This window comes from Phaethon aethereus (genome assembly GCF_964289735.1).
Source record: "Phaethon aethereus genome assembly, contig: HAP1_SCAFFOLD_394, whole genome shotgun sequence".
Classification (NCBI taxonomy): domain Eukaryota; kingdom Metazoa; phylum Chordata; class Aves; order Phaethontiformes; family Phaethontidae; genus Phaethon; species Phaethon aethereus.
Window position 1 is genome coordinate 16,540 of NW_028114206.1, and position 63,461 is coordinate 80,000.

The 63,461-nt window shown below is 49.2% G+C and overlaps 2 protein-coding genes and 1 pseudogene across 3 annotated transcripts; 2 read left to right on the plus strand and 1 right to left on the minus strand.

Moving 5' to 3' along the window:
• Positions 1–13,573: 13,573 nt before the first annotated feature.
• Positions 13,574–28,183, plus strand: LOC309416178 (serine/threonine-protein kinase PAK 3-like; the record flags this gene model as incomplete). Its single annotated transcript, XM_082015753.1, has 9 exons — positions 13,574–13,682; positions 15,489–15,552; positions 18,002–18,050; positions 19,634–19,746; positions 20,506–20,623; positions 21,503–21,602; positions 22,043–22,239; positions 26,151–26,288; positions 27,450–28,183. The coding sequence occupies 9 exons, from the start codon at positions 13,574–13,576 to the stop codon at positions 27,540–27,542; spliced, it is 981 nt and encodes a 326-aa protein (XP_081871879.1). The 3' UTR covers positions 27,543–28,183.
• Positions 28,184–29,925: 1,742 nt separating this feature from the next.
• On the plus strand, positions 29,926–46,483 carry LOC309416179 (E3 ubiquitin-protein ligase RBBP6-like; the record flags this gene model as incomplete). Its single annotated transcript, XM_082015754.1, is given in 18 exon segments — positions 29,926–30,436; positions 32,418–32,517; positions 33,286–33,324; positions 33,681–33,717; positions 35,010–35,054; positions 36,298–36,386; positions 36,512–36,608; positions 37,443–37,582; positions 38,500–38,672; positions 39,421–39,524; positions 39,972–40,315; positions 41,428–41,524; positions 41,605–41,683; positions 41,777–41,834; positions 43,020–43,379; positions 43,746–43,844; positions 45,148–46,294; positions 46,298–46,483. Coding segments are annotated over 18 exon segments (3,360 nt in total). The 5' UTR covers positions 29,926–30,270.
• A 9,630-nt stretch (positions 46,484–56,113) lies between these two features.
• LOC309416180 (olfactory receptor 14C36-like) lies at positions 56,114–57,158 on the minus strand (annotated as a pseudogene). The gene has a single exon. The product of its transcript is annotated as an olfactory receptor 14C36-like (transcript).
• Positions 57,159–63,461: the final 6,303 nt, after the last annotated feature.

Sequence of the window (63,461 nt, forward strand, 5' to 3'; positions counted from 1 at the left end):
ATGCCTGGGGCGGTGGGCACCTCCGGTGTTTTGGAGCTTCACTCCCGAACAGAATCCTGATAAACTAGCAGAATATTTGGAAGAAGTATGCTGTCAGCCTGGCAGCTCCAAGGAGACACAAATCGTTGCCATGTGCTGGGGCCTGGCCCATGCTTACAGAACCCTATTTAACACTATGCAAAGGGGAGAGAGGCTCTCTGGGTCTGATGGCAATGTGGCAGGCACTGTGACTACTCCAACCCCTGTGGCAGGCACTGTCACTACTCCAACTCCCACAGCGGGCACTGCCACTACTCCAACCCCCACGGCGGGCACTGTAGCTACTCAGACTGTTGCAGCTGAACCAGAGAACCAGCCCATCCCGGTATCAGTTGCCCCTGTACAAAAGAAGAAATCTTGGAAGCAGAAGTCAGCTCGTTTAGTAAGGGAGGAGGAAGATTCTGCTAAGAAGGAGCCAGAGGAAGAGAGTGAGGAGGCAGAGTGCTCTGAAGCAGGGCCATCACAAGCACGGAAGAGGGAAGAGAGCGAGTCATCACTTGAAGAGGAGGAAGAGGAAGAACTTATAAAAGAGACGGTAACTACCCGATCTCTATCCCTGAGTGAATTGCGAGATATGCGAAAGGATTTCAGCCGTCGTCCAGGTGAGCACATTGTCACCTGGCTGCTCCGATGCTGGGATAATGGGGCCAGTAGCCTGGAATTAGAGGGTAGGGAAGCCAAGCAGCTGGGATCCCTTTCTAGGGAAGGGGGCATTGACAAAGCAATTGCAAAAGGTGCACGAGTCCTCAGCCTCTGGAGACGACTCCTGTCGGGTGTGAAGGAAAGGTATCCCTTCAAGGAAGATGTTCTATGTCACCCAGGCAAGTGGACCACCATGGAGAAAGCTATCCAGTACCTGAGGAAGCTAGCGGTGCTGGAAGTGATTTATGGTGACTTGGACAATGGACAATCATCCAAAGATCCAGATGAAGTCAATTGCACGCAACCTATGTGGCGGAAGTTTGTACGGAGTGCACCATCATCATATGCCAACTCATTAGCAGTAATGGCCTGGAAGGACGGAGAGAGACCAACGGTGGATGAATTGGCTGGCCAACTCCGGCAATACGAAGAAAGTCTCTCTTCGTCCCTACGGGCCTGCGTCTCTGCTATAGAGAAACTGTCCCGGGAGTTCCAGCAATTCAAAGAGGATATGCCCTACCCTCCACCCATACGGACCAGTGTCTCAGCCATTAGGAGTAAGCGCTCTTCTGTTCAAGAGAGAAGATACAGAGGATACACACCACGAGCCACCCTGTGGTTTCAATTGCGTGACTACGGAGAGGACATGAGGAGGTGGGATGGAAAACCTACCTCGACCCTAGAGGCACGAGTACGCGAGCTGCAAGGAAAAACAATTACAAAAGGGGGTTCAGGTTCCTCGAGGAAAATCGTCGCTCCACTTTCCAGTGGGCAGCTTCCCAGAAAGAATAGAAGAGCTGATCTCACCTCTGATCCTCTTTAAGGGACTTCTGATTCCGATTTACAAGAAGTGGGTAACGAGTACTATGAGCAGGATTAGAGGGGCCCTGCCTCCAGCCAGGCGGAGGAGAGGGACAACCGAGTTTATTGGACTGTGTGGATTAGATGGCCTGGCACATCAGACCCACAGGAATATAAGGCTTTAGTGGACACCGGTGCACAATGTACCCTGATGCCATCAAGCCATATAGGGGCAGAACCCATCTGTATTTCCGGAGTGACAGGGGGATCCCAACAGCTGACTGTGCTGGAGGCCGAAGTGAGCCTAACTGGGAATGAGTGGCAGAAGCACCCCATTGTGACTGGCCCGGAGGCTCCATGCATCCTGGGCATAGACTACCTCAGCAGAGGGTATTTCAAGGACCCAAAAGGGTACCGGTGGGCTTTTGGTATAGCTGCCTTGGAGACGGAAGAAATTAAACAGCTGTCCACCTTGCCTGGTCTCTCAGAGGACCCTTCTGTGGTGGGGTTTCTCAGGGTCAAAGAACAACAGGTGCTGATCGTTACCACAACAGTGCACCGGTGGCAATATCGCACCAACAGAGACTCCCTGATCCCCATCCATGAGCTGATTCGTCGGCTGGAGAGCCAAGGAGTGATCAGCAAGACTCACTCACCCTTTAACAGCCCCATATGGCCAGTGCGAAAGTCTAATGGAGAGTGGAGACTGACAGTAGACTATCGTGGCCTGAATGAAGTCACGCCGCCATTGAGCGCTGCCGTGCCGGACATGCTAGAACTTCAATATGAACTGCAGTCAAAGGCAGCCAAGTGGTACGCCACCATTGATATTGCTAACGCATTTTTCTCGATCCCTTTGGCGGCAGAGTGCAGGCCACAGTTTGCTTTCACTTGGAGGGGTGTCCAATACACCTGGAATCGACTTCCCCAGGGGTGGAAACACAGCCCTACCATTTGCCATGGGCTGATACAAACTGCACTGGAACAGGGTGAAGCTCCAGAGCATCTGCAATACATTGATGACACCATCGTATGGGGCAACACAGCAGAAGAAGTTTTCGAGAAAGGGAAGAAAATAATTCAAGTCCTTCTGAAAGCTGGTTTTGCTATAAAGCAAAGTAAAGTCAAGGGACCTGCACAAGAGATCCAGTTTTTAGGAATAAAATGGCAAGATGGACGTCGACAGATCCCAACGGATGTGATCAACAAAATAACAGCTATGTCTCCACCAACTAGCAAAAAAGAAACACAAGCATTTCTGGGTGTTGTGGGTTTCTGGAGAATGCATATTCCAAATTACAGTCTGATTGTAAGCCCTCTTTATCAAGTGACCCGGAAGAAGAACGATTTTAAATGGGGCCCTGAGCAACGACAAGCCTTCGAACAAATCAAACAGGAGATAGTTCATGCCGTAGCCCTCGGGCCAGTCCGGGCAGGACAAGATGTTAAAAATGTGCTCTACATGGCAGCCGGGGAGAATGGCCCTACCTGGAGTCTCTGGCAGAAGGCACCAGGAGAGACTCGAGGTCGACCTCTAGGGTTTTGGAGTCGAGGATATAGGGGATCTGAGTTCCGCTATACTCCAACTGAAAAGGAGATATTGGCGGCATATGAAGGAGTTCGAGCTGCCTCAGAAGTGGTTGGTACTGAAGCACAGCTCCTCCTGGCACCCCGACTGCCGGTGCTGGGCTGGATGTTCAAAGGGAGGGTCCCCTCTACGCATCATGCGACTGATGCTACGTGGAGTAAGTGGGTCGCGCTTATTACACAGCGGGCTCGAATAGGAAATCTTAATCGCCCGGGAATCTTGGAAGTGATCATGGACTGGCCAGAAGGCAAAGATTTTGGAATATCACCGGAAGAGGAGGTGGCGCGTGCTGAAGAGGCTCCACCATATAATGAACTGCCAGAGAACGAAAGGCAATATGCCCTGTTTACTGATGGGTCCTGTCGTATTGTAGGCAAACATCGAAGGTGGAAAGCTGCTGTATGGAGCCCTATACGACGAGTTGCAGAAGTGGCTGAAGGACAAGGTGAATCAAGTCAGTTTGCGGAGGTGAAAGCCATCCAGCTGGCTTTAGATATTGCTGAACGAGAAAAATGGCCAGTACTCTATCTTTATACTGACTCATGGATGGTAGCAAATGCTCTATGGGGGTGGCTGCAGCAATGGAAGCAGAGCAACTGGCAACGCAGAGGCAAGCCCATCTGGGCTGCTGAATTGTGGCAAGATATTGCTGCCCGACTAGAGAATCTCGTCATAAAAGTACGTCACGTAGATGCTCACGTACCCAAGAGTCGGGCCACCGAAGAACATCAAAACAACCATCAGGTGGATCAGGCTGCTAAGATTGAAGTGGCTCAGGTAGATCTGGACTGGCAACATACGGGTGAATTATTTATAGCTCGGTGGGCCCATGACACCTCAGGCCATCAGGGAAGAGATGCAACATATAGATGGGCTCGGGATCGAGGGGTAGACCTGACCATGGATGCTGTTGCACAGGTTATCCATGAATGTGAAACGTGTGCTGCGATCAAACAAGCCAAGCGGTTAAAGCCCCTCTGGTATGAAGGACGATGGTTGAAATATAAATATGGGGAGGCCTGGCAGATTGACTATATCACACTTCCACAAACTCGCCAAGGCAAGCGCTATGTGCTTACCATGGTGGAAGCAACCACCGGATGGCTGGAAACATACCCTGTGCCCCATGCCACCGCCCGGAACACTATCCTGGGCCTTGAAAAGCAAGTCTTATGGCGACATGGCACCCCCGAAAGAATTGAGTCAGACAATGGGACTCATTTCCGAAACAACCTCATAGACGCCTGGGCCAAAGAGCACGGCATTGAGTGGGTGTATCATATCCCCTATCATGCACCAGCTTCCGGAAAAATTGAACGATACAACGGACTGTTAAAGACTACACTGAGAGCAATGGGTGACGGGACATTCAAACATTGGGATAAACATTTAGCCAAAGCCACCTGGTTAGTCAACACTAGGGGATCTACTAATAGAGCCGGCCCTGCCCAATCAAAACTTCTACGTACTGTAGAAGGGGATAAAGTCCCTGTGGTGCATGTGAGAAACATGCTGGGGAAGAGAGTCTGGGTTACTCCTGCATTAGGAAAAGGCAAACCCGTTCGTGGGATTGCCTTTGCCCAGGGACCTGGGTGCACTTGGTGGGTAATGCGGAAGGATGGGGAAGTCCGATGTGTACCTCAAGGAGACTTGATTTTGGGTGAAAACAGTCAATGATTTGAATTGTATTATGTTAATTGTTCAGAATGACATTACTACTATGGCTGCTATCTACCATATCAATGGTATTATAGTAAGAATCACCCAGACTGATGAAGAATGAGCTTCACTGAAACCAAGCAACGTGCAGCAGTGATGAAACCAGAACTGGCTTCAGCAGCTTGCGCCCAACAAATCCCTCGAGATCGACATCTTCGACCTGCAGATCATGGACATGGACCGTGCCAGATGACAATCCAACACCACATACCATCTCCCCTGCCCTGAGAGACTGCTATGATGGATGAAGCCCAGAGTCATGGACTGACTGAACTCCATAGACATTTTAAGTGATGGCCCATGGACTAAGAAAGTGATACCTGTGTGTATATATTAAAAGACAGGAAGAGTAATAATGAATAATTGGAATGTATTGAAAAGTATAGGACCTGGGCATGACGTAAATGGTATGGAATAAGGGGTGGATACTGTCCTGGTTTCAGCCAGGATAGAGCTGGTTTTCTTCACAGAAGCTAGTGTGAGACTGTGTTTTGGATTTGGGATGAGGAACTGTTGATAATGTGCTGATGTTTTGGGTTGTTGCTGAGCCGTCAAGGACAGTCCAGCTTCTTGTGCTGGCCGGCCAGCAAGCAGGCTGGGGGTGCACGGGGAGCTGGGAGGGGACACAGCTGGGACAGCTGACCCAGGCTGGCCAAAGAGATATTCCCTACCATCCGACGTCATGCCCAGTACATAAACTGGAGTTGGCCGGGGGGCGGAAATCGCTGCTCGGGGACGGGCTGTCGATCACGGGGTGGTGAGCAATTTCTGTATTGGGCCTCACTTGTTCTTGTACATTCCTTTGTTGGTATTATCATTGTTGTTCCCTTCTTTCTTTCTGTCCTATTAAACCGTGTTTATCTCAACCCACGAGGTTTTTCCTAATTCTCTCCCCCGTCCCGCTGTGGGAGAGAGAGTGAGCGAGCGGCTGCGTGGTGCTTAGTTGCCGGCTGGGGCTAAACCACAACAACATTGAAAAGGTCCCCTCTCAGTCTTCTCTTCTCCCAGGTCTCTCAGCCTTTCCTCATACAAGAGATGTTCCAGTCCCTTAATCATCCTCGTAGCCCTCCGTTGGACTCGCTCCAGGAGTTCCCTGTCTCTCTTGAACTGGGGAGCCCACAACCGGACGCAATAGTCCAGATGAGGCCTCACCAGCGCAGAGTAGACGGGGAGGATAACCTCTCTCGACCTGCTGGCCACACTCTTCTTAATGCACCCCAGGATACCATTGGCCCTCTTGGCCACCAGGGCACAGTGCTGTCCCATGGATAACTTACTGTCTGCCAATATTATGCTTATTCACAAATAAGCACAGCCGTGGTGGACAGCACGAACAGCATTATTCCTCAGGCTGCCGCGTTACACAGGCAGCTGCACAAACGAGATGCTGATCATTCCAGCAGTAAGGCTCAGAAGCCAGGCCAGATGGGGTGCTGCCGCCTCCCGGCAGCTCTGCGCTGCAGCAGCGGGAAGGCAGGGCCGGCACATCTGGCACAGGGCATGGGACAGAAAGGAATACCGAATACGTACTCAGTTTCTCTAGGATGTCCTCATCTGTCAGCCCAGATTTTGTCTCCTGCCCGTCTGTGTTTCTGGACAAAGCGTTTGATTGTCCACATTGCAGAGTGGTGGCCACTTTAGCTGGTGCCAGCGCAGCGGCAGGTTCAGTTACAGAGCATGAGTAGATCTGTCACAAGAAAAGGCGTTGTATCAGAAAGCTGGCTTGCAGAGATGCCCCTAAGATCATATTGCAAATGCAAATGCTTACGAAGATGCCTCTTCTCTGCTACTAAGATAAATTCACGGACCCTATCAGAATCACAGGAAACTCATAACTAAATGGGAAAGTTCAAACCCGATTGTCGGGGTGTCAGTGGCCTGGGTGAAGCACTGTCATGGTAGGACTGCGGCCCGCAGAGTCTTCACCCGCAAGTGCTGTCTGACCAGAAACATGCAGCTCTGAATCACCCCAAATACAGTGCTATCCAACGCTGGGACTTACTGGTTTTGTATGTTCAGGCCAGGGTGCGGGAACAGGGGGAGGTTCAATGCCTTCTTCCTCCTCCTCATGACCGTCATCCGCTTCTTCAGAAACAGGCAGAGCTGGTGGGGGTTCACATGCTGGTTTTGTGCCCTGTGGACAGACGGGAGCATGAGCGACAGTCACCACTTTGGCACTTGGGAGCTTTGACAATTACACACCACTTGGGTCTGCTCAGACAGCTTCAGGAACCAATCTGGACATGCCTGTAGTCCTACAGGCCCCGGTGCTAAGTTACACGTGGCACAGCACAATTTAAAGGTTACAAATGACCCTGCTGTTTTGTTAAGTTGTCTTGGCGTTTTTCATTCTTGCTGAAAACAACTTATCCATGCCTGTGCTTAGTCAAAAAATGCCATGCCTGGATATATCGCTAGAGGTCACATCCAGTTGCTGGTTCATTGCTTTGGCATTGTATCTACAGACATGGTAACAGTTAATTAAGCTAACAGGTATCTACTTATTCGAACGTGGTTAAATACAAGGGTTTAAGAACCCTCCTATTTAACCCCAACCTTTGCTGCTGCTGCAAAGACGCTACGGTTGACTTTCCTTCAGCCTGCAAGGCTGGCACTCTGTCACAAAAGGCAAATCTCACAGCTTGCTCCACCATTCTTAAATGCTAGGAAAGCTAAAGGTTACTTTCACACTCACCGAAGGATGGACTTCTACGTATCCACGGGCGATTTTACCTGCAATGCGCAAAGGAAAATTAACCAGACGCTGTTATAAAAATGCCTTTTGTGGGGAAACCCACAGAACAAGGAAATCCAAAGAGACGACATGTTTCTTTCACAACATCCCTCCAGGAGCAACAGCTATTTTACACAGAGAGGAGGGTAACAGGACAATAGAAAATTCTACACTTTCTTGTGTCTATTTTTTGCCCTGTTTTGCCAGTAACTAAAAGAATTGGAAACTTATTCAAGAAAATGCAGATTGGTCTTTAACTGTCAATGCTTCTGTTCCCCCATTAAAGCGTGCCAAAATTCCACCTTAGCTGTGCCACTTCTATTCTGACAAACCACAGTCACAGCTCCTGAGTTCAGGAGCGTACACAAAGTGTTTTGAATTTTGCATTTCACCACAAAACTAATTGCTTTTTTAGCAAACATTAAGTGTCAACTTAGACAGTCAAACCTCTTCATTATGCAAGTTAAAAAAAAAAAGATGCTTTCCCTCAAAAGAAGAGAAACAGTAATAAATTCTGGAGATTAACCTCACAGTTTCTCTCTCACAGAAGCTCTCCCAGTCCGCATTTTAGCAGTTGCACTGGTTGAACCAGCAAACTGAGGAAATTGCAGACCCCACTGCCACACACTACCAGGCATGGGGAACTGAACCACTGCAGGTAAATCTCTCCAAAAGCTATCCACACCCGGTGGGATAGAGACACCCCCTTATTAGCTGAAGCTGTTGACAGAAGCTTTACCAAAGTCATGGTATCTTACTGGCATTTTTGTTCAAAAATCAACTCCGTTATTAAGGAATAGCCAAAGAACACATCGATACAGAAGCCAACTAGTAGTAAAAACCTCCACTTACTTGCTACATGTGTGGCCAGCCAGGGTCTGTCTGGCAAATACAATACAGAAAAAGCCAAAGAAAAGAAAACGCGAACTGCAGCACAAACTTGCTCTCCCATTTTTGCAACGATTCGTCACAATTTTGCAGACTCTAGGCATCCAGGAGGATAAAGGACTTCCCCATCACATCTGCAGGCTCTTGGACGGGAATGCCCACACCACGAGGGTCTTCCTGGAGTGAGCCTGCTATGGAGATTGCTCGGGACACTTATGCCTGCCTTCTCGCCCTCTGTGACACCGTTCCTGTTACATCACAATGGCAGCCGTTCTGGGTTGGTTTGCGAGTTTATGCACAGCAACCTCGTCCTCTGCATGGGGTTTGCGTGGCAAGGTTGTGGCAGCAGGGCTGCAGGGGTGGCTTCTGTGAGAAGCTGCTAGAAGCTTCCCATGTGTCCCATAGAGCCCGTGCCCGCTGGCTCCAAGACGGACCCACCACTGGCCAAGGCCAAGCCAGGCAGCGACGGGGGCAGCACCTCTGGGATAACATATTTCAGAAGGGGACAAAACCGGCACGTGGCATTTGCAGCCGGAGAGAGGAGAATATGTGAAAAGAGCTCTGCAGACACCAAGGTCAGTGCGGAAGGAGGGGCAGGAGGTGCTCCAGGCGCCGCAGCAGAGGTTCCCCTGCAGCCCCTGGTGAAGACCATGGTGAGGCAGGCTGTGCCCCTGCAGCCATGCAGCTCCACGCTGGAGCAGATGTCCACCTGCAGCCTGGGGAGGACCCCACGCCGGGGCAGGGGGATGCCCGAAGGAGGCCGTGACCCCGTGGCAGGCCCGTGCTGGAGCAGCCTGTTTCTGGAGGGTGGCACCCCGTGGCTGGGGCCCAGGCTGGAGCCTGCCTGAGGATGCCGACACAGTCTCACGTAGCCTGACGTGATCCTGCCCTGCTGTGCCAGCCTGCAAGAGTTAGGGGAACTGGATTGTCCGGACTCCAAGCCAAGGGCCGTATGCTTTCAGGACCTGGTTAACGTTTTGTAGTTTCATCTCACTCAAACCTATAGCGTAAGAGGAAGCTTTCCTTCTGTTTCTCTATGGTGGGTCTCCACTACAAAAGAACCCTTCAGTCCAGAAGAATATGCCCAGAGGACTCTGGGACTCCCTCGTAACTGACTGGAAGAAGGGACGTGAGATGAGAAAGCGTACCCTCCTGCTCACACTGCTGAGCTTAACCAGCCCCCAGACAGGGATCCCCATGGGACCCTGCAGTACTAAACCAACCACTGCCGTAATCCTGGGCTGGGCTGGGCAGCAGGAAAAACACCGTGTTGTCGGTGTCTGGCAGGTGCTATTTTCAGCTTGTTAGTGGAACTGTGTACCTATCCAAACAGGTATCACAAGTTCATGGAAGCTCTTGTTAGAAAAGAATAAAGAAAAAGACTGCAGAACAAATATTTTGAAAAAGAATTCTCGTAGTAAGTTTCAGTGGATTATGCTGCTAAGTTTTATATGATTTGATACTGTGACTTATCTCGGCATTGTTAGTGAATGTGATTGCTGCTATTTTGTATTGGATAAATTGCCATCTTTAAGTGACAGGAAGCACAAAATCATGGACTATATCACTACACCAGAATCCCTGATACTCTATCCCTTTAGTCATGTAAACTGTTGACCAAGTCTGGGACTAGGAGTGGATTCAGTCGCACCTAGACTCCCCTCTGAAAAGGACTTTAGAAAGCATGGGGGTCCACCCTGAACCTCGTGACTCAACGGGAGGGCATTCCTTTACTTTCCTTACCTAACCTTAGTCATAAACCGTTGACCAAGTCCAGGACTAGGGGTGGATTTCGGTCCACTCTGAGCCTCGTGTCTCAAGAGGAGGGTCTCCCCTAGTTTCTCTCCTCAAGATACACATTAACTCGATCCGATAGACACGTAAATCATTCCAGTTTAATTGTAATCTGGCTTCTCTCTGCATAGCTTTTCCACGTTGAATATGGAATAGAGTGGACCTTGCCAGCAACTTCTGTTAATTTGCGCTTTTTACAAATCTAGATTAAAATCATTCGCTTTCTGGTATCTTCGGCAGTGATTCTTTAAGCAGCCTAAATTATCCATCCGTGACAGCCCAGGACGAAGGGAGGGGTGCCAGGAAGGTGTTTTAAGATTTCATCATATTTCCCATTATCCTACTCTGATTTTGATTGGCAAGAACTTAAACAAATTTCCCCAAGTTGAGTCTGTTTTGCCCGTGATGGTAATTGCTGAATGATCTCTCCCTGTCCTTATCTCGAGCCACAGGCTTGTCCTTATATTTTCTCTCCCCTGTCCAGCTGAGGAGGGGGAGTGACAGAGCAGCTTTGGTGGGCACCTGGCGTCTAGCCAAGGTCAGCCCACCACATCTTCTCTACAGCTAATGCAAGAAATCCTTGAAAATTCCCCTCTATCACAAAACACCACAAAAAAATCCTCAGGGTCCATAACCTGTTGCTCAAAGGATCCAAGAATAACTCATAAAACGCACAAAACAAGTATACCCTGTACCCCAATCTGAACAGCGTGAAGGAGCAAGGATGCAAAGAAACAAAAGTAAACATGACCTTTGGCCACTAATGCTTCTCCGGAAAAATGGTCATGATTGCTCCATCTACTGTCTGCTTTAGTTGTAAAAACAAGCAAGAGAAGAAAAGTCACAGTTTCAATGCCATTTAGGGGACAAAAGCAGAAAGAGAATTCATTTCAGGAGTATTCCACAAGGTGGAAGTTTTTAAGGCTGCTGCTTGACCACCTGATTTTTGAACGTGGGTCTGACTCATTTTGGGGCCTGACACTGCCTCTTTCGCAGTGAGATGTCAACTTACCTCCCGACAGGGAGGCGATTCGACACAGTCAGCACGGCTTCACCTAGGACAAGTCCTGCCTGACCAACCTACTGGCCTTCTGTGATGCAGCGACCACATTAGTGGGCAAGGGAAGAGCAACCGACGTCGTCTATCCAGAGTTCTGTAAGGCCTTTGAGACAGTCCCCCACAACAGCCTTCTCTCTAAGTTGGAGAGAGAGAGATTTGATGGACTGTGGACTGTGCTGAGTGGTGCGGTTGACACGCCTGAGCGAAGGGATGCCGTCCAGAGGGACCTGGATAAGCTCAAGGAATGGGCTCGTGTGAACCTCTAAGGTTCAGCATGGCCAAGTGCAGGGTCCTGACACAGTACTCCAGCTGGGGTCTTGCCACAGCGGAGTGGAGGGGCAGAGTTCATGTACTTCACGGCATCCTTCGAATTTATGAAGGACTATCAACAGAGATGGGGTTGTCCATGAGCATGAGAACCACATGAAGTCTAAAAGTCAGCAAAAGCACCTGCTCCAAAGCGTGGCAGCCTCCTGTCACACCGGAGGCAGCTCTACCTTCCACTGTCTCCAGATGTCAGGGCTCCGGTGGGTCACTCTTGGGGTAGCAGCAGGAACACTTTGGCACAGGTAAAAAAGGTTCCCAGAGCTTCCTGCAAGCATTTGCACAGCTCACAGCCCAGGACAGCCGTGCCTGTGACGGCCACACCGTTTTTACCCTGCCTCCCCAGAACAAGGACAACATTCTGGACATCTCACTCCTGGGCAGAAAGCCCAGAGACTTCCTTTAATGACAGAAATCCAAAGAGCTACAATAAGCTTTTTAAATCAAGTACAGCCAATAAAAAGCAGACAAACCCACCAAAAATGATGGGTAATCCTCTGAGGCACTACTGAGGAAGAAAAGCTCTCCCGTTAAGTCCACTGCCCCTCACAAAACAGACAAGTGGCTTAAAGAGATGCCTTCAAAGAAACTGCAGATGGAAGAGAACCCTGGTAACTCTAGTACAAGAAACTGCCCAACCTGCTGCAGACATATTAGACCAGAAAAGTGGCTTACAAGACACAAAACACAGTACAATCCACCAGAGCAGCAAAAAAGTCAACCAGAAGAAACATCGTACACAAACCAAAGGTGCCTGTCCAACCACTAAAAAGACAAGCTGAAAAAGGACTCTCCACAAAAAAAGGCTACACAGAACACAACGCAAGGCAGAAATAACCTAACCCCAGGAACCCAGGGCAACAAACCCAGATTCTGTCCATAGCAAGAACACGCTTTAATCCTACCTCGCTGAAACTCTGGCATGCCATAACCCTGCCACCCCATCAACCTAGCAAACTGTAGCCCTAGCTTCCCATAACCCTCGCCCATTGTAGCTCTAGGATGTCAACAAAATGAACACAAACTCTCTGGAAATCTCTGCCGGGACCTTCAGGTGGCCCCGGATTTCAGACATCACAACTTGGAAGTGGGAGCAGGACTAGAGCCACAGGGATGTCACCAGCATCCATCTTTACATCATCCGTCACACTCCGATAACGGGCCCAGGTTAAACACTCCCAGGGAGAAAGGCTGAGGCACTCAGAGACATTGAACCAGACAGCCACAGCCACGGGGCTTCAGCTCATCTTTGCTGTGTGAGAGCCACCAGGCAGATGACCCCATCCTCCTGGAGACACTCCTCAGGGCAGACGTACCCAGTGCCAGGTGGCTGGATATGGCCTTTGCTCTATGGGGAGGCGCCTTCTGGGAGCAGGATCCCTCACAGGGGCACTGGGAAGCCCTCCTGGATCCCAGAGAAACATCTCTGTGCTGCTCCGTATCTCACCAAAACCAGGGGTGGAGGAAGGCTGCTTTCATAGCCTCCAAGGCAACCAGCTCACCTGGGCCGCTCTGTGGCCACCTTTGCTGTCAGGCAGGTCTCAGCACTGCTCTGCAAGCAGCTGTCTCCTCCCTGCAGGGCACTCTCCAGCACAGGGTACATCTCCACTTGCTCAGTCTGTGGGCAAAGATCGAAAGGGAGGGATGGGTTTGCTTTGCCCTCATTCCCAGGGTGCCACAAGAGAGACCTGCCACCCCCAAATCAGCCGTGTGACGTGGACACCACATACGAGCTGCAGACGTGGGTCAGGACGGCTGTGGGGAGCGGGCAAGCCAATCTGCGGTGCCCTCGGTGCTGGCTGAAAGCAGAGCTGGAGGCAACGCGGCGAAGCCCAGGGCAGCCGGCAGCAGGGCCCGGCAGGGTGCAGTGCCCGCAGAAATGCCCGGCTCCTGGAGCCTTAGCCCTGGGGCTGCAGCACGGGGACGGCACCAGCTGGGGCTTCGCCGGGAAAAACCAGGCAGGGGTGACCCTGACATCCCACATATGCACCTGGCCTTGGGACTTGACAACCTGGCCCTCTGCCCATCGCCACCAGGGGATCCAGAAAGCAGCGCCACTGGCCATGAAGTGGTCCTGAGACATCGCTCCATGGGTGAGTCTTTAACCAGCGGGCCTAAAATGAGGACAAAGCCTGGAGGCCATCGCTGTTCTGTCCTTCTCCATCCCCCTGTCCTCATCTACATCCCTCTGTCACCCCTCTCTGCCCCTCTGTGCCCCTCTCCTCCTCTTCCCTGCTCCGCCTGGGCCTGGGCCTGCGCCTGGGCCTGGGCCTGGGCCTGGGCAACCCCAGGCAGATGTCCATGAGGCTGTGGGCGGGCGGGGCCTGGCTGGGGGGCGGGATGCAGGCTCAGGCAGCAGGAGGGCGTGCCCCAGGGCATGCCGGGAGCTGTAGTCCTGGGCTCGGGGCTGCCAGGCGGCCATCTTGGTCTTGGAGGCCCAGTCTCCCTGCTCCAGCTGCAGCGAGGCTGCCCTGAGGGCCGGGGCCTCTCAGCCTGCATCTGGCTCGGGTTTGCGTGGGCTGTCTCTGGCCTTGCTCTCCTGGTGACGTGGATGCAGAGGGGCAGATGGACACTTAGTGCCTCTGGAGAGGAGCTGCCGTGGCTGAAGCTGAAGCTGAAGAGCTCAGCAGAAGGTGAAGCAGCTGGAGAATGAGATGAAGAGGATCCCAGCAGCTGCTGCCTCCAGCTGCAGACAAGAGACAGCCGGCCTCTCCAGGTGAGGAAGGGTCCCTCTCAGTAGTTCTCAGCAGACCAGATCTCCAATGTGCACCGCGGGGTCTGTATAAATAAGGAGAAGTGCAGTACGGCCACGTAGTGTGTGTTGGCGGGGGGGGGGGGTGGGGGGGGTTGGTGTGGGTGCGTGCGTGCGTGCGGGTGCGTGGCTGTGCATCTAGGCAGCCTCATGTTGTCGGAGCTGTAAGGCACGAATGTGTTCTCTTAGGTGGACAGTCAAGTGAGTGGAGCTACAGCAGAGGAAGGGAGGAAAGGGCAGACAGAGACAGAAGTGCCTGAATTCTCTAACTGGCCTGGCAGTGCAGAGGGCAGGAACTCCGGTGAGTGCTGGGTCCATGGGGTCATGTCACCCCTCTTCTGTGTCCCAGTCCCTCCCTGCCCGCTCCCCTTTCCCTCTGTGTAACTTTTTTTTTTTTTGGTTCTGTTTCCCTCCTCTATTACCGTGCTCTGCTCCCTACCTCCCCTTTCTCTTTTCTCCAAGTCTTTCTCTTTCTCTCTCATCTCCCTCTCCCTTTACTTTCCCTCTTGCCCCTCTTTCCTGTTCCCTGTGCTTCTTTTTTTCTGTCTCTCTCTGTCTGCAGGCCAGTGCACGTTTTTCCTTCTCCATCTCTTTGAATCATAGACTAGTTTGGGTTGGAAGGGATCTTTAAAGGTTGTCCAGTCCAACCCCCCTGAAAGGTTGAGAAGATCCCCTCCTGGAAACACTCTGCAGTATTTTTCCTGTTCTGAAAATGGCACCTGTTCATCAAAATTGATTCCAGAACCCAAGGTGCATGTAATCTTTGGTAGTATTAAACCTTCTGTTGAATCACACAGAGTATTTATTCCTAAGGAAATAAAGGCTCTGTTGTTCCAGCGCTCGCTAGTGTTTCTCGACAACAAACACTTGCATTGGTGCTTGTTCTTTTCTGATACCTGTCTGCTGTGAATGTTTCTCCATGCTCTTAGTTTGCTGTCAAGGTAACTCTCCAAAGGACTGTAGAAAATCCGTCTTTGTGGAGGCTGTCTGTGCTGTGGAGCTGCCTGTATGACGAAGTTGTTGTTGTTGTTGTTGCCCAAGTGGCTACAAATGACTCACAAGCCCAGACAGTGGAGCTGCATTTCTGACCTGCTGGAAGTTGGTATCTCCAGTTTGCAGTGAGCATCTTTAATTTTGTTTCTTTCAGGGAGCGTTGTGAGCATGGGAGATCCTAAGAAGAAATATACTGAATTGGAGCAAATTGGCCAAGGGTAAGTCTGACCACAGTTACTGACACGAAAAATGGGCCAGGTATTTTGCTGGTGTAATATCAAGAGTGAAGTCAGGCAAGCTCCAGACATGTTCAGACAACCCTGGATTTAGATTCTCCTGTCTCTCAGTACCGATCAAATTTATAAGCGCGGTCGGAAGGCACGGCCAAAGACAACCTGGTGGAGCCAATGTCTTGTCTGCAGCAAGGAGCAGGACCGGGAAGGTCTACTGTCCCTCAAGTGTGTGGCCCCTATTTGCTTATGTTCTTAGGGGGAGAAGGGGGAATAGTTTTTTGTATGTCGCAAAATAATCTGGCCACGCTAAAGAATGGCGAAAAAACTTTGTTGCCTAAAAGAGCAATTTAGCACCTGCTAGTTGTGAGATAGATACCAGTTCTCAATACCATTTCTTTCGAATATTTTGCTCTAAAAAGATATTCAGTGATCTGGGTTATAACCACATAGTTTAGCAACAGAACGCAGAGATTAAATAATAAGCTCTCTTTTCTAGCAGAGGCAGAAAAGAACAAAAATTCAGTAATAAACAGAGAGTTAAAGCACAAAGTACTTGATGAGAACATGCATCATCTGCCTGATGGCAGACCACTTGTGGACCCTGCAGGTTTTAGGAGTTTACAGAAAAAAAACCATCAGGCTATTTCCCTTTGAAGCCCAACCATGCTTACTGTAACTAGGATTGATTTGAAATGGTTCCGATGTGAGGAGGCAAGAAGAAATGGCATCAAAACTAGGTACCTGACTTGCGTTTTAAATACAGACAGACTCCCTGCTCGGTCAAAGTTTCCGTGGCTGTGTCGTAGTTCCGGGAGGGCCAGCGCCATTGTGTAGCACCAGGATCACGCTGCTGTCAGTGTCTGACAGAAGCTGTTCACTGACATCGGGAGATGTTTTCCTGCCTGTTAAGGCAGGTGACCTTAGTGTTTGTAAAGAAACCGTGACTGCTTGTGAGGTTTGGAGTCAGGGTAGCACGTTGCTGGCCTAGAACTGATAGATGCTGCAGAAAGCCAGACGCACTCATGCTCTTTCTCTGGCAGGCTTTATCGTAGACACTTCTTGTTTGGTGGGGCACTTGTGGGAAGGTGTTTCTGCTCCATTCGTTGTATAAAAACCCTTTCTGGGATTGCCGCATGCGTTGTACCCGAAGGTTTGGTTCTCATTGTCATTTGTAAAATGTCAGTGGACACTTAGAGCTGTGCCAGGCTCTCAAAAGATATGTGTCGACTGAAGAAGTGAGAGCCAGAAGAAACATGCGTGTGACGCACGTGTGACCGTGACAGTATGACCATCGCCCTCACCGTCTTTTGTTTTGCCCATCCTAGGAGTGAGCTTGTACAAAGGTGCCTCAGCAGCTGGTGGGAAGAGAAGTGGCTAATATCTGGCCTGAAAGGGTCTCTGAACTGATTTCCTCCAGCTTTTAGTGCAGCTTGAAGATGGCACGCCCTTCTTACAGAGCAGTGAGCGTGCTGCCGTCACCAGCTCGTGACTGTCATGCTGCAGGTCAATTTGTAGTGATGGGGAAAAATCCTCCAGAAAAAAATCGTCCCTGGTGCCTGTTGGATAGCAGTGCTTCAGACATATTTCAGCCTGCAGGTACACAAACAAGCCAGGGGATCAGGTGAAAAGGAGCAAACTGATTTTGGCATTGTCAGTCAGTGGGACACTTGCCGGATGGGTGTTCCCACTTCTCAGAATTCCCTCGCTGGCTCTCCCTTGCCTCACTGCCCATGCAGACGTCAGCTTTGACATGATGGCAGTGTAAACCTGTGCTTAGCTCAGAAGGAACACTAATGGGGTTTACAAGCCTGCAGTTACTTTAAACCCAAAGGGGTTTCCTCTGACCGTGGCCTTTCAGGCCCTTTACATCATTACAGGGGAAGAACCTCTTTTAACAAGAGGCAGATGGCAAACAAAACGCCACACTGCCTCGTCCGCAGATGAGAGCACCATTTCTTTCTGGTGGCTCTACAACACAACCCGTGTCTGCCACAGGAGGAAAATACAGATACCATGAAGAGTCCTTCACGTGTCCGGTGCACCTAACAGAAGCAGCTGCTGACGGCTCTTGACACCTAAAGAAGCTGTCTAAGGATCCCCTGTTTGGAGCACAACATGCCTTAACCTGCTCTAGCTGTGACCTTGTAGGATGGCTGGAGAATAGTTTCCTTGCTTTGCTATGCTGGAGAAAGCTGTGTCTGGATCCTTTCCTCATGTTGGACATCCCTTGTTCTTCACGTTGGGCATAAGTTTTCTCTTGGATACCCTGCATGGCAGAGGGCTGGTGGGCTGCTGCGCTGTGCGCTGCTGCCTGAAGGAGTGGGTGAACAAAGGTGTTTTTTAAACCCTATAGGCAGCAGCGATCTCCTGTCTGGGCTTGCTTTCACTCCTAGGGACTAAAGTGCTCCTTTCTTTGCTGCTGTTTTGCTTCTAGGGCGTCAGGAACTGTTTACATGGCGATGGACATCACCACAGGACAAGAGGTAAGTGTCTACAGTCCCAGCCGATTTTGCAGGTCTTTAGTGCTCTCCCCTCTGGTGCGAAGGGTGGATGGGGCTTTTGGGTGGCCAGTAGATCTTTACTGCCAAGGTGGTTCCTCTGAAGCACAGGCTAGTGTCAGCTGGCAAAATGCATCATCTGCTGTCTTCAGCCTTCAGAAATCCCAGCAAGCTTTTGGGACTGATAAAAACAGTATCATTTTTATTGCCAGCGTCAATGTGTTGGTTTAGAAATCATTCTCTTGTCTGTCAGTGTAGAAGAAGTATATCAAGAGCAAAGATCTCTCCCAAACCAAACAGTCGTGTTTAAGTCTGGTGTCAGTGACAGCCCATTACAGCCCGTGAAGTGCTCGCAGGGAAGTGGGGGCCAGGAGGGTGAGAAACGAATCTTGAAGGAAAGCGGCGTTAGCTTTGACAGCCCCTGTAGTGACCAGTTTAAAGTGGCCTCTTCACATTCCTTTCCTTTTCCAAGGCAAGCGGTCTTGAATCTATACAAACCCTGCCTGAAAATGTGGCTAGAAACCCAGGAATGGGAGCGGAGGGGTGGTCTCTTTCATGCCATGTTGAGAGCAGGACTAGATAGAGGCGCTTTATAACTGCTCTTAGGTAGAGGTCTAGCCCTGCTTAGGACCCGGGGTGTATCCATCAAATGACATAGAATGGATTATTTTTTTGAAACCCTCAAAGTAATTGCCAATCTGAACTGTGTTAAGGAATGTGTATTTCGAGTTGCAAAATCAAGATTCAAGAAGCTAGGAAGTGCCAGGTGTAGATAGCTAGGGTCTGGCGGCCGGAAGATATCACGCTGTACGGAAAGTTAGGGCCCCTCTCCTGAAAGCCAATAGCGTTTAATTTATGATGCAAGCAGACGGAAGTGAGGTTATAAACCTAAGCTATATAACGCCGTGTCACACACTAATAAACGCCATTTGCCGTCTACCACATTGGTGTCAGCGAGCTGATGGCCCGAGCGGCCTGGGGTTGGTCACCGTGCCGTTCCTGAACCAGGTCGCCACGAAGGCAACAGCCAGGACTGTATTTTTTGTGTGTGTAACCTTAATGATTATTTTAGTATGGCTTTTGAAATGTAATGTACGTCTGTGTTTTCTCTCTGTTATGCCGTCAAGTCAAGAGTAACAGCAGTTGCTGAAATAATGATGACAAATCGTACAATTACTAAAGCATTACCAGCAGTTTTTGTGTATCTTGGCAGTAACAAAATCACTTCCTGCTTGCAAACTGTGCATCAACAATAATAGTGGTGGTAAACTAAGACCATCTGAGAAGAATGTCGGTCCAGAGAGTGTTGTTAGAGATGCGTGCTTGATAGTTTAAAGAGCATTTGTACAGATTTCACAAGACAAAATGTATATGGCCGTGTGTCCTGTAACTAGCACCCAGGCTAGCAGAGAAATTGGGTGTTGTAATATAAGTTACTGAGCTCTTTGGTCTGATACCAAGACAGTTTGGCACAGCTCTGCTATGTCATTCCAAAAACACGCGCTCCATGTTCATTGGGACCTTGTGCAACAGGCTACTCAAGTTAATGGCTTTCCCTGTCGTTTTAGGTGGCCATAAAGCAAATTAATCTCCAACAACAGCCCAAAAAGGAGCTAATAGTTAACGAAATCCTCATCATGAGAGAAAACAAGAGCTCCAATATTGTGAACTATTTAGACAGGTGAGTAGTTCTGGTATGATCACGTGAATGTTCATTTACATGCTGCAAGCCAAACCTTTTTAAAAACCCCTTTGGTCACTGGCAGAAAATTGACCTCTATTGTTTATCTACTCATAGCCAATGTATGGGAGGAGACTGCATTTTGTCTGCATTAATCTTTTCTGGCATATATTGCTTAAGACTGTTTTCAAGGACCTGGCACAGCCATCTCAGCCTACCTCCATGTTGTTTTGTTGTTGGCTTGATTGGTTTCGTGGTTGTTTAAGTTGATCATCTTTTCTGTGTCTTATCATAAGTGCTGGTAAATCCTCCTCGAAATTACTTCCTTTGGGCTGTTCCTGCTCTTTTCCATTGCTGTGGATATCAGGAAGGTGAAGTTCTTGTTTGCAGAAACACGTAATTTGCCACTTTTTAAATTGTTTCTCCTGTTCCTGGATGTATTTTCTGGTAGGTTTTCCAAACTGTTGACCAATTCCTGTCCTCACTGGTACACATCCTCCTGGTCCAAGATTTATCTTTGCCATTACTGAACTTCAATTTTTCACTTGCTTGCCAACTCGGACGTCTAATTGTTCACTTATGGGCCTTCCTCATTTAGACCGCACAGGTTCTAAGTCCTGTATAGCCTAGAGGGAATGTCTATTCATGTTGTCCTGTCCTCATGTAAGAATGACTTGGAAACAAAATCAGCTGTAGCCTTTTTCCTGAGGTAATTTAGCCGTGCACGCTCATCTCAGTGCCATTGTTTTCATCTTTCAGCTACCTCGTCGGTGACACACTGTGGGTGGTTATGGAATACCTAGCTGGAGGCTCTTTAAATGATGTTCTTGAGGAGACATGTATGGATGAAGGACAGATAGCAGCTGTCTGTAGGGAGGTAAGGGATCCCGCCTGTGCTTCCCATTACTGGGACAGGATGGTACTTCTAAGCAGGTGGTAAGAAGATGAGAGGTTTCATGTTCAGAGTTTTGTTTCTGTGTTGCTTTTATGATACGGAGAAGAAAGAGCATCTTAAGTGAACTGCCTGCCAGTATCGCTGCACTTATTACACTCTGTTGTTTTACTCATAGAATTTTATTGTACTATTTCTTTTTTTGTTGTTTTTAGTTTTACTCTTCTCAACTTTGCCTCTCTAAACCTTTGCCTGGAGCATGCCTGTACTGCATTCCTTTCGTGTACAAGCAAATATGCTGGTGGCAGAATTTTAAAATACCAGCAAAGAAAAAGAGGGGCTCCTTCATCCCAGTCCTTGGCTTAAAAGAATAGCACTCCACCCAAAACGGTGGTTGCTCCTGAAAAATGCCTAACACGCTATTTCCAGATCTGCCGTCAAGCCTAACAATAAAATCTTTCTCATGCGACCTCCGACTCAAAAGTGATCCATCTTATACCGAAGGAAGGGACTTTTTGGTTTTTGGCAAACCATAGTTTGTCACTGGGTGGAGATAGCACATTCCCTGTGTGCTATCTCCACCCAGGAGCAGTGGGTCATTCCCACTGGCCATAGCAGCAGTCATTCCGTGTGTGCTTTCAGGGGACAGTCTGTGCCAAGAATTGACATTTCTGTTTCAAAAGCTACTACGCCTTCGTTTAGGAAGTTATTACTCTGTGTTGAAGCAGCAAGCTCTTCCTCTTGAGAGCACAATACTCTGCCATTACTCTCAATTCAACTAGAAATTAAATCCTTTAGAGCCATTTCTTTTCTTGTGTGATCACTAAGTAAGTTTTACCCTCATGTTTCTTTTTGATCTATGAGTGCCTACAAGCTCTGGATTGCCTTCATTCCAACCAAGTGATCCACAGAGACATCAAAAGCGACAATATCCTCCTCGGAATGGATGGATCTGTCAAACTGAGTAGGTATCCTTGGTCAGGTGCAGCATTCCCAGGATGTGGTGTGGGGCTGCTTTTGACTGACTGCCTGTTACCCAAAAGCGATGCCTGTTGTAGTGCACTGGCAGACCACTGCTGCGAGCTAAGAGCACAGTGCCAACGTCCAGAGAGGTACAGAAAGGAAAAAGGTGTAAAGAGTGGTTTCGGTTTGTGTAGGTCCCTTCCAGAAGGGATAGTAATAAAGAATAATCTAAAGCTTCAAGTGAATAAAAGCCACTGCATGAAACTTGAGGGGTTTTTAAGTGGCCACTTCAGTATTTCCTTGGCTCGAGCACTGAGTAAACAGAGCATGGCCGCTTTACCAGATAGATTCAACAACGCCTTCTGAGGCATCTGGAAGGGATTTCTTTTGCTTGGTTTCATAAATCAAGCTGCCTTTAACAGTACTTGTTTTTCTCCTCAGCTGATTTTGGCTTGTGTGCTCAGATCACCCCTGAGCAGAGTCAACGGAGCACGATGGTCGGGTCTCCTTACTGGATGGCACCAGAAGTGGTGTCGGGAAACACATACGGGCCCAAAGTGGACATCTGGTCGCTTGGGATCACGGCAATTGAAATGGCGCAAGGAGAACCTCCTTACGTTAATGCTCATCCTCTCAGGGTAAGGTGCGAATAAAACCAGAGACCACCGTCTTTCTAACCTGCCCCATGTTTTGTCTCCCATGAGACAAAATCCCAGTTACACCAGCTTGAACTAGTTCCACCAAGGGCTGCTTCTAAATATGTCGCTGGAGCCTATCGGCATATATTGTAGCTGTCGTTATGTCAATAGGGGGACCTTAAAAGAGAAGTGACATGTAGACTGTTCAGAAATGTGTCATTTTTGCCCTCAACCACGCTTGAGATTTCTCATGTGCTTTTGGAACTCTCTTTGAGCTGTATCTCTGAATGACAAGAATTTTTCAGCAGCAAGATCCTCCAGTTGGGGAATTTTTATGAAAAATATTTCAACTGTACGTGCAGGAGAAGTCTTTCCAAACTCAGATCAGTGCCGATTGCTCACCTGCGCCTTTCAGGAAGTGTTACTGGTTCTAGTAATGCCATAATCACTTCTTAGCAAATGCTTTTCTACAAGTATGTTTTAGCACAGGTACTTGTAGTACACTAGTGTATTTTGATGTTTTGAAGTTTCCAGTTTTGTCCTAATTCCTTAAAATGAAATGACCAGTTCTTATACCAAAGGAACGTGTCATAGTGGAGGAATGTCTGCCAAGATAACACCTCATGACTGAGAGCTGAAACAGAGCTCAATGCTGCACAGTTAATTCCTGACAGGATGCAGGAATTCCGGAGGAAATTAAGTTTGCTCTATGCGTATACATACGCAATTCTTATTAAGGCTAGAATTAAAATAGAGCCTGACCTTTAGCTTTTCTCATAGCAGTAAGGCTGTGCTCTCTCTGGTCTGTGGCACCCCGACTGCGTACTGCAGACTGAAAGAAGAAACAAGAGAATGGTCAGGAAATACCCCCGGCCAAGCAAAGAGAGGAGCCCATACTCCACCTGCTTCCCTGGGAGACCCTTGCAAAAAATGCATTTGCATAAGGCAGCAAAAACCCGTGAAGAGCATTAGCGTGACTGGTCGGGATGCTGAAGGTTCCCTGCCTCCTTAACCTCAAATGCTGATTAGGGCTCCTCGAGAAGCCTCAGGTCAACTGTTTGTTAGAAAGATCACTGGATTTCTTCTCTCTGACCAAACTCAGCTCTTCCTGCCCTCACCCAGATTCTTTGAGATGCTCTTTTTCTCCATATATGCCTCATCTCCTGCTGGAGATACGATCAGCTTGGACACTTAGAGCTTCAAGGCATCTTCAGGTGTCTTAGTAAAACTGTGGTAGATGAAAATCAGGCACCTGAAGTTGCTTCCATCTGCATTGGCTTCCTGGGCTCTTTTTCAGCGGTTGTTGCCCCTGAGCTAGGAACAGTGAACAGCCTGTGATGGACTGCCTGAAGTTCCCCAGTTATCAGCTAGTTTTATTAAGGTCAATCAACCCCGACAGGATTGATTTGTTTTTTATGAAGGATTGTTTTAATAATGGAAGGCACACAGGAGCTTCCGTTACTTAAACACCTAAATAAATTGTAAGGGCATGAAAGGCTCATTAGTCCTAGAGTTAGCAGCAGTCTTCATGTAGATGCAGTGTTGTTTTCCACGTGTAGAGCAGGCGCATCCCATGCTGCTCACATTCTTTCCAGCTGATGCAGAACTCACAGGAGTGAACAATTTTCGAGCCATGTGTGTCTTGGATGTGTCTGTGATGGTATTTGTTTCCTCTCACTGTGATTTTCTTCCATCCGGCGCATGCCGAGGGCCTGGGGGACAAACACTGGTGTGATAAAAACCCTTTGAAATTCAGGTTGGACCTCCTCCTGATTTCAATTAAAAAAAAAAACAAACAGAAAACCACGGAAACAAAACAAAGCCTTAAGCATTTCTTTTTCATTTCTTAACCACAGCGCATCAATTTGTCTCAAAACTGTAGCATTTTTTTCAAATGCTGCACATCTTCTACAGTTTCAGGCTTCTTAATCATCTGTATGTTGTTCTGTCACGTATCTGGGTGGCCTGGATACCTTTAGGATCTTGCTTTCACAGACTGCAGCTGTAATGGTCTGCTGAAGCCTTTCTTGTTTCTTGGCATGTGAAACAAATTAATGAGCTTATTGCCCCTTTGCAGCTACTGCGAACGCTCCTTCCCTTTGTACCGTACTTGCTTTTCTTTGCCAGCTGCATATCATAGGAGACCAAAAGATATGTGATAAGAAGGTACTTCAGCTTCCCGTAGACCTTTCCCTGTTCTGGTGGAAATACTGAAAAGGGGACGTACCGAGCTGAAGATGACTCTTCTTTGGGATTCATGTTCTGAGAAGAAACAAGTAACTAAAAGAGCTCCATTTGTCCTGGCACTCCTGTTTCACACTCAGGTGAATGTGGCTGCAGTAAAATCCCCAAAGCTGCCATTGGTGCTGTAGTCCTTTCCCGCAGGAGAAGTATCATCCCTCGGGTAGCGCAATTGAAGCGTAGTGAGGACAGGCACTCCAGCTCACCACTGTGTCCGGTGGCTGAGGTCAGCTGCAGATGGACAGGAGCAGACTGATGTTGTGACATTTATGTTGTGGGAAAAGGAAAGAAGCTTCCTTTTATTGTTTTTACTCTAGGATCGTTTCTTTGCCTTTTTAGGCTTGGAAATTGTCCTCTGTATTTAAGAGGACAATAGCAAAGTCAATGTGGTCCCGGTCTAGTTAAGTGCCAGTAGAACAGAGCTGTTGTAATGGCAGACGTTTTAATGGAAGACCCCATGGCCTATTTCTATCATTATTGCTGTGTAGTTTAGACGTATTCTGGAAGTTTATGTCTGAATAGTTCAAAAGGTTTGTCTTCCGTTTCTACATAACATCTTGCAAAAGCGCAATGAACTCATCTCGCTGGCTTCTCAGCATGTTAGACCTTGGTTACAAGCGAACCACACTGGATACTGCTCACCCTGTGTTTTGCAAAATGACGTTGTACTCCCTTGGCCTGAGGAATATCAGGAAGACTTGCTCAGCTGCATGAACTCCGTCAGCTACTTGACAGTGAACATCCTTGGCTTTGCTTAGGAAACTTGAGCTTAGCTTTGGCTGGATGCTGTTGAAGAGGAGAAAGGCTGGAATTTTCAAGTGTTTGGCTAGGCTTGTGTGCACAGAATGACTGTGCATTCAGATGAGCAGCTGGACATTTATGCACAACATGGAGGGGAATCCACAGAGGACTCAACCCTTAACACAGGTGAATACTCCCAATTCTGAGGTAGCGGAGTGTTCCCATAGCGATGGAATTACTCGTTTTTCTGATAGCAAGCATTAAACGTTTTCTTCTTAACACATAAGTGACGCTGATCTGGAATTTGGAGACTGCTGAAAGACGTTGTTGCAGCTTGGCTCCCATCTGCCCAAAGATGCATTTTCTTCATAAGATATTTATGCATGCAACTTATGTGCCTGTGTTGAAAAAAAGGTTCCCAATGTTTCTGTTTCTTTATCCAAGGACTAAGCTGATGGATTTCCTTTTTTCCCATCTGGTTACCATTTTTATCAAGAGCAGAGCAAAAAACTTGGCTACCTTTGCTTTATGGAAGCTGTACTTTAGGGAACAGTGAGCCCCGCCGAGATGCATTTTCAGTAGTAATCCTCAGAAATAATAGCGTTAGGCCAAATTCACTCTTTAAAAGAGCCTGTAAACTGTCACTGTCACAAGCCTGTCACTAGTTGGAGAAGCAAAATGTGCTTTTGCTGATGTAGTTCATACTAACCAGGTCAGTCCGTGAAATCAGCTGTCAAGGCAAGATCATTTTGATATTGGAAGAGCTGTGGCTGCCTCAAGGTTTTTTATGTAGCTATAGAAAAATCCTGTCTGACCCCCTGCCAGGGAAGAAACTGCCACTGGAGACTGAACCTTAAAAAATGGGGTCTATCTGGGCAGTTATGGATATGAAGGAAACAGGTGGAGTCTCATGTTCCCTTTTTCTCTAGGCGCTGCATCTGATCGCTACGAACGGGACACCAGAGCTGCAGAACCCTGAGCGATTGTCCGCGGTGTTTCGCGACTTTCTGAGCTGCTGCCTGGAGGTGGATGTGGACAGGCGAGGGTCTGCCAAGGAACTTCTGCAGGTAAAAGGGGACACGGCTGCAAGCGGAACAGCTGTTCTATGTAATGGTTTTCTCACCAGCTAAACTCAAAGGCATGAGACGGAACCCCCTCATATTAGTCTCCAGTCTTGGTGCTTTTCAAAAGGAAAAGAAGTGGAATCATAGAACAGTTTGGGTTGGAAGGGATCTTTAAAGGTCCTCTAGTCCAACCCCCGTACAGTGATCAGGGACATCTTCGACTAGAGCAGGTTGCTCAGAGCCCCGTCCAACCTGGCCTGGAATGTTCCCAGGGATGGGGCATCTACCACCTCTCCGGGCAACCTGTGCCAGTGTTTAACCACCTCATTGCAAAAAAATTCTTCCTTAGATCCAGCCTGAATCTACCCTCTTGTCGTTTAAAACCATGACCCCTTGTCCTGTTGCAAGAGACCCTGCTAAAAAACCTGTCCCCATCTTTCTTTAGAAGCCCCCTTTAAGTACTGGAAGGCTGCAAAAAGGTCTCTCCGGAGCCTCCTCTTCTCCAGGCTGAACAACCCCAACTCTCTCAGCCTGTCCTCATAGGAGAGGTGTTCTGTCCCTCTGATCATTTTTGCGGCCCTGTGTTGAATTTTGGTAGTATATTCAGCTCTACATAGTGGCAAATGGGATGGTAGCCACTGCTCTCGCTGCAAGCCAGAGCTGAGTCCGTCAGCGCTCTGTCACTGGTGTCCCTGCTCTTGTCTTGGTGCTGAAAACCTGTACCTCCGTGGCCTTCAGAAGAACACATGGGCCTAAATACTCCTGGCATAAACATTTCCTAGAGGTATTGGAGTTCCCTAAGGAACGGCTTATGCCTCTGCTCTTTTCTGACAACTCAGATAGCCCATGTCTTTAGAAAACAGGAACCTAAGTAAGTAACTTGCGTTTCCTGAAAGGAACAAGGCCCTGGGAGAGCAAACAGCATTCCCAGAGTGCTGGCAGGGCAGAAATGCCAGCACGCTGAAGACAACTTGATAAAGGGATTAATGGGATTTTAGACCCTGTTTGCCTGTGATAGCAAGGTACTGGACATGAAGACGCAGGTGCAGATGGTCCCCTCAGTCCTGTTTCAGCGTATTCCCCATAACCAGAGAAATGCTGCTTGAGGCTGTGAGTACCTGAGTTTGGAAAGTAATGGTTCATTTCTTTTTTTCCTTTGCACAGCATCCATTCCTAAAATTAGCCAAGCCTCTCTCCAGCCTGACGCCGCTGATCACGGAAGCAAAGGAAGCGAATAAGAACGGCAGCAGCCACTAGTGCTTCAAGCCGGCTTTCTCCCATGCCAGCTCAGAGCAGGACTGAGAATAAAACTCTATAGAACCTCAACGCTTGTGCTGTGGGACAGGTGGATGGATAAAGAAGCCAATGGTCACAGTCATGGTGGTAGGAGGGAGAACAACCCAGCCCCTCAAGGAGTAAAATATGACCGTTTCTCTTCTTCCTGCCTTCTGGCTCCTGAATTTATTTTGAAGATGAAACAGGGCTTAAGACAGAGAGGTAACGACCACAAATGCTTGCCTGCCTCAGCCATTTCCAAGGGAAAGCAAATTCAGTTGGAAGGTCCCCTTCCTTCTCACCCTGTGAATAAGCTGTACACTCACTTTGAAATTGTGACAGTCAAAACAGCAAGTGAAGCAACAGCCACCCAGTGTTAAAAAAAAAAAAAAAAAAAGGAAAAAACCCCCCTGTAAAACAGCTTAGCGCTGTAGTCTTCATGTTTAGGCCTGGTCCTGCAAAGGGCTAAGTAGCCTTTAAGGTATGAACCACCGTCCTGTTTTGGCAGTAGGAAGGCAGGATGCTTGGGTTATTCTTGGGTTAGGCCATTGGCTTGTTTGGCTTCTTGTTTAGTTCCAGTCTTTGTGTTGCCACTGTCATTCATACCTCAACTGACCTACTGTTGCTCGCTCTGTCCGTCCCAGTGTCCTCGGCTGAGGCAATGGACGGATGCAATGCTGATGGACGGCAGCAGTGAGCACAGCTGTGGGAGGTGCGCCCAGGGAGAGGAAATCTTCCACGTAGTGACCGAGCTGCGGGAGGAGGTGACTAGGTTGAGGCTATCAGGGAGAGCGAGCAAGCGAGAGACTCTTGGAACTGCACCCTGCCTTCCCTGGGACAGGCCCACCAGGCAGACGGGACGCATCATATGGGGGATTCCCTATCCTCTGCCCAGCTGGCTGAACACAGTGACTCCAGTATGCCCTCCGGAAGTCCAAAGGGGCAGTTCTGCTGTGGTTTCTAACACATCAATAACCCTTGCGTCTTTGCTGTCACACAGCTCTCCATGCTCCCTACCTCCACTGAGCTGGCAGACTGCAGCACCTCGCTAGCACCATCCCTCAAACATCGGCGTGCCGCCCCCAGGCTCATCTCTAGCGAGCCGGGTTTTATCCCCTTCCCCCTTCGAATCTAGTTTAAGGCTCTTTCATGGAGCCCTGCTAAGTCCTGTGCAAAGACCCTTTTCCCCCTTTGAGACACGTGTACCCCACCTGTCACCAGCAGGCCTGGTGTCGTGTGGACCAGCTCATGATCAAAAACCTCCCAATTCTGCCGGTGTCACCGGGCTCAAGCTGCTGGCTCTTCCTGTTCCTTCCGTCAGCATTCCTGCAACTGGAAGAACCGAGGAGAACCTACTTGTGCTCCTGATCCCTTAGCCAGTCGTGCCAAGGCCCCGAAGTCTCTCTTGATTGCCCTTGGACTTCTTACTGCAACTTTGTCACTACCTACATGAAAAATCAATAATGGAGAATAATCTGAGGCCGTACCAGGGTAGGAAGCTTATTCTTCACAGCTTTAACTGGGGCCCCAGGGAGGCAGCAGACTTCCCTAAGAAGTGGGTCCGGTCTGCAGATGGGCCTTCTGTGCCCTTCAGAAGGGAGTCTCCTCTGACAATGACCTGTCGTCTTCTTTTTGTGGAAGCGGTACCAGTACAAGCAGATGGGTTTATGGCAATAGCCATCAATGGCCATTGGCTCTTTGACCAAACTTCCCGTAAATGCAAGAAGAGACACTCGGACACCCTGAGATGTCCCCTCCCTTCGCTGAGCCTGGGCACGGGCAGCCAAGTGCCGCACAGCAAAGCCCACTGCATCTTCCCCAGGCTGTCTTGTCCTGGCCGGCTGCTGCCAGGAGGGGACAGCGGGTGGTGACAGCCTGGGGGTGACAGGAGGGACAGCAGACGGTCACAGGCCTTCGGGGTGACAGGAGGGTCACCACAGGCCTGGGGTGTGACAGGACACTGGGCAGTGACTGCCCAGGGGGGTGGCAGGAGGGACACCACAGGCCTGGGGTGTGACAGGACACCAGGCAGTGGCAGGCCCAGGGGGGTGACAGGAGGGACAGCACAGGCCTGGGGTGTGACAGGACACCAGGCAGTGGCAGGCCCAGGGGGGTGTCAGGAGGGACACCACAGGCCTGGGGTGTGACAGGACACCAGGCAGTGACTGGCCAGGGGGGTGACAGGAGGGACAGCACAGGCCTGGGGTGTGACATGACACCAGGCAGTGGCAGGCCCAGGGGGGTGACAGGAGGGACACCACAGGCCTGGGGTGTGACAGGACACCAGGCAGTGGCAGGCCCAGGGGGGTGACAGGAGGGACAGCACAGGCCTGGGGTGTGACAGGACACCAGGCAGTGGCAGGCCCAGGGGGGTGACAGGAGGGACACCACAGGCCAGGTGAGGCGCGGGGGGGTGCAGTGTTCCGTTGGGCACGCGCAGTGATGCGATCAGGGCAGCCCCTGCGGCTGGCGTCCGTTAAACCGCCAACGGAACGCTGAGGCAGAGGTGCCCGAGTGCCCACAGCGAGTGGTTGGGCCTGGGAGCGCTGCGTGAGAGAGGGAGCAGAGGCCGAGCCGGGGCCGCGGGGGCCTCTCCCCGTCATCCGCCCGCCCGCCCGTCGCTGAGGGCCGCAGGCCGGACTTGTTGCGGGGGTGAGCTCAGCCCCCTCGGTCCGCTGTAGTAGACGCCGTTGTGGAGCAGGCCCCGACCATGTCGTGCGTCCACTACAAGTTCTCCTCCAAGCTGAGCTATGACACAGTCACCTTCACCGGCCTCCACATCTCCCTGTGCGACCTCAAGCGCCAGATCATGGGCCGGGAGAAGCTGAAGGCGGCCACCTGTGACCTGCAGATCACCAACGCCCAGACCAAAGAAGGTGCGTGGGGGCGGCGGGCGTGGGGGCTCGGGGACTGCCCGGCTGGCAGTGTCACAGACCACCCTGTGATGGCCATGGCCTGTGGGAGCCACGCTCTGCTCTTTGTGGCTCGTCCCCACGTAGCCTGAGTCAGCCTGAGGCCCATCTTGCCGGCCTGCGGGGGGACTGGGAGGGCAAGCGGCGCGGGGGCTTACACGGGGTGGGAAGCGATAATGTGATTCGGCCACGCTCGGTAGCTGTGGCTTGTGTTGGGGGCCTCAGGGCTGTTCTTTTGTAGTTGCTGTTCTGACAACTACCTTCAGATCTGTGCTTTGGGCGCGGAGCAGGCATAGAAGAATGTGTGGTTGATGTGTGATGTACAGGGCTTAGAAATTTTTGCTTTCCTGGAATTCTGCTAGGTAAAATGATAAGGAAATATGGGAGGATATCTTATATTAATAACCTCTCCAGATGTCTTGGAAATCAGGTGGAGAAAGCTGAAAGGGTTGGGAAGGAACAGGTGGCTACTTTGAAGAAATAAATTGTCTTTGGTGACTTCGTTTTCTGATCACCTTGCTTTACTCCACTGCACTGGAAAACTGGCTTGGTGGCTGTTGCAGCAGCTGCTCGCTAGCAACACTTTGGATCAAGAGTGTAGCTGTGAGTTACCATCTGTGCAGACCCTCTAATGGCCCCTCTGCCATGGATGTTCTCCGTATCTAAATGACACCTTGGAATTTCTTGTTAATATCGCTTCTTTTCTACACCAAAGACATTGTCGTTCAGGTGCTATCGAGCATCATTTCACCATATGTCTCTAAGCATTTTTTTTCCCTGGTACTACGTGTGAACCATATCAGGGCACTACTGAAGTTTTCCGGCAGAACATTTATGGTGACTATACGTAAGAAACGTTCTTAGAGAAGTCATAAATTCTTTTAAACCTAAAAAGTGGTGCTTGATTCTCAGAGATGATAATGGTTTCGTGGTACTTAGTATGATATTTCAGTTTGGTAAGCTGCTGTCTTGACAGATTTGAATGTGATTACAGGCCTTGGGGTGTGACTTTTCAGAAATAGAAAGATTTGTTGCCAAGTCTCTGCTCGAGGATGTTGCTGCCCAGGAGGAAAAGGTTCCTGCTGGGAGATGCCAGTTTTGTCCGAGAGCTGCTAGACTAAGCTGGCATCTGTTAAATTCAAATCAAGCAAACAAAAATTTCCAGGCACTTCAGGAATAGTGCTCCAGCTTTAATCCTTTCCTATTAAAAGAAGAAAAAGAAAGTTAACTTTTTAGTCTGCGTTGTTTGACTTCACCTTTATTAAGGTGCCATCAACCAAAATGAATTCAATTAATCGAGGCAAAGGAAATAGAAATGTATTAAAGCCACTGGTACCACATCCCTTAAGTCTTAAGTCTGCAGTCTTAAGCTGCAAGCCATAGACAGAGGTGGCAGGCTGTCTTCTTTGTTCTGTCGGCCTTGAGCACCAGCAGCGTGGCCGAATCGCTTTTAGTGAACAGCTATGAAAGCAACGGCGCAGAGATTTCATGCTTTAGCTAAGGGCCTGTTTTGTTGCAGGGCAAGCTTGTCTTGACTTCAGATCTGCTTTACACAGGTGAGACTTGGCTGTGCTTTGTTTTTCTCCAAGGATCCCTTGGTTTTGTAGCCTAACAGAAGCAAAAGCCACTTAAGCTAGATCAGGACAGAACCTCATGTGCTAGCAGACTCTCGTTTAGTGACCTTTGGGAGCATTTTGCTGTTGGCATTCACGCTCTCTCAAAAAAAAATGGAAAAGATTGTGCTGCTTGCGTTTGGTTCTCAAACCTGAAGATTTCTTGGAATGTACTGCTAGTGTGCTGAGACGATAAAAATGCACCGTTACATCTGAAATCTGGCTTTTCTATCTGCAAAGGGCTTCCCTCTCTGCCGCGCTGTGTAATTACATATTCATATACATTCTTATGAATTGACTAATGTTTTTTTCTGCATTTATGTTGTTTTCAGAATACACAGAGGCTAATGCCCTGATTCCTAAGAACTCATCAGTAATTGTGAGAAGAATCCCTGTCGGAGGAGTTAAAGCTACCAGCAAAACATACGTTCTGTAGGTATCCATAAAGCACTGTGTTCTGTGTTAGTGGTTTGGGTGTGTTACCTTTTCTAATTGATGTTCATTTCCAGAGGCACTCAGATTGTATCTTTCTGGTTAAAGCTGCTGTTAGTTTTTGTTGTAATGGGGTAGATTTTATTGTTCCTGTCCCAAAGTAAACTTATGCTTTTCGGCCTGCTGGGACATGGGGTTCAAACTCCAACAACGGTAACTGTTAAGAATGATTCTATTTGGTTTGATCTTGGGGTTGTTTTTTCTGAGCGCCAAGTTTTCGATGCTGTTTCCTCTACGTGGAGAGATTCCTTGTTACACGTGTTTGCTTGTCTTGCTTTTAGAGTGAAGACAGGTACGCACTGGAGTGTAAACTTAGAATTTGTTCCCATCTCAGAAGAGTCTGACTCTCAGTGTTTCTGCGAATCCGTCTATTCTTTGCATTTGGGGCAGGGGGGGTGGCATATGGCAGGTATCCTTATGCCCCAAATCTGGTGTTTTTGCATACTAGCTAGAAGGGAAAGACCAAGGGTTGCCAGCTCTGCTGATGGGACACTTGGGATGATGCAGGAATAATTTGTTAACTACATCGATGGCTGCATGTCTCATTCATGATGATCTACATGCAGATACAGATCAATGAGTATGTGGAATCTCAGCGAGTTCCCAGATGTAATAAATATTTCCCCAAATACTGTAGCATTTTCAAGGTTATCTTAAAGCAAATTCTGGCAATTAAGTCCCTTTTTTTTTTTTTTTATTTCCCTACAGGACTCCTAAATCGCAGAAAATCCTAGGCACTGCCTTCAGGTGACATTTCTACTACTATTTTTAGTCACCATGTTTAAGACACAAAACTGTAGTACAGACTTCATATTTTTGATACTTTCGTAGCAGAGACAAAATATCTGAGGCACTTTGGTGTTCTATTTCTGTAAGTCTTAGAGTAATTTTCTGACAAAGTAGAAATGGGCTTCTGGGGGTTTTTTTAGTTGCACTGAAGGTACCAAGAGAGAACCGTTTATGTATATGAATACGTTTCCACATGCACTAGACTATCAGCACATCACGTTTTGATGTTCAAGTTCTGTAATCTGTCGTCACTGCTGTATGTTGGGCACAAGGGCTTTCTTTTAAGTTCTGATCACTTTTATTTCTTCTTCCAGATGTCAAACTGAGCCAGTGAGTGGAATATCAAGAGGCGTATGTAAAACACCATCTCACACTTTTTTCTACACACTGCACTTAATTCCAATCAATGTAGCCTTGTGTTAATTTCCCCAACATTAACCTAATATATTTTCCACTAAAACATAGATGCTGTATGTATAATGTATTTGATTCAGCATCATAGAAATTTTATTCTACGTTTCTAAAAAACTAAGCAGTGATTCGGATGTCTTTCTGATGATGTTTTACTAGTGTCAGCTTAACTGCTGCTTGTGGCATCATAGAATTCAATATCCTGGAAAAGGAACCAGATGAGAGCTACCCTTTTGACTTGTGGAAAAACTGCATGTCATCTTAGTTCCCAGTAAATGCCGCAGTCCATTGCTGACTGGTGGCCTGAGGACTTCATTCCTGCAAGCTGTTGCAGGAGGTAGCTGGGAGGGAGGAGTGTGGTTGCAAAGGAGAAAAAAAAGAATCCCAGGATTGTGCTCTGAATCCATGTTTTCGTCATCATTAAGACTTGGTTTTGGTCTGCTGGCAAGGAGAAGAATATTAAATTCTCACACTTCCCAATCTAATTTGCGTAGTGTGGCCTGCGGTCTAATACACGACAAGAAATCCATTTTCTCAGTTTTTATAGGCTACTCTGTCATGGCAGACACCTTAATTTCAATAATTTGAGCAGCTTATTTTTTTTCTTGATAAAGTGGTGGTTTACTTTTATGGCAGATGCTTTGGAGTGGTGTTTGCATTTGGGTTTTGTGGGGTGTGGTGAGCCTGGCATTTTTAAACTTATGGAGAGGAGAGGCAGAGTTCCTCTTTCAGAGCTGATGTGCCCATGCTTGATTTTGACAGGCAACTAGGCTGTGTTCATAAAGGCATAGCCGTGTGCATTTATAAATGATGAGACGCTAACTGATTGATTTACAAACTACACTGAAAATAAGTTTCCTGTAGTGATGCTTCCTTCTCCAAGAAACATAAATATTGTTTTAGAATCCCTTTTAGCGGACAGTTGACAGCTTCCTTACCCCTTGGACTTTTAAGCAGTTGTGAGCATTTGACAAGGCTGAGACATTCTGGAGCAATACGTAATCTCAAGCGTCTTTGGTTGTTTTAGTTTCTTCTCCTTAACCACATAGGCACTCCTAAGCTGTCGTGGGTTTGGACTTTGTTTTGAACACAGGCAAATGACACTAGGTTGGAAATGCCTCTTTCAGTGATGCTCAGAGGATATAGTGCAGAATTTCCGACTACCGTAGAGGTTGACTATTGCTAGGTTTTGATTGTAAAACTTAAAGATGTTTTTAATTTTTTGTGAACAGAGTGATGACTCTTCTGCACCTCTTTCTCTGGCCCAGCTGATTAAGGTATATATATTTTTTTTTCCTGTCAAATACATTAAAAAAAAAGTGTTTGCTTCAAATTTTTAAATTGTACACTGTGATCTATAGCAGGATAACTGTTGTAATGGGAAGAAAACTTTAATGTAGTTTTTAATAATTTATTTATTTTAACTTTAAAGCCTGTGTAGCTGTTGATAGTATCCTGTGAAGAGCAGTTCCCACTTTGGGAAGATCGAAGGGGAGCGCCTTATCAGCCTGCACATAGTGTTGCAGTATGACTCAGCTTCAAGACACAAAGCAGCAGCCCTGCAGAAGCTGTTGACTTGTTCACACATTTCGTTAGGTTTACACTGGAAATGAACACAATGTTCACAGAAGAATTGAATTGGCTGTTGGTTATGGACATCTTGGGGGGGGTTGCAACAGCCAAAGTAGAAGCGTTTCTGTTGCATGGGCAATGGCATGGCTATTTTTGAATTTCTAGTCATTATAGTTATAGATCCGTTCTTGGAATGCTGCACAATTTCATAAATTGCAGTATATCTAGAGTGGACAACACGGTCTAATTTGTTGGGGCACAGACAGTGTAGATTGTGAAAATGTTCCTAGTTACATCAGTTAATATGAAGAATTTAGCAGGGGGGAACGTGCAGTTTGGACTGCCTACAGCACGAGTGGTCCAATTTCTACTGAAAAGAGTCTTTTGTCTTGCTGAGGGGCTCTAAAAAGCTTGAATCTCTGTAATGCTTCTGTGTGTGAAGCTGAATTTCAGCAAGCAAAACTAACTTCCCTGACCTTTAAGTTGTGTATCCTTCTGATGCTGCAAATGTAAACAATGGTACTTGCCTTCATCTTTCTCAATTCAATGTACAGTGGCTGTCTTCTCCTTCAAATAGACTGGAGCTTAAAGATCCCTTTAATAATACCGGCAGGTCTAACTTTTTCTGTGCATAGCTTCAGTCCACTTGGAAGAAAACTGGAGTAGGTGCACAAGTCTTTATAAGGTCCAACCTGAGCCTAAGGTTTTGAGTGCCCAAGAATGCTCTTTTCAAGTAGGTTAACAGGCACATAAGCATCATTTCATGGTGTAAGGACTCCCCAGAACACTTTCAGCACAACTATTTTTTATATAAGCAGCTGTTTTCAGGCAACCTCAGCTAGTGTTGTGCTGCTCTGTACAGGCTTGGGTGAGTGGTGTTGTCTTTGGCTGTGTGCGCTTCAATGTGTTTCTAATGTGCCTCTCAAACGATTACTTGTTAAACAACAGACTGCCAATCTGGCTGAAGCCAATGCTGCCGAAGAAGATAAAATAAAAGCCATGATGATCCAGTCTTGCCGTGAATATGATCCAGCCAAGTAAGTGTGGATAATGTCAAATCCGATCTTTGGCGATGATGGAAAACCTGTAAACTTGTTGGTTTTAACAAACATGGATTTAACACATGCATCCTTTTTCTTTTTTTTCCCCAAAACACCTTCAGTTACACGAAGAAAGCCTTGGGTCCACCTCCAACATCATATACTTGCTTTGGTTGTGGAAAACCTGGCCACTGTGTAAAGAACTGCCCAACAAAGGGGGTAAGATTGCAGGGGACTTCTGGTGTGACTTACTTTTAAATTGTTTTCCCTTGGCAGTTCCGTAACAAATACATGAATACTCATGTTAAGAATTGTTTCTTTTGGGGTGAAACGCAGAGGTCATGTGGCAATGTTGCAAAGCCCTTTACAATTCACGGGAAACCTGGAGTTATAAATGTAACATCTTCTTCCTTCTAGGCCATGGACATTACATATGTCCATAGATCTTTCTCTGCACACTGTCATGCATATTTTATACATTTCAATTTTATTGGAAATTCTTCTGGTTTCAATGCTTTTTAATGACAGTTCACAGTTTTCAGTAGTTTGTAAAAACCCAAGATGTTTCTATCGACATCCGTTCAATGTTTGCGTGTTTTAGTTACACAAGCACCTGGCTGAGTAGCCATGCCATTTGACATCAGTTGCTGAATGTATATGCGTGAGATATGAATTCCACCTTCACTAGAGAAGGTGAATCTCAGTTTCTCAGTGTCGGATTCAGAGCACCGAGTTAAGCTCTCACTCTGAACTGCGCTTTGGAGGAGGAGCGGGGTTGTGTCTCCTCTCCGAGTGGATGGTGAGCCAAGGGATATTTCACCCTTAAGGAACTTGACATTAAGCCAAAGGATGTCGACTGAGTTCAAAATGCTGCTCAAGCCTTTGGTACATCCTGGCTATATTCCTTTAGGGAGAAGGGTATTTTAGTTGAGCAAGCCTTATGCTGGGTAAAAGGAGAGGATTAAAGGCTTTTGCTGCTGAAAATCATCTTTGAAATGTCCTTTTAAGGGTGGGTCTTAAGATGAGAGATATCTGCACTTCTTTTCTTAACAGGACAGAATTTTTGAGTCTGTTCCGAGAATTAAAAGGAGCACAGGAATTCCGAGGAGTTTCCTGATGGAGGTGAAAGATCCCAGTATAAAGGGTGCTATGCTGACAAGCACTGGGAAATACGCCATACCAATTATTAGTGCGTAAGTATGGGATTAATGGGACTGAGCAGAAAGGGAACGAGAGAAACCATGCGTGTTTGTCCGAGTGGCAATGCAAGCAAGTTGGCCAGCATCTGTAATTACGAGGGAGGAAGCACCGTCATTGTATCGTTGCCTTAAAATCTGTGATACTTTCTAATATGGAAATAGACTGGTCCTGCTGTTCACACCCCTGGAAGTTGGTTCAACTTGTGGTACACCTAGAATCTGTAGGTCTGCAAAAGATTTCACTAGTGCTTACCGTTGGAGTCATTCTCCTTGAAAGCTCGTTTTGCTTCTCTTTGACGTTTCAAAGGCTTCTTGCCCAATTTAGCAAATAGCTGTGTGACTGAGATTTCCTCCCCCTCTGGCTTTGATCAAATCTCATGTGTGAACCAGATGGATGTTTTTCTGTTTTGCTTTACCCTAAGAAAATCCTACTGTGTGGTGACAAGAGTGGCTGAGAAGAAATGCACTTGATAGCACTTCTGTTTGTGGCTGTCATGGATCTCCTTGTGTAGAAGCTGAGACATAGTTTTCTTTTATTCATAAAGTGTATTTAATCGGAGACTCACTTGATCCTGAACCTGCAATTTACATTGACCCTCTGGCAGAGGAGAGGTGGGATTCATTTCAGCTGATTTCTGGATGTCGAAAAATGATTTTTCTAGTCTGAGCCAATCTCTTAGTTGATCCCATGAATGGGAGAGTTCTGCAGAAGGAAAATTGTTCCCCCTCCCTCTTCTGGTGTGGTGGCCAAAGAGAAGTAGTTGAAACTAAATGCCTACGCTTTAGAAGGCTAATGTGGAGTGAGAAGAATGCCATCTATTTTACCTTCCTTGCGGAAAATCCAAAGCTTGGAAAAGTTCTCCTTTGCCCATCTTTCACTTGTTGTTTTTCCTTCCCCGCCCCGCCTCCAGGGAAGCGTATGCTAGAGGAAAGAAGGAAAAGCCTCCCTTTTCACCAGAGGAGCCGTCCTCCTCCTCCTCCTCAGACGCTCCTGTTCCAGAGGAGTTGTTATGTCTCATTTGCAAAGAGGTCATGAGTGACGCAGCTGTTACTCCCTGCTGTGGAAACAGTTACTGTGACGAATGTAAGTCTTACTCCCACGGTTGTTAACTCAAAACATGGCATCTGACCTTCCGAAGGCAGAACTGGGAGAGAACGAAATTACTTGGTTACCCGTTCTGTTTGATACCTGAGTATACCCAGAACGGGAGAGGACCCTTCTTATGCCAAGGGCAGAAAAAAAAGGCAGAAAGCTTTTTTCCCTGGTTACGTGTCTAGTTAAACCCTCTGTACATGTGGAAGGATGACTCTGAGAAGAATGTGTAACCGTGCAGGTGATTACAGTATGAGATACTGAATGCATTTAGTTTGTCCCCAGCCCTTTCTCTCATGCAAAATTCTATAGCCTGCTCTGGTGACTTATTGTGGTCTGCAACAAACGGAGAGTTGGGCGTTTAATCCACATTCTTCTCCACAGGAGAGTTGGTGAAATCCTTCAGAACTTGAACCTATGAACGGTTTTTTGAGATGTGTTTTATTCATCAACCTTGAGGTTGGTGACTTCTCACTGTCCTGCACAGTGGAAAGACCAGTCCAAACATCAAGACACAGCCTACTCTACAGCGTCCAAGTAACAACAGTGAAATATCAACACTGCTTAGTTATTTGCTGCATGCTGGACATTTTTTACACTATTGGACATTTACCGCTTCAGGCTCTGTTCAAGACCGTATTCACCCATTAATCATATACGTGTTTTTATAATTGATTAGAACCCCAACATTTTCCTTAGTTTTGCTGAAAACTCTTTTGATGGTTCTCGTTATTCACAGGTATTAGAACAGCGTTACTGGAATCTGAGGAACATACATGCCCAACGTGTCATCAAACAGACGTTTCTCCCGATGCTTTGACTGCCAACAAGTTGTTACGCCAGGTGACATGCTGACATTTATGTAAACTGTTTGTTAGACAGGTCTATTTGCGAAAAGCTGAAAGGGAAGAAAATACTCGTTTACATCTCCTTAAGCAAGGCTAAATGGAATAAGGCTAAATTTACTTTTCAGAGACGTTATCTGGTGTTAGAGAAGCTTACAACTCTTTAGAGAGAATCTGGCAAATTCAGGTCACACTTTTGCTTAACGTGATTGCCTCACTTTCAAATTTGGTGTTAACACTGAGGTACTGTAAATAGAGATACTCTGCGTTACCCATCGTTAGGGTCAGTGTTTCACCTGATGTCTTCCTATACCTGTATGTTGATTGATTTTAGGATTGATAATGTTTACAGGAACACACAAGTAATTTTGCTCTGGGGAGGCTTTTGTTCGTACATCTACTGAAGTTTCATAGTGCCTTTCTGTATGTGTTTTTCTGCCTCTAGGCTGTGAACAACTTCAATAATGGAACTGGCTACAGAGAGCAGATTCAGCAGCAACATGAGCAGCAGCCGCCACCTCCACCACCTCCACCACCACTAACGAGACAAACAAGAGCGCACAACATGCAGCCTCAGCTCCGGCCAGCAGTTTCCAGACAGCAGGACCCACTAATGACTCCATTAGCATCCCTGGCTCCTCATTCTGCTGCTGCTTTGTCATCGTTGGCCTCTGGTCAGTCCTCTGTGGCCGTTGGGCTGCCAGTAAATCCGTCTTCTGTCGTCACCTCTGGTCTCCCTCCAGCAGTGTCCCTGTCTCTCTGTGCTGAACAGCCGGACGGACCTCTTTGGTAAGTAAATCTGTAGATCAACAGGGATATAAAGGACACTAAAATGCTCAAGTTAGATTCTTCTTCTTGTTGAGCTTCTCCACTAGCTATTTATCTATCGGTAGTGACAGTTCCCGATACTAGTGGAAGTTCTGGGTTTTGTATTTACTTTGAATGAGGACACTTTGATAACTCGGAAGTGTGTCTCATGCAAGGATTTTCTCAGAAGTATTTCTTGCTCAGTTCCCTTATCAGTCATTGTCTATGAGTTTTACCCTGAAAGAGGCACATTTTGCCCAGGGGCCCTTTGGTTTTATGTGGCTAGCAATTCCTAAAGGAGCCCTCTAGTTATGTCAAAGCTTCTTGAGTGCATTAATTTCTCTCTAGTACGGAGGAAGCAACAGTTTCATGAAACCTGCAAAATCACAATTAGAGCTAAAACTGAGCAGGTGTTTTCCTATTACGTTTTTCTACGGTATTTCTACCATCAATCTTACGATAAGTCAGAGTCATCCTCAGTAACACAAAGGGCAGTCGGTGACGCGTGCTGACCTGGCTAATAAACACTGAAACGCCGTAACTTTGAAGTATTTACAAACATGAAAGTCTGAGTTTGCAGCCCGGTGAAGTCACATGAAAAGACGTGAAAGATCTGTACGATTGTTTAGGGCTTGTGGCCTTTCAGCTTTATGCCTGGGCTGCAAATAGCCTCTCTGTCCAGAAGACTGTCGGGCTCAGCTGTAGCGTTGAATGCAAAGAACCGCAATTCAGAAGAACCTCTAAGGCAGCCTCTGCACTCGCACATAAACATTTCCTCATAGAATTTCAGTTCTTGCGTCTTCCAAAACTGAGATTCAGTGTGTGACTTGTATGTGCTCTAACCCTTTCACGTGCAGCTAGCTTAAGAAGATATTTTTCCAGGGAGCTTTCTCTTGGCATGCCAGTAGTCCAAATCGACTTCTTTCCAGTCTTCATTAAGAATGGGCCAACTTCACATCTGTAAATCTGATGAAGATTTTTTAAATTTTTTTTCCCGTTTAGAGTAGTCAGCCTTTTCTCACCTTGGACTTGCTATTTCCAGTAGCACTTGAAAACGCTGTTTGAATAATAACTTTTTTTTTTTTTTTTTGTAGTGATGCTGATACTGTGTTACCTCCTGCTGCTCTGGTGACTGCTACTGAACTTCTGAAATTTCCCTCTCTGTCAACCAGCAGCTTGTTGGAAGAGGAGGTCAGTTTTCTTTCAAATGATGCAGTGACTGTTGCCTTTTAGTGGAGCTTAATTTCTAACTGTTTGCATGTATTGACAAGGGCGATCACGTTCCTGCACTAAGGCAACCAGCGATCCCAAGTCTTCTGGGCCCCCAAGGGCAATCAGTACCCTCAACCGGTAAGTCACTATAACTTTAGAATTTCTTTTAAAAAGCTGTCTTGAGATAAACTAAATGGGATTTTTCTCTTTTTCCTCTCCCTACGCCAAAAGCTCATGCAATCACAGGCAGCACAGTTGGCTCAGCTGGTGGCAGACCAGGCTGGCAACGGTAAGTATTCTACAGAAATCCGGTATATTACGACCCGTAACCTGTTCAACGAGGCCGTAACACTTAACTTAGACAACAGCTGATTTATAATGGAGTAAGTATGCCCAGATAGTTGTGGAGAATACAAGCGGTGATTAATTTTTAAAGGGCTTAATTTGATTTGGCTTTGACAAAGGGGATCTGTGCTTGCAGTAGAGTATTTAAAGTAAAACTCCAGTACGTGATTGAAAAGAGGACTCTGAAAAAGGAACAGTTTTTGAGGGAACCAGCAGTACATCTAAAAATGAAATATAACTAAAGGATTGGGTGGAAAGCCACCCTTTTGATTACTGGCTGAACAGACCTGAAGACATTGATTCCCCAATACAAATCAGCCTCCAACATTCTTTATTTCACAACTTAGCGGATACTGGTGGAGCAAATTCTTGGAAAAGTCAAGGCTGTTATTTGATGACAATTTTGAATTTCTTCAATGTTCTCATCTCAACGAGCCAAGGTGCTTTCTCTCAGTGGGAGAGAGAGGCGTTTGTTTGGTCTATTATTGCCGTGTCAAGTTAGTCCTTCCTTTTGGTACGCCTTTGTTAGAGATCGGTTGTAAGCGTGCATTGTGTTTATAATGTCTTAAAGATAAAGCACAACAAAAGCCAGGACGATTCCACAGATTTCCTAAAACTCTCAAATTTAGTAAGCAAGAAAATAACAATTCAGGGACAAGAACAGGCCAAAGACATCATCATGAGGCAAGACCACAGGTGATGCCTGTGGAAGAAGCTAAAAGAAGTTTGAGAGAAGATTAGTTAATATTTGTGCAGTACTTTGAGGATCAGAAGTGTGATCTTCAGTAGTAAGTATAAGCAGTAAGTACATCAAGGAGTGGCAGAGGAGCGGTGGGCGCTTGGCACATGGGACATGGGAGTGTCTTTTAAGCACGGGCAGCCTCCATCCACGGTCACAAAGCGGAGTATAAGGGGAGAAGACTGCGGGAGCTGTTGTGGGCGAGGGTCTGGAAGGCAAGCATGAGGATCAAGAAGGGAGCGTAGTCTCAAGTGAAGGGAAAGCAGGGAGAAAAATGCTGAAGTTGAGGGTAGGAAGTGCTTGCCACCAGGCTGCCGCTTCATTCGCTTTCCTCTTTACAATCAGGGCAGAGTGTGACAAAGAGTGACACATGTTTTTGGGTTTCTTCAGAAGTTCAAATCGAGGACGCCTGCGCAGTGGACGTTCCCAAAGGACTCACGCCCCAACAGAAGCAGCATCAACATCCGTCGTCGTGCCTGTGCCTCCAGCTCCCTCATACCCTCCACCACCCCATGCACTTCCTTCAGGGCTACCACCAGCACAGTCTCCTCTTCACTTGCCACCTGGTCAGCCTCCATCTGCTGGGTATGCTGTTCCCCCTCCAGGATATCCTCCAGCTCCTGCCAACATGTCATCAGCTTGGGTAGCAACAGCAGTGCCAAGGGCTCATGCAAATACCATCCTCATGACACAAGCACCTCCTTTATCAAGGGAGGAGTTTTACCGAGAACAGCAGAGACTGCAAGAGGAGTAAGTATTTGGCTCAATGAAGTTGCCTTGGTTTTCGTTGTTGTATTTCAATAGCATATCAGACTGCAGTTACACCACAGTGCACCTGACATCAACAAAATGCAAGAATCGCCACGGTGTCATAATGTCATGTACTTTTTCTTTGCAAAGGGTAAACATGCAAAACTGAGACAAGACAAATGTAGTTCTAAAATATTGGCTAAAAGTTGTAGGTATTCTAAACTGGTCTTCCTTCAATGTTAGCTGTTCACCTTTTGCATTTGCATGCAGTAGGCATTTTCTCCTAGTGGCCATGTTGTGTTTCTTGATGTCTTGGTAACGAAGGTCAAACTACAATGGTAGTAAAGGTCAAACTTGTTTTCACAGGGAAAAGAAAAAGTCCAAACCTGATGAGTTTACAAAGGATGAGTTTGCTAAGGAAGTGATGGAATATAACAAGTCTCGAAAGGAGCGTTCGGTTTCCAGGTACGTGCTTTACATGTCCATTATGGAGAAGCAGATTGTCTGGAAGAATCAGGAGGCATTCCACTCCACCGCTCTGTTGCTAGACGGATGGGATGATCCCAGGGATTAGCAGCGACAGGAGTTTCATGTGTGCATTCCTAGCTTAAATAGGGCAGAGATTACAGTTGACTGGCAGTTATAATTTGGCAACAGCTGTTCAGGAACAGGTTTCTCTTTTAGTAAAGCTTCTCTGTAATGGCATCCTTCACCGCCTGACAGCCTTGAGGAGGCCAGAAATTGAAGAGGTGTAGTTGCTGGATTTTCTGCATCTCCCTATTCTGCTTGTAACCATTTCCTCAAAGCACTTTGGAGGAGATCTGTGAGAGACGTTGTCTTCATCTCCTCTTCTGTTTACCACATGTGGGTACACAGAGAGATTTCAGCCTGGACTGCAAACTGGTGGCTTATGCTAGTATGGTTTTGACCTTGTAAAATTTGTCTCATGACTCAGACTTGTTTGTAAGGAAATCTTGAATTGCTGAAGGATTTATAGAGGAGGGAAGATGCTCATGAACGTCTGCAGAATGATGCGAAAGGGTTCTTTAAAAAATAATGAAAGAACTCCTTGTGAAGAAAAACCTCAGGGTAGCTGATGTTTTCTATCCCCAAAAGTCACTTGGGCAGGAGTGCTGAAAAGCTCTCTCTTGCTCATGCTGCCAGTATCTGTCCTAGAGTAATGGCATTGAGTCATCCTAGTCGAGGCTGAGTTCAGAAGCTTTTCAAGATGATTTCTCTTGAAATGCAGTCACTATCCCTGGTTAGAGCTAGAGGTATGTGTAAGATTTTGCTAGCACATCTGGCCAGAAGTGTTGATTAAAGACAACTGGACGTAAGAATTTTGCATCCCATACAAATTGCAAAGAAGTAGTGAAGTTAAATAGTCCAAGCAGCATTTTAACATTGATCTTTACTGTATTAATGCTACATCGTGTTCTCTCGATGTTTGATACTGCACGGTAGCCATAAAGACTTGCTCTTTTTGCATCTGACTGCAACAAAAGGGATTTGCACTGCGTGTAGTGGTTGAGGAGTGAAAAATGTGCACGTTCATGTCCCAGTAGAGGCCAGTATACAGCACCTTAAATCAATCAATAGCCAAAGGAAATCTGGGAGGAAAAAAGCTGGGGAGAGTAACTGTTTTGAATTAACTTCATCTGTTTTTTTGTGTTCTGGTTTTTTTAAGGTCCAACTCTCCAAAAAGCTGAGGAGAGTAACTGTTTTGAATTAACTTGATCAATTTTTTTGTGTTGTGTTTTTTTTTAAGGTCCAACTCTCCCTATAGTACTTCATCTTCCTCTACAAGTTCGCATACCTACTCCAAGTCAAGAACAGGTTCTTCCTACTCTTGCTCGTACTCTCGATCATTTAGTCGTTCCCATTCTCGCTCCTACTCACGATCACCACCATATCCAAGCAGAGGCAAAGGGAAGAGTCACAAGAACTATCATTCCTGGTCAAGGCAACATGGTTATCACCGGTCAAGGTCAAAGTCACCCCCACACAGAAGACACCATTCACGGTCAAGGTCTCCAGTAGTCCGAGGCCAATCTCCCAGGAAATGGACTATATCTCAAGGGGAAGGAGGAAGGGAGTATTTTAACCGATACAGACAAGTTCCACCGTATGATATGAAAGCTTCCGATGGCAGATCTATTGACTTTGGAGATCCATTTGGAGAGCAAGGATACGGAGAATGGGAAAGGAACTACAGAGAGTGGTGTGAAAAGTTTTACAAGGGCAATGGTGTTGGTGCTCAACTTCATCCTCCAGTAAAGAGAGGGAACTTTTCTCCAGACTGCTTTGGTCCACCTGGGACCAGACGAGAGTATTCGCCATATGCTTGGGGACATAGGGAGGATTATCCTGTGGGGCATAGGCAGCGCAGCTGTAATAGAGCTGGAAATTACCCTGAACAACCTTCCGGAAGAGAGAGCCGTGGCAACAAAGAGAGGGAGATGCAAAATCCACGTGGAGATGACAAAGGAAATAAACCTAAAAAACACCAGGAGAGAAGGAAAGAGGATGTGAATGAAGGCTTTCTCAATGCTGAGTTGCTAGAAGGTGCGAGAAAACCAAGAGAGCCAGTTACAGGAGAAGTCGTTCAAAGGGACTCATTGTTCATGCTCCCAAGCAGAGATGATGCCACCCCTGAGATGAGGGATGAGCATTTGGGAGCAGATTCTATGGCTTTCAAGCCAGGGTCTAAAAAGAAGAAAGAGAAGGATGAGCGAAAAGCAAAACCTGGCAAGACAAAGCGGGAAGCAGAAGTGGCTGTTCCTCCTCAGAAGGACAATATAAGAAAACGAGCTAAAGCTTCCCAAGTGAAGGTGGACAGCGAGCGTGAAAAGTCTCCTCAAATGGAACCTCCTGTGAAACAAGTGAAGGAGGACATGCCAAAGACAGACAATGTTTAAACATCTTCCTCTCAAAAGGATGCGAAGACTCTTGGTACCCCACAGAAAATTCATCCAAAAGTGATAGAAGATCACCCAGAAACTAGACCAGTCGTGGAGGAAAAGGCAAAGAAAGACCATACAAATGAAACCAACTCAGAGCAGAGGACAGGGAGAGGTCATTCAGCAATTACAATCACAGGCTAAACAGCCTCAACTTGGGAAAATTATTTTAAATTCTTGCCAACCAAAATCAGAGTAGGATAATGAGAAATAAGACGAAATCTTAAAACATATCCCCCCCATCCCTCCCTGCTTCCTGGGCTGTCACGAATGGATAATTTAGGCTGCTTGAAGAATCACCACCAAAGATACCAGAAAGCGCATGATTTTAATCTAGATTTGTAAAAAGGATGACTTAACAGAAGGCGATGGCAAGGTCCACTCTATTCCTTATTCAACGTGGAAAAGCTGTGCAGATAGAACAATTAAACTGGAATGATTTACTCGTCTATCAAATCGAGTTAATGTGTATATTTGAGGAGGGAAAGTAGGAGAGACCCTTCCATTGAGTCACGAGATTCAGAGAGGACCCCCATGCTTTCTAAAGTCCTTTTCAGAGAGGAGTCTAGGTGCGACTGAATCCACTCCTATTCCCAGATTTGGTCAACAGTTTATGACTAAAGGGACAGGGTATCGGGGATCCTGGTGTAGTGATACAGACTATGATTTTGTGCTTCCTGTAACTTAAAGATGGCAATTTATCCAATACAAAATAGCAGCAATCACATTCACTAACAATGCCGAGATAAGTCACAGTATCAAATCATATAAAACTTAGCAGCATAATCCACTGAAACTTAGAAGTCCTTAATCACACGCACACCTATAGGTGTAGAGACAGAGACCCATAAAGAGATGTAGAGAAAAGAGATAGAGATGTACCAAGGTACCTATTCAATATCCCCCTGGAATTCAGTCAAATACATCGAATGCTTTGTGTCGCTCAATGGCTGCACAGTCGAGCCTCTGAGCTGATCGTGAACTTGAGGGTTCACGGGCTCTGAGAGGCGTCCCACTAAGAGGGAGGTGCTAGTTGCAGCCCGCTGCGGTCCAGGAGAGCTCAAAGGGTCTCACTTGGGACCACTCTTTATAGGACAGGGAGATGACTGTCTTTAGGCATCAGTGAGTTTCCACAATGCAGGCAGGTGATTTCTGAAGGTTTTGACGTTACCGCTGCCAGGATTGTCTGGAGATAATTGATTAGTTCTGTTCATGTCCTGTACCTTGTTCAGGTGATTGCGTCCCTGATAGCCTCAGTGCCATTCTCCTCCTCGTCTACACAAGAGCGCCTGGTACAGCTGACGGCCTCTCTCTGCCAAACCCTTTGTTCAGAGGCCGAGGCTGGTCAGGCAATTTAGAGTGGCCCAGGTACAAGGCAAAGGGCTGGGATGTGCACCAGCACACGGGCTCAGCTTTGCTCCGGATGCCTTTCCGCAGGTCCTGCCAGGATCCTGCTGCAGCGCGGGTGTCCCACGGGGTTACGGCCTCCTTCGGGCATCCCCCTGCCCCGGCGGGGGGTCCTCCCCGGGCTGCAGGTGGAGATCTGCTCCAGCGTGGAGCTGCATGGCTGCAGGGGCACAGCCTGCCTCACCATGGTCTTCACCAGGGGCTGCAGGGGAACCTCTGCTGCGGCGCCTGGAGCACCTCCTGCCCCTCCTTCCGCACGGACCTTGGTGTCTGCAGGGCTGTTTTCACATGTTCTCCTCTCTCCGGCTGCAAATGCCACGTGCCGGTTTTGTCCCCTTCTGAAATATGTTATCCCAGAGGTGCTGCCCCCGTTGCTACCTGGCTTGGCCCCGCTGGGCACGGGCTCTATGGGACACAGGGGAAGCTTCTAGCAGCTTCTCACAGAAGCCACCCCTGCAGCCCTGCTGCCACAACCTTGCCACGCAAACCCCATGCAGAGGACGAGGTTGCTGTGCATAAACTCACAAACCAACCCAGAACGGCTGCCATTGTGATGTAACAGGAACGGTGTCACAGAGGGCGAGAAGGCAGGCATAAGTGTCCCGAGCAATCTCCATAGCAGGCTCACTCCAGGAAGACCCTCGTGGTGTGGGCATTCCTGTCCAAGAGCCTGCAGATGTGGTGGGGATGTCCTTTATCCTCCTGGATGCCTAGAGTCTGCAAAATTGTGACCTATCGTTGCAAAAATGAGAGAGCAAGTCTGTGCTGCAGTTCGCGTTTTCTTTTCTTTGGCTTTTTCTGTATTGTATTTGCCAGACAGACCCTGGCTGGCCACACATGTAGCAAGTAAGTGGAGGTTTTTACTACTAGTTGGCTTCTGTATCGATGTGTTCTTTGGCTGTTCCTTAATAACGGAGTTGATTTTTAAACAAAAATGCCAGTAAGATACCATGACTTTGGTAAAGCTTCTGTCAAGAGCTGCAGCTAATAAGGGGGTGTCTCTATCCCACCGGGTGTGGACAGCTTTTAGGATTTAACCTGCAGTGGTTCAGTTCCCCACACATGATCGTGTGTGGCAGTGGGGTCTGCAATTTCCTCAGTTTGCTGGTTCAACCAGTGCAACTGCTAAAATGCGGACTGGGAGAGCTTCTCGGAAGTCCTAGAAACTGTGAGGTTAATCTCCAGAATTTACTGACATTTCTCTTCTTTTGAGGGAAAGCATCTTTTTTTTTTAACCTGCATAATGAAGACATATGACTGTCTAAGTTGACACTTAATGTGTGCTAAAAAAGCAGTTAGTTTTGTGGTGAAATGCAAAATTCAAAACACTTTGTGTACGCTCCTGAACTCAGGAGCTGTGACTGTGGTTTGTCAGAATAGAACTGCCACAGCTAAGGTGGATTTTCAGCAAGCTTTAATGGGGGAACAGAAGCATTGACAGTTAAAGACCAATTGGCACTTTCCTGACCAAGTTTCCAATTCTTTTAGTTACTGGCAAAACAGGGCAAAAAATAGACACAAGAAACTGTAGAAAAAAGAGTAACCTAATCTATTGTCCTGTTACCCTCCTCTCTATGTAAAATAGCTGTTTCTACTGGAGGGATGTTGTGAAAGAAACATGTCGTCTCTTTGGATTTCCTTGTTCTGTGGGTTTCCCCACAAAAGGCAGTTTTATAACAGCGTCTGGTTAATTTTCCTTCACACATTGCTGGTAAAGTCGCCCATGGATACGTAGAAGTCCATCCTTCGGTGAGTGTGAAAGTAACCTTTAGCTTTCCTAGCATTTAAGAATGGTGGAGCAAGCTGTGAGATTTGCCTTTTGTGACGGAGTGCCAGCCTTGCAGGCTGAAGGAAAGTCAACCGTAGCGTCTTTGCAGCAGCAGCAAAGGGATCACGGGCTGTTTTCTAGCTTTCTGTTTAAAAACATCAAAACAGATGAAAGTCTGTTCTTGCAGGCAGAAGTTTGCCTTAAGATTACTGCTTAATGGGAGTCTGGCCTGAAATAAGATGACATTGTCCATGTTCTAGCTGCACACTTTAGTGCTGTCAGACCAAGCATAGGGCCCAGTGGGAAACATAGTTCTAGGCATTTAACATGACAGGAGGGCGATTATTCCCTGCTTTATTTTTCCCTTAATCATCTTCTATCCCCAGGTAAGCAAAGTGCTAGCGATGCATGGAAAGCCATGCACTGATCTAACGCATGGCAAAGGAACATTCCCCTTCCCATTAGGGCACCCCTGGCTTGAGAGAGTTGGCCCTTAATCCGACGTTCAGGATGTCTGTCGTCTCGCTCCCTCCTTTGGCCAGTTCAGTACCTGTTGCACTGTTTCTCTTTACGCGTTGGGCAACGGCGCTGAGTCTCTCAGAAAATACAGGACGCTGTCTGTGTGCGTGTGTCTCTCTGTGACAGTGTGTCCAAGTACAGGTGACTTAAGGCACATAAATTTGTGAGAAGGTGATAGAACCCGCTGCGTCTGCGTCGCAGCTGGGACTGGTGGGGGGTTCAGCTCACCGCACTTCAAGGATCTGCACTGTAGGCTTCAGTTTACACGTAGCCAACGGATCAGCCAGACTTCCCTTGCCTGCCCCACATCTGGAGTCTGCCGGACGGTTGCCAACACCCCGGCGGTGGCTTTTATTCTCCGCTGCCTGTAACGGGAGCCCGGGTGAGCAGTCGGGATGCCTGCCTGGCAGCCCCGGGCAGGTCGGCAGGACGCGCCTTGCTGCCGAGAGGGCTGCATTCCCTCTGGGCTCCTGCTGCGGTGAGACACAGGCAAACAGGAGAAAGATCGCTGTGTGAACTTAGGAGCAGGTGAAGAGGAGGTTGGTGCTGAAAAAGGAGCTTTTAGACAGGGAGGTTGAGCACCGTGGAAACAGGCAATATGATTAGCCCATGGCTAAAACAGTAAAGAAACAAACAGCCATCTCTCCAAAGGCAAATTCCCAACAAGACTACGCAGCGGGCTTTGCCCTTTGAAGTGTGTTAATTAACATAGCCAGTAGGCACCTGTTAGCTTAATTAACTGTTACCATGTCTGTAGATACAATGCCAAAGCAATGAACCAGCAACTAGATGTGACTTCTAGCGATATATCCAGGCATGACATTTTGTGAAATTGGACTTTGACAAAGCACGGGCATGGATAAGTTGTTTTCAGCAAGAATGAAAAACACCAAGACAACTTAACAAAACAGCAGGGTCATTTGTAACCTTTAAATTGTGCTGTGCCACGTGTAACTTAGCACCGGGGCTGTAGGACTACAGGCATGTCCAGATTGGTTCCTGAAGATGTCAGAAGGAAAGCGGCGTTAGCTTTGACAGTCCCTGTAGTGGCCGATTTAAAGTGGCCTCTTCACATTCCTTTCCTTTTCCAAGGCAAGCGGTCTTGAACCTATACAAACCCTGCCTGAAAATGTGGCGAGAAACCCAGGAATGGGAGCGGAAGGGTGGTCTCTTTCGTGCCACGTCGAGAACAGGACTAGACAGAGGCACTTTGTAACTGCCCTTAGGTAGAGGTCTATATGGGGTCTAAAAGCCCTAAGCTCTGCTTAGAGCCCAGGATGTATCCATAAAATGCCATACAATGGATTAGTTTTTTCAAACCCACAAAGTAATTGCCAATCTAAACTGTGTTAGGGAATGTATTTTTCAAATTGCAAAATCAAAATTCAATAAGCTAGGAAGTGCTACGGTTGTATTTTTTTTTGTTTCTGTAACCTTAATGATCTTTTCAGTACGGCGTTTTATACGTAATGTACGTCTGTGTTTTCTCTCTGTTATGCAGTCAAGTCCAGAATAACAGCAGTTGCTGAAATAATGGTCACAAATCATATAATTACTAAAGCATTACCAGCTGTTTTTATGTGTTTTCACAGTAACAAAATCACTTCCTGCTTCCAAAACGTGCATGAACAAGACTTCTCAAGTTAATGGTTTTCCCTGCTGTTTTGGGTGACCATAAAGCAAATTAATCTCCTACAAGAGCCCAAATTGGAACGAATTGTTACCGAAATCCTCGTCATGAGGGAAAACACAAACTCCAGTATTGTGTAATGAATTAAACCCAACTTGTGTAATGAATTAAGGAAGAAATGGGGTTCTGGGAGAGGGTGGGGGCTGGAATTAAGGAAGAGATGGGGTTCTGGGAGAGGGTGGGGGCTGGAGCAGGTGGGTGCAGGTCTCTGTCTCTGGTTCTTTTCTGCATGTGGGGGCTACGGGGAACCATGCTGGAGCGGTGGGTTAGGGGTAGCCGTACTCGTTGGCTGTCTCCATGTCAGCCTCCCTCTGCACAAAAAACTGCAGCTGGCCCAGTGGCATCTGCAGGGCCGCCCGCTCCCGCCCCTCCTGGGCCAGCCTGGTCATGCGCTCCCGCTCGAGCTGCTGTTCGGCTGTGATGGGCACCGAGTCCTCCTGCTCCTGCGGTGGGATGGGCGCAGTGGTGAGGCCCCGCCAGGGCCTGAGGGATAGCAGGGAGTCGGCGGGAGGCTGCGGCACGTGCGGCGGCATGTGCAGCTGCTCTGGCAGCCCCTGGCGTGGGGTTTGGCCCCCCGTGGGGGACAGGCACAGCCAGCTGGGCTGCCTTGGTTTGGGACGTGCACCAGTGCGTGCCTTGCTGCTCAATGCCTCTGCCGGTGCCGACTCCTTCTTGCCATGAGTTGGGGTCTTGGGGCTGCTGGCAGGGGACCAGGGTCCCTGGGGGGCACGCTGGGGCTGGCTTGGGGCTCTGGATTGGGCGGTTGGTGCACCGGCCCCACAACCTTCACTCCTCACCCCAGTGGGGGGATGTCTCGATGGCGTTGAGAAATGTGCCCTCTGGTCGGTGCGGGGCATCCTTGGCCCCGGGTTGAGGTGGCTCTTCCTGGGGACGCCGGTACCGCCTGCGGTGGCGATGCTGGTTGTAGGGCTGTCAGCAGCGGGACGGGGTAGACATGGCGGCTCCAGGGGTGTTGGTACCAGGCCGCGGTGGGGGGCGGGTTCCGGGGCGGTGGTTCGTCGCAGGAACCGCCAGGTGGCGCCGCGGCTGCAGCCTCTGCCGGGCAGGGGGCGCGGCCTCCTCTGCGGGGGCGGGGCCGGTGGGGGCGCGGGGTGATGGCGGAAGCGGCGCTGGGCGGGCCCGGGGTCGGCGCCCCCATGGCGGGCAGAAGGGGCTCCCCCCATGCCAGAGCGGTGCGTGCGGCTGCCCCGCCTTACGCCTGCCCGCACCGCTCCGCGTCCTCGTCCCGTCCCGGGGCCTCCCAGGGCTGCCCCGGGGCACTGCGGGGGCGTGCGGCCTGGTGCTGCCGGCAGCCGCGGGGCGCGGCGAGTCCCTGACGCCGGCAGCCGGCAGCGCGGTGTCGCCTGTGCCGGTGAACGTAGCGCAGCCCCTGGCAGTGGGGAGCCGTAGCTTAGAGTGCGGGGGTCTGGGGGGACCGGGGCGGGCAGGGTGTGGAGCACAGGGGGGCCCTGCCTGCAGTGCTGAGCTGTGGGGTGGTGGGGGTCTGGACAGGCAGGGATGTGCTGCGGGCAGGAGCCTGTAGGGTACAGGAGCTGCCCCTGGAGCACGGTGCCAGGCCCCAGCCCCACGGGCTGGTGGGGCACCAGCGCTCCCGTCCCCAGCTGCCATCTCCAGCTGTAGGCAGGGAGACAGGCAGCAGGAATGGGGGGGAGCTGCACCCCGCAGGGAGGCTGCCCCATGGCGGGGAGCTGCACCGGCTGCCCCGGGACCCCCAGGGGCCCTGGCACCCCCTGCCAGACGCCGGCCTGCACCAGCTGGGAGGTGACGTGGTGGAGCTGGGCAGGCTCAGAGGACACCAGGACAGAGGGTGACACGCCGGCAGTGACCGGTGGCAGCATGGCTGGAACGGCGAAGCTCACGCCGGGCAGTTGCGATGCCATCAGCAGCCGCAGAGGGAAGCTCTCTGCTGGAGGAAGCAAAAAGGGGTGGTGGGGTGAGGTATCGGCGGGCAGAGCCAGCGGGGGGTTACCTGGGGGGCAGGAGCACCGCGAGGAGCGGGAGCCGCTGCTGTACCTGCCGTGGCGGTTGGTCAGTGTGGGGTTTGTTGGGGGCAAAGAGCCTCCGTCCCCATGGCGAACATTCCGCCAGCACCTGCTTCAGCCAGCCTGGCGAGGGTTTGGTTTTCATAGCACAACACCTTCCCCTCTCAGTTATTTCCCATCTGGCTGATGATTTCCTGTCCTTAATGATGGTTTCCCACCCCCACCACCGTTTCCCATCCCAGCGATGATTTCTCAGCCCCATGATGGTTTCCTATCCCAATGGTTTCCTACCCCGACAGTTTCCCAACCCAACCATGACTTTTGGGGGGAGGTGAATTTCCTGTGCAAAGGGAAGGAATGGGGCCAGGACCCTGTGGCCACGATGGAGAGCTTTCACAAAAATTTGGCAACTGGCCCCTGCCCACTGAGGAGAGAGCCTGGGACGCCCAGTCTAGCGTTACAGGAGGAATTGCTGCATTCGTGCACGCGAGCTGTCAGGTTCAGACTGGGGCACCCCGAATGCGGTGTCACGCACGGTTCTTACACCTTTCACGTGTTCAGGTCCAAACTGATTTGATCAATTGCTACTTAACAGACACGCAGCCCCCGCCCACGCAGGCGGCTGTTTTGCAAAGCGAGGCTAAATCTGTGGTGTTGTCAACCTTCTGCTTCTTTCTTGATCCAGGCGTCCCTGGAGTCGGTCTGGCTGCAGTTCCTTATCCCGGTGCCAGAGGAGGGGAGGGTTTCACAGAGGTGTTGGCGGGGCTGGGACACTGGTGTGATCTGGCTAGTGCAGAGCTATCCTTACTTCTCCGGCGTGGGGACTGTCCAAGGGAAGAGCTACTGATGGCATCTATCTGGATTCTGTAAGGCCTTTGACATGGTCCCCCACAACATCCCTCTCTCTAAAATGGAGAGATATGGATTTCATGGGTGTACTGTTGGGTGGATGAGGAATTGGTTGGATGGTCACATCCAGCGGGTAGTGGTCAATGGCGCAATGTCGAGATGGAGATTGGTGATGAGTGGTGTCCCTCAGGGGTCCATACTGGCACCAGTACTCTTTAATATCTTCATCAGTGGCATAGACAGCGGATCCAGTGTGTCCTCAGTGAGTCTGCAGAGGACATCAAGCTGAGTGGTGCAGTTGACACGCCTGAGGGACATGATGCCATCCAGAGGGACCTGGACAAGCTGGAGAAATGGGCCCATGTGAACCTCATGAGGTTCAACAAGCTCAAGTGCAGGGTCCTGCACCTGGGTTGGGGCAACCCCGCAGTATCAGCACAGGCTGGGGCATGAAGGGATGGTGAGCATCCCTGCCGAGAAGGACTTGAGGATACTGGTGGACAGAAAGCTGGACATGAGCCGGCAATGTGCGCTTGTAGCCCGGAAAGCCAACCGTATCCTGGGCTGCATCCAAAGCAGCGTGGCCAGCAGGTCGAGGGAAGGGATTCTGCCCCTCTGCTCCGCTCTGGTGAGACCCCAGCTGGAGCACTGCATCCAGCTCTGGAGCCCTCAGCACAGGAAAGACATGGACCTGTTCGGGCAGGTTAGGAGGAGGCAACAAAGATGATCAGAGGGCTGGAACTTTTTTCACAGTAAGGGTGGTGAATGACAGGCACAGGTTACCTAGAGAGCTGGCAGATGCCCCATCCCTGGGAACATTCATTGTCAGGTTGGAAGGGGCTCTCAGGAATCTTCTCTAGTTGGAGATGTCCCTGCTTATTGCAGGGGCCTTGGACTAGATGACCTGAGAAGGTCCTTTCCAACCCAAGGATTCTATGATTCCCAGAGGACAAGCAGCTGAGCATAACCTATCACTGCATGGTCTTGGTAAAGGCCAACAGCTTCCTGGGCGGCATTAGGAAAAGCATTGCTGGCAGGTGGAGGGAGGTGACCCTTCCCCTCTACTCAGCACTGGTGAGGTGACATCTGGAGTGCTGTGTCCGGTGCTCAGCTCCCCAGTGCAATCTAGGAAACTTCTTGACCCATGCACCATCTCCACTACCACTAGGCACCAAGAGCCTTTAAAACCAGAACTTTTGCTCCCATGGGACCCAGTGGTACCGTGAGCTTAACTCACATCACAGGGAGAACAGACCCTTTAATAGACCAGTTCCTTAGACATTTTATTGGCAGCACCTTTGGAGGAAGAGCCCAGCCTTCAGGCACTGCAGCTGGGAGATGCCCTTTGATTGAAGAGCTGCTATCGGACAGGCCACACCTGACACAGTGTTGTGCGAGGGTCAGACACAACTGGATCACACCTCAATCCAAGGAGCATAAGCCCAGAAACATTTCTACAAGTAGGATTATCACAAGGGAAAAAAAGTAGACTCCTGGCCTAAGAGAAACTCTGGGAAATGTGGAGAGGAGACGGGCTATTATTGGGGAAACAGCGTCCATTGGGTGAGTTTCCTGAGGGCATCCTTGAGCTCCTGGTTCCTCATGCTGTAGATGAGGGGCACCACCGAGTACAGAACTGCCACCACCAGGTCCAGAGCTGGGGAGGAGATGGAGGGGGGCTTCAGGTAGGCAAAGATGGCAGTGCTGACAAAGAGACAGACCATGGCCAGGTGAGGGAGGCACGTGGAAAAGGCTTTGTGCCGTCCCTGCTCAGAGGGGATCCTCAGCACCGCCATGAAGATCTGCACGTAGGACACAACGATGAAAACAAAACAAATACTAAACAGGCACCGACCACAAGCAGCCCAACTTCCCTGAGGTAGGCATCTGAGCAGGAGAGCTTGAGGATCTGGGGGATTTCACAGAAGAACTGGTCCACAGCATTTCCTTGGCAGAGGGGTAGTGAAAATGTGCTGGCCGTGTGCCCCACAGCATGGAGAAACCCACTGCCCCAGGCAGCTGCTGCCATGTGGGCACAAGCTCTGCTGCCCAGGAGGGTCCCGTAGTGCAGGGGTTTGCAGATGGCAACGTAGCGGTCGTAGGCCATGATGGTGAGAAGAAAATACTCAGCTGACATCAAAAAGGCAAACAGAAAGACCTGTGCAGCACACCCTGGGTAGGAGATGGCCCTGGTGTCCCAGAGGGAGTTGGCCATGGCTTTGGGGACAGTGGTGGAGATGCAGCCCAGGTCGAGGAGGGAGAGGTTGAGGAGGAAGAAGTACATGGGGTTGTGGAGGCGGTGGTCGCAGGCTATGGCGGTGATGACGAGGCCGTTGCCCAGGAGGGCAGCCAGGTAGATGCCCAGGAAGAGCCCGAAGTGCAAGAGCTGCAGCTCCTGCGTCTCTGCGAATGCCTGGAGGAGGAACTGGGTGATGGAGCTGCCGTTGGACATTTGCTTCCTCTGGGCATGGGAGCCTGTCCAAGGAGGAAAATGCATCACTAAGGACATACTTATCTGTGCAAAATCTGTGCTGTTTCTCACAGAAACCTCCAAGACTGACTGTCCCCTTTCGGGAAGACCTTTGGCCGGTGCCTTTCATGAGCCGTGGTTGGTGCTGGCCGAGGATGCCCCAAGGAGCAGGACGCTCTGCTGTGGGCTCTGGGGGACTCAGTCCTGCCCTGTGTCCGTAGGTCAGGAGGAACACGGGGTGATCTCAGATTAAATTCACTTTTGATATCAAAGAGCTTTGCAGCTTTGTTGCTCCCAGTTCACCTGGTGGCAGAGCAGAGCTGTGGGGATTTTGTTTTGTTTGTTCTGTTCTTGTCCCCCCACACCCGAGGGCAGGAGTGCTTTTAGGGCAGAAATCTTTGTCGTTCCTGCTGCGCTCCAAGTGAAACCGTGGCCGGCAAAGGGACTGTCCCTTCGAGCAGCATGAGGACAGCCGGTCTGTCCGTCAGCCCCGGGCTCAGCTGCCCGGTGCCAGCACCTTTCTGAGCTGGAGGACTATCACACTGCGCTGTTCCCCAAAAGAAGCCGGACACTGCTGAGAGCAGAGGAACCCAGTTCCATGTGCAGCTCTCCCAGCCGCTCAGCCCATCTCGTGGTGCCTGAGGAGGATCTCAGCTCTCCCCACCCAGCCAGGGACACAGAGGGTCCTTGCAGCTGCCCACATTCCGCCCTCCCGCAGGATTTCCTTGGCCTCAGCCCACGGTGGCTTCTCTCTCGGGCACCTGGGAAACACAGGCTTGCCATGGGCGAGTTGTGCCCTTCTGGAGGGCAGCCTGCAGCCCAGCAGGACCCCCCGGGAAAGAGTCAAGTGTCCCAAAGCTGGGGTGTCGTCAAGGGAGGGTCAGGTCTTTTCCAGCCCCACGCACTGGAGTGCCCAGAGCCCCAAAGTGTGGGAGGGGGGTTGGTTGCTTTTCCTCCATGGAAGAAGCTGCAGGAGAGGACCCAGAGCGCTGGTGTCTCTGCTGAACCCGACTCCTCACCCCCGGTTTCTTGGTGGGGCTGCTGGGAAGGCAACTGATGGCCAAGTGCTTGTGAGGCTGAGGGTGCGGAGCAACGGTGTGAGGGAGGGGAGAGCGGGGGGTTGCTCTGGGGAAGGAGCCGGCACTGCAGGGGATGGCAGGAGGTGCCCGAACCCCCCTCCCACCACATTTCTGGGATCTCCTCCCTCTCCCGCTCGGACAATGTCTCTGCTGCCGGGCGCTGTCTGTGCTGGGAACCACTTCCCTGTGCCCGAGCCTCCTCCCTGTCAGTGCTCACAGACAGAGAGCCCCATCCCACCCACGGGGTGCCCGGCTCTGCCCTGCAAACACCTCCTGGAGCTGCTCCGGGGGCATCTCTGTCCGTACAGGGGCAAAGGAGCAGCTCACATGACCCCTCAAGAGAACGGGCACCTCCGTGCCTTCTCCAAAGTGGGAAAATAAAGTCCCATCTCCCACTTCCCCCCCAGCCAACCAAGAGGACCAGTCTCCAAGCACAGATTCCTTCCCTTTCAGGTAATCCCGACTTTTTCCATCCTCTTGTAGTTTCCTGCGAAATAGCCAGGGAGAGATCCCCCGGGGCGCAGGGACCCGCGCAGAAGGACAGCCCTGGGCAGCCCTGGCTGCACACCCAGCTTTGTGTCCCTGTGGTCCTCCACAGGACAAGGACACCGTCGTTCCCTGTCCCACTGATGTGCAGCAGGGAAGCCCTGCGCAGGAGCACGTCCTCCTCTTCCACACTGGGGAAGCCGTGAGTCCTCCTGCGGATCCGACAGCTGTGGGATGTGCCAGCTCGAGGAGATCCCTCCAGAATCACCAAATTCAATGCCCGGCACGCCCAGACTTACCGTACAGAGGGCTGTGAAGAGCTGTCCCCCACACTCAGCTCTCACCACCCTGTCACCCCAGGCTGCCTTTCTTCTCTCTCCCACTCCTCTCCGCTCCCCTCGCTGCCTGCAGGCAGTGCCCCCAGCCCTGCTGCGCTGGGCAGAGGAGCTGCTCCTGGGCAGAGCTGTCTCTCTGCAGCGCTGCCCGCTTGCCACCAGCTCCCTCCACCCCAGCAGCCCGGCCCAGCTCCGCAGCAGAGGACCAGCCCACGGCAGCACTTTCTCTGCCCGCGCTGGGCTCCCTCCGGGTGTCCCTGGGGCTGCAGGGAACCTGCTGGGAAACAGGCTGAAGCCATCCCTGGGGTGCCCTCCCTCACCTGGGGAGGGACACTTCTCTCCAGCAGCGTCGCTTCCCCTCTCAGACACAGAGTTCGGCATGAGAACTGTCGTTCCATGTCCCGTCCTTAGGCAGGACCAGCAGAACGTGGCAGGGAGGGGTCTCCTGTCCCCTGCCGAGGGAAGGGACTCGGCTGAGACATTCAGCGAATGCCACCCTGGGGGTGAAGCCCTGGGGCTGGAAGAGGACTCGGCTCCCTCTCGTGCAGACCACAGACCCACAGCAGGGGGGATTCCCCTTGCCTCAGTGCACATGGGCAGAAAACAGGCGCCTGCCCGTCAGCTCCTCGTCTCGGCTCTCGTGCTAATTAATGGTGACTGAGGGTGTTCGGGTGGGAACACCTGGTGACATCTGAGGTGACACCAGAGCTTTTCCAAGACGTGTGCAGGTGACTGCAAGCTCTAATGGAGCAACGCTGAGAGACGGGGCAGCATCTGGGGGGTCACGTTGGAGCCCGGTGGGGAATTCCTTTGGTGGAGGGAAACGAGAGCAGATGTTTACAGTTGGACAACTAAAACCTTCCCTTTTCCTCATGTCCACAGCAGCCTGCAGAGGTACTCAGCTGACCAAATGGAGCTAAGTCCCTCTCCTTCGCTTCTCCATCAGCTGTAGTTCCTAGACCTTCATCGACTGTAATGGCCGTTGTCTCATGGACATCCCACACTGCTTAACCTAAGTCAGGGCAGCTGCTCAACGGCCAAGCACAGGCCTGGGGTGCTACGTGAGATGCCAGCGCTCCCCGGCACACCTACAGGCTGCTGTCAGGGACCACACAGGGCCTGCAGGAAAACCACTGCTCTTGCGAGGGGATGCCTGACAGACACCCCGGAGAGCGTTGCAGGCAGGTTCGGTTCCTTTGTGCAAGCCCAGGTGGCATCTCAGGCAGATTTGGTTTCTGTTGGCCAGCCACTGAATCCCACCACTGCGGTGAGGCAAGGGCTGACTCAAGTTCATTCAGCCAATGCACAGCAGCTCATGAACAGGAAGCACATCACCCCAGGGTCCCAAATCATTTGGCTACTCCCAAACTCTCCTGGTTCTTCGTTCGAAAACCCTTTGCTCAGCCCCGTGATGGTACAATCAAGGAATAGGTGAATGATTTTCACAGTGTTCCTGGATCTCCACATGTCCAAACACCAGCACATTTTCAGCAGCACCTTGTCTTCCTGGAGATCAGCTTCACCTCCACCACAGGCCTTCAGAAGCTGCAGTCAGGACAAGGAAGTGCAGAAAGGTTTATTTCAGCAAGACAAAGTAGTCCCCAGATGAATGGCCCCAGGTCTTCTTGGGGACTTAATGACCCCGACACTCGCTGGAAGGGGAGCACAGCAGGATGCACACTGTCCCGCTGGTGTCTGGGGTCTCTTGGGACAATTCCTTTGCACGGTGCCAGGACAACAAAGGGGATGCTCATCTGAATCTGGTCCTTGTCAAAGAGGCAGTGCTGGTCAGGGATGTGAAAACTGGCATCAGCCTTGGCTGCAGTGATAATGAAAGAGTGTGAAAAAAATTTAACCTCTTCAGGGGACTTTCAGTGGTAGTCCCATGGGCAGCAGCACCCACGGGCAGCAGAGCTCAGTGCAGCTGGGCTTTTCGGAAAGCATCTAAAAGCACGAGAACTGTCCAGACCGATAAGCAGAAAACCAATGAGACATTTCAGGAGACCAACTTGGCTAAGGAAGGAACCCATCAAGAAGCTCCATATTAAAAAGAAAGCAGCCAAGATCTGTATGCAGGGACTGCAGGAGGAATTTAGAAATAAGGATGGTTTTAGGGAAGCCAAAGCTTCCCGAGTGGGGACCCTTGCAAGAGGTTCAAGGGCATCAAGAGGAGCTGTTACTGCATCCATAAAGAACTAAAGAAAGCACCAAAGATCATGTGTGGCCACTGCAGGATTTAGTAAGAGCAGGTGTAGATAGATCAGAGATCCTCTCTGTCCTCTTTGCCTTAGGCTCGTCCAGCAAGGTCTACCAAGCCTTTGCGCCTTGAGGCAGGACTCTGGAGGCATCTCCCCTGCTTACCAAGCCCGGTCTCCCCTGAGCGTCTGCCTGCCCTTACTGATATCTCTCCATCCTCGCAGACTGTTCATTGAAATACCAAGTTTGGGTAATTCAGACTCTTTCCGTGTGGCCTATTGTCCCACAGAACTGACCTTGGAGTGACATTGCTTCCTCCTCGTGTCCAATCTCAACCTCCCAAGCTGCAATTTGTGGCATTTTTTCTTTCTCATGCTGTTTCCCAATTTTGGGAAAAGCTCCACCACCTCTGAAACCACCCTCCAAGCCGTCTCAGGCTACTCCTATACTGCCCTGAGCCTCTCCACCACTGGGCCAAAGAAGACCAGGTCTCTGAGCTGCTCTACACAGGGCATCTGCTTAAGGCCCCAAACCTGCCTTGCCAGATCTCCTCTGGGCACTCTCCAGCTCATCCCAACTCTATCAAAATACAGGGACGAACGCCTGTGGGGGGGTCCCTAGCAGTGCTGTGCCAAGGGGAATAATAACATCCCTGGTCTGGGTGAACATGCTCATCCTAATGCTGGCCTTGCTCGTGGTGAGCATCAACCACTGGCTCGTATGGTGTCCCTCGTAGCTCCAGGCCCTTCTCCTCGGAGTCACGCTCAGCACGTCAGCTCCCAGCTGGCCCTGATGTAGAGGTTTATTATTCCTCCTGAGGCCAGACTGGCCAGTTCTCCTTGAAAACTTCAAGAGGTTCCTGTTGGCCCAGTCCCTGAGATTCTGGGGATCTTTGTTGTGAGGGTGGTGAGACATTGGAACAGGTTGCCCAAAGAAGTTGTGGATGCCCCATCCACAATGGGGATTTTCCTTGGCAGTAGGACCTGAGGAAATGGAAGGAGGCTGCATCGGGGGAAGTTCACACTGGCCATTGGGAAAAGGTTCTTCACTGAGAGGCTGGTCGGTCACTGGAACAGGCCCCCCAGAGAAGTGGTCACGGCACCAAGTCTGTCAGAGTTCAAGGAGCGTCTGGATGATGCTCTTAGTCATCTGGTTTAGTTTTAGGTAGTCCTGCCAGGAGCAGGGAGTTGGCACGATGGTCCTTATGGGTGCCCTCCAGCCCGAGGTATTCGATGATTCTGTGACTTGGGGTGTTGTTGAAAGGCATTTGAAGGACAATGTCATCACCAGGAACAGTCAACATGGGCTCACAAAGGGAATGTCCTGTTGAACCTATTTGAGATATCCTATGCTTTGAGGATTTTTTTCCTTCAGATTCTTCTCAGCTTGCCAGCTGCTGCTTTGAGCTTCAGGGAGTTAAAAACTTTCCTGTCTTTCAACAGTCTAAGTGTCTCCTTAGACAGCTCTTTCATTATGTCCATATCTCTCTTCTCGTACGTACCTAAATCATTTCTCAGGAGATTATCCCTTGTAGACAGGTGACCTCCTGAGAGGCAGCTTGTACGTAGCACGTCGTTGCAGAGTGTGTTCCATTGTTTATGAGAACTGATCACGCTTACTCTTCTGCCCTTACACATAGGAGCAATTCCTCTGTGCCTGTGTGCAGCCAGTTCTCTAAGGAGGGCGGGGGGAGATGGTGCCATGGAGCTGTCACATCCAGCTGCAGAGATGAGTGGAGAAGTCTGGTGCAAGGGACGGTGATGTCAGTCCCAAGTGGCCGATGTCAGAAATGGTGAGGGGGGAGCGGTGAGGAGCAAAGGTGTCCATACAGTGTCAGGTCTTAGGGGACTGCTTCTCCAAGCTGTCCAGCCCTCCTGAGGGGACACCCTGGGTCAATATCACTGGCAGAATGCTTCTATCACCTCTTCTTCAGACTGAAAAGTAATTGAAAATATCCTTTAAAATACAAAGTAATTTTTACTAGATGCACTTTGAAATCTTCTTCCTTGGCTGCACTATGAAACCTCTCCAATTAGCTGCACAAGTCTTGAAGACTTGAAGAAAATTACAGGAAGAGCCATGGCTCGTTAGGGCTTTCTGTGTTTTAATGAGCCCCATGGTGTGTTTGGTGCTGAGCCCATGATCCTCAGGTACTGAGAGAAGAGTGAAGAAAGTGCTCAAGAAGTCTGAAGCTCCACTCAGAGTACCTTGAAGTATTAATTGGCCCCACTGAGGGCCATCACTGACAACGTCTCCCCAGGGACTCGTTAGAGCAGATGGCTGGAGGCCATGAGGGCCGGTAGGCAAAGGCCCTGTGCAG